Below are 72,089 nucleotides of genomic sequence, written 5' to 3'. Positions count from 1 at the left end.
AAATCTCTTTAGAAGTTCTCTGCAATATTTCTCCTGTGAAGTGAAGATCCTGTCTTTGACTTATAACGCCTTCTTCAACCTGCAGAACTTTAATGGGGACCCTGGATCTTGAAAGCTTGATGGATGCTCCACGTAAACCTCCTCCTCTAGGGTTCCATTAAGGAATGCGGACTTCACGTCCATTTGGAAAATGGGCCACTGGAATTGGGCAGCAAGGGCAATCACTATCCAGATAGTAACCATGCGAGCTGTGGGAGCAAAAGTTTCATCAAAATACATGCCTTCAATTTGAGCAAAACCTTTGAGCACTAACCTTGCTTTATACTTATCCAAGCTGCCGTCTGATTTGTATTTAAGTTTGTATACCCACTTAGTGCCGATGACTTTCCATCGCAGGAGCCTGGCCACTAAGTCCCAGGTATTGTTCTTCAGGATAGCATCCATCTCTGCTTGCATGGCAGCCTGCCATTTTGGATTATCCTTCGCCTCCTTGAAGGTCCTTGGCTCGTCGTCAAGCTAAGCCACTAACGCAAAATTCACGGATGGGGTCTTTTGAAGATGTTGGAACCGACACAATCCAAAACTGCTACTCTCAGGTAATTCAATGACCCGAGACTCTTCCAATGTCCTTAGGTACCATTGGGGAAACCTTTTTTGCTTCTCAGTGGGAGGAGGAACTGGAATTGCTGCTCCTGCTCTTCCTCAGTATCTTGTGGAACATCAGCTTCTGATTTCGCCACCTTTTGGAGGGTCAACCTAGGGCGGGGTGGGTTCGGGGGTTGAACAATCTCCTCCTCAATCTGAGGCTCCTCCTGGGGTTTAGCTTCCTTTTCCTTGAAAACAACATCTCAACTGATAAGGATCTGCTTCTTTACTGGGTCGAAGAGTTGATAGGCCTTGGATTCTTTGCTATACCCAACAAAGATACATTTTTTGCTATGGGAATCAAGCTTGGTCCTGTCTACCTTGTGCACATGCACCCATGCGTTAGAACCAAAAATGCGAAGATGAGTGATAGAGGGCTTCTTACCATAAAATGCCTCATATGGAGTCTTGTCCTTGACGGCCTTCGTCTTGGTCCTGTTGAGAATGTGTACGGGTGTATTGATAGCTTCACTCCAATAGGCTTTAGAAAGGTTCCTCCCTCGGAGCATAGCAAGCCCTATCTCTGTGGTCGTGCTATGCTTCCTCTCGGCTACCCCGTTTTGCTGAGAAGTATGTGCTATGGTTAGTTGTCGCTTGATCCCATGCTTGCAACAAAATGTGTTGAACTCATTTGAGGTGAATTCCCCCCCCGTCTGTGCGAAATGTCTTGACATCCTCCCGTGTCTCCTTTTCAACTTTGGCCTTCTAGTCCTTGAACTTCTCGAAAGCCTGTGACTTTTTAGCCCAACAAAATACCCAGGTCATTCTTCTGAAATCATCCACAAAGAGAAGTGAGTACCTGGATCCTGCCCACGATGCTGTAGACATTGGGCCACAAATGTCGACATGAACCAACTCAAGTGGTTTGCTGGCCCGAAACGAGGCCTCTTGTGGGAACTTATCCCTGTGCTGCTTGCCTTCTAGACAAGCCCTACAGACATCATCCTTGCCTATAATTGGTGGAAGTCCATCCACCATCTTCGACTTTGACATTTTAGCCAAGATTCCATAGCTGACATGACCGAAGCGCTCATGCCAAAGTTTGGACTTTCCGTTGTCTTCATGAACCAACATTGCACTGAGACGGTACAGTCCATTCTCTTCAACGCCTTGAGCCACCATCTGCCCATTTCCTTTGGATGTCACGGTGACCTTGCCATCTTGAAAGAGAACTGCCATGTTGTTTTTGTCCATCTAACTTACAGACAGTAAATTCTTGCAAAGGTCAGGTACATAAAGTACTCCAGAGATATCCTTCTCCTCACCCGCCGTTGTAATGAAAGGAATGCTACCGATGCCCTTCACAAGACATGTCTGGCTATCCCCGATAGAAACTTTGGAATCCGGGTGTGTACTTTCCATGGTTTTGAACCAAGTCCTTCTGTTGGACATGTGCTTGGAAGCACCGCTGTCAACATACCAACCCTCTTTACCTTCACTGACTGCATATGCTGAACAATGTTCATTGATTAAAAACAACTGTCTAGTCGTCACATTGGCAGAATCATTCTTAGGCTCTTCTTTGTTTCTGGCTTCTCTCTTCCGCTTCTAATCTGCCTTCTTCTTTCGGCATTCTTTGGTAGAGTGGCCAAGCTTTTCACAGTAATAGCACTTCATTTTTTCTTGCGGTTAGCATCCTCTAACTTCTTGAACTTCTTTGGCTTGCCTTTTCCAGGCTTGTCTTTGGCCACTAATGCCTTCTCGTCGGTTTGCATTAAGAGTTTCTCTCGAACCTCCTCCTGAAGCAGGAGTGGGCCAAGCTCCTCAAAGGTGATTGGCTTAGTCCGTTGACCTGCAGTGACCGTAGTCACAAAACTTTTAAAACTCCGTGGCAACTTGTGGAGTGTGAGCAAGGCCAATTGACTCGAATCCACCTTCTAACCAACCGCTGCGAGCCGCATGACTTTCACCTTTGTCAGATGGTCATGCACACTATCACCCTCATTCATATCAAGATTATAAAGCTGATGCTGAAGAGTAATGATACGAGCTATATTATCGGTTTCATACAGCTCCTTCAGTATGGCCCACACCTCTGAAGACATCTCTACCAACTGGATATGGGGAATCATAGCATCTGTTGTCATGCCAATAAGCATTGCTAAGGCTTGATCATCCCTCTCCTCCCATGCACTGAGTTCATCTGCATCTGCTTCAACTAAAACTTCATCTCTTTTGTCCACAATGTCCTCCGGCTTCTCCTCGGTCCCAATCACTATCTTCCACAGCTTTCATGCCAACAGATGGCTTCAGATCTTGACTTTCTAGATTGGATAGTTCGTCCCATCGAGCTTTCCAGCTTCACTGAAATTGGGAATAAATGAAGAAGGAAGATGACTGGAGAAGGAGGAAGGACGAGCAGTGGGTGTAGAGGCTTCTGAACGTTGATCCATCTCAATGAATAGCAAACTGAAAATTTGAAGCAAAAAAGATGTACTGACCTCCCGTGCTAGCCTGAGCTGAAAACAGAATCGCCTTTCTGCCAAGGGACTCCTTCCTTCAGAGAGTGCTTTGATGAAGAAGAGTTGAGAGCCTATGGCTCTGATACCATGTTAGAGAATAGAAGGGAATCAATCACTCAAACCTCCACCCAAGATCTCTCCAACTCTTCCACACACTCAACTCAGATAGATGATCACAGATGCAATAAACACTCACTCAGAAATAACTTGGATGGAGAGAGAGAGAGAGAGAGAGAGAGAGAGAGAGAGAGAGTATATTCATCCACTAGATGGTGGGCAGAAAAAACAGCTCACAAGGAGCAATACAAAATACAGCAAAGTGCTGGAGAATACTAAGGGACTCTCTCTCACACAAATTGCTCCAGAACTGAGTGCACAGCACAGCCTTGGAAGGAGGCTTTCAGTCTTGCACTGGATGCTGGAAACAATGAAGGAGTGAGTTGACTGACCAGCAGGGTCGGTACCCTGTCTAGTGGCTGACCAGGAGGCCCTAGAAAACCGACCAGGGTTGGCCCTAGTCGGTGGCCCTGGTTGGGCCGACTTGGCCTGCCACAGGCCCCTATTTAAGGGTGCCCTGTGCAGCCAATCTGTGTAGCTGCAGAAGCCTCCAAGTGAGGCCTAAGGCCCCTTATACTCCTGCTGTTGCAGCCAGCAACCAGCCCGTGTGCTGGTTTCCTATGATGCCGGCCTAAGTCTCTCTCTTTCCCCAGCCCTCCTACCTCTCACTGCCCCTTGTCCCCTCAAATCGGGGGCTGACAGGTGGGCACAGTGAGTTTCTAACACACTAAGCACAGTAAAAGACGACCAAAATCTTGGAAGTCTTTTCAAAAGCTCATCGAGAGATTTCCTTCCCTCACATTTCAAAGCAAAAGCCAGACAACAATGGGATACTTTCAGGCAATTCGATAAGGAAACGATCTCCACATACACTGATAGGTTTTGGCAAAGGTTGATCCAATTATAGTCCTTAGAAAAAGTGAATGAGCGAGATCAATGAAGGAAGTATGTGGCAGGTCTAAAATCTAAGTTGAGAGCCGAGATTAATATGTTTCATCCTCGCTCACTGAACTCTGCAATTTCTCTTGCAATGAATTGTGAGAGGAAGAATGGGATCCCAAAGGAAGGGAAATATTTGGAACGGCATGTACCTTTTCATAAGAAAAAGAGGCTTGATAAAAAGCCCTTCTTTAAATCTAAAAATGGTTTTGTTCCACAGAACACAGATTCTTCTTCGAAGCCAAACGGTGGAAATTTTCTGAAGAAAGAAATAAGGTGTTTCAGGTGCAATAAGGTGGGGCATATAGCAACTGAATGTCCCGAAAGAAAGAAGACCCTGATGGCAAAAGTGCACATGATCGACGACTAAGCAGCCAAGCAAGAGGAAGGTAAGTATAATTGTCATGCTCTTCTGAAAATGAAAGGTTTCATTAATGGAAAAGAGGTTGTTATTCTACATGACGATGGAAGTACACATGATTTCATTTCGGAAAGAGCCTTAGTAAATCTAAACCTAGAGTCATTCCCATCTAAGTTTAAGGTCAAAGCTGCTTTTACCAAGACAAAGTATAATTGCACTAGAGAAGTCAAGAATCTTGAAATTTCAATCAAACCATACAAGGATAGACGAGACTTTTTAGTGGCACACTTACAGGGAATTGATATCATCTTAGGAATGCCATGGAGACATCAATATAGTCCTAAGATAGACTATGATTCACATCAGATGTGGATTGAGAAGGACAAACAAGAAATATGTCTGAAAAGCTCTATGAAGCCTGAGATCAGTCCTTTACTCAACCACACACAAGCCAAGAGAGCAATTAGGAAACATGAGAAGACATCTGATTTTGGTGAATACGGTAACGGCTACTCAGCCAAACACTAAGCCTACACACCAAAAGTTTCTTTCTCAATTTTTTGATTGTTTCTTAGAGGACTTACTGCCTGGACTACCATGTTCTCGACCTGAAGATTATAGGATAGAAATCCTACCGAGCAATACTCCACCTCGCAAAGCTCCTTATAGAGTCAACCAGCTAGGGCAAAAAGAAATTCAAAAGCAAGTGGAGAAATTGATAGAGAGAGGATTGATAAGACCTAGTAGTTCTCCTTATGGAGCACCTGTCTTATTAGTCAAAAAGAAAAATGGAACCTATCGAATGTGCATATACTATTGTGCACTAAACAAAATCACAGTGAAGAACAAATATCCAATCCCTAGGATTGATAATCTTTTGGATAAATTGAAAGGGGTCAAGGTCTTCAGTAAGATCAATCTCAAATCCGGCTATCATCAAGTTCGTATGGTAGAAGAGGATATATACAAGACTTCCTTTAGAACTCAAACGGGACCTAGTTATGCCTTTTCGGCTAACTAATGCTTCAACTACTTTTAGTAGAATGATGAACCGAATCTTTCTTAAATAGTAAGATTGTGTGGTAGTATTTTTCGATGATATAAGGGGGTGTTTAGCAAAGACTTGAGGAACATAAGGAACATCTAAAGCTAGGCTTTTCACTCTTGAAAGAAAATCAATTGTACATAAATCCTGAAAAGAGTAGTTTTTTCAAGATCATATAGAGTATTTGGGTCACATTGTATCCGCCGATGGGATTCGAGTAGATCCAAAGAAGATTGAATTCATAGTCACATGGCCTAAACCCCGAGATATACACGAATTAAAATCATTCTTAGGATTGTGTAGCTTTTACAGAAAGTTTGTCAAGAATTTCACAGACATTGCACATCCATTGACAGACCTTCTTAGAAAAGCTAAGCATTTCTTATGGACCAAGTGTCAAGATAAATCTTTTACAGCATTGAAAGAAGCTCTCACACAAGCTTCTGTATTGCAACTATCCGATTTCTCTAGTCCATTCTCTGTAGTTGTAACCGATGCTAGTAGATATGGAATTGGAGCTGTACTTATGCAAGATGGACATCCTGTAGCATATGAGAGCCAAAAATTAAAACCAGCAGAATGCAATTATAGTACATATGATAAAGAATTAACCGTAATGTGCATGCATTACAAATGTGGAAACATTATTTGATGGGAGCTGAGTTTCTTATCAAACCGATCAACAAAGTATCAAGCATTTGTTGACTCAGCCACTAATATCTGATACAGAGTGGGCATCATCAAGTGGGCATCATTGATACAGAGTTTTCATCCCATGATTCAGTATCAGCCTGGAAAAGAAAATGTAGTTGCTGTTGCTCTTAGCAAAAAGCCAAGTATTAATCACATCACTGCTATAGTGACCCAACCTTTCGAAGGTATGAAAAATTCTTATCAACAGGATCCAAACTTTTTCGATATATGGAACAAATTATAGAATAATAATTTGAATCCTATGTTGGACTATTCATGCAATGATGGATACCTCTTTTATCAAAAGAAATTATGCATCACTCGACCCTTTAGACAAATTGTGATGGAAGAAATGCGCCAACCACCATATATAGGACAAAGGGGAGTGACTGCCACTTTACAAGTGATAGCGACAGAATTTCATTGGCCTACTATAAGAAAAGATGTGGCTAAGTTTGTAGCCAAATGCATCTCTTGCCAAAAGATCAAGAGTTATAAAGAAAAGACCCCAGGATTGCTAATGCCTTTGCCTATTCCTACACAACCTTGGGAACAAATATTTATGGATTTCATAATAGGTTTTCCTACTACATCGAATCAAAATGATATGCTATGGATGATAGTAGATCGCTTTAGTAAGCAAGCTTATTTCATCCCATGCAAGAAGACTTTAACAACTCAGCAAGCTGCACATTTATTCATCAAGCATATCTTTGTTCATCATGGCTTGCCAAAGATTATAGTGTCTGATCAAGATTTGAAGTTTTGCAATAATTTCTGGACTGCATTATTTCATAATTTAGACACTAAGTTAGATTTCTCATCAGCTTTTCATCTAGAATCGAATGGACAAACTGAAGTCACAAATAGTACTATTCTGGACATGATAAGAGCTTATACAAGAAGTCAACCAAAGACTAGGGACAAATATCTTCACTTCTTACAGTTTGCTTATAATAATACTCCTCATTTTGCAACTGGAAGAGCACCCTTTGAGATTATCTATGGGAAGGTTTTACCTATTCCTATCACATGATTGACCCATAGAGTGGAGGCAGTAGATGCATTTACCCATGACTATCAAAATATTCTCAAAGAGGTTCGAGAAGCCATTGCAATCGCTCAAGAGAAGTACACAAAACAAGCTAATAAGAAATGGAAACACATGCTTTTTAAAGAAGGGGATTATGTACTTCTTCGGATTGAGAAAAGAAGATTGAAGAGTGTTGAGAAATGGCCAGTAATCAAGATGTCCCCTCGTTTTTATGGACCTTTCACGGTAATTCATAAAATCAATGATCTAAATTATAGGCTTGAATTACCTGATAATTGAAAAATACATAATACTTTTCATATCAGTCTCTTAAAGCCCTTCAAAGGACCTTTACCTATTCATCATGTTTATGAAGAGGCTCCATTGATTGTTGATGATAAAGAAATTCTAGAACCCGAATGCATTATTGATCATCAACAGACCTCAACCCGAAAAGGAAATGTCTATACTAAATACTTACTCAAATTTAAGAATCATCCGAGAGATGATGCTCAGTGGATGCCTAAGCGATTCTTTCTAACTTTTCCAAACCTCATTAGTTCCTATAATCAAACACGCAACTGAGGTCAGTTGCAATCCAAGCAAGAGGGATGTCACGAAAATTATATTTCTGGTATATCTTGCTTTGGACATTATTATTTTAGTCAAGTGTGACTATGGCAAAGCACTCCATAGGAGTGCACCGGACGCAGTGGGGGTCCTAGTGGATCCTTTGTGTGGTTAGTTGAAGACATCTGATTAGCTTGTGTTTTACCATGGTAGATGGTCGATATTGTGGGTGATTCCATGTTAATACTGATGTCGCTAGTGTTATTGGTATTGTGCTTGATTATTGTGCTTTGAGCGCGGTTATGTTGGGATCGGTTGATTTGGTGATTCGTTCAATCGATTGTTAATAGCTAATGTAATTGGCAACTTAAGTACAAGTAATGGAACTCATAGCGAGGATTGGAGTTAGCGCGACGATACCGATCGAGGTGTCGCACAGCGCATTATATATGGCCATGGGCCAATTTTGTATTTGCTTTATTATTGCAAGTTTGAGCAATATAATTTGGATTGGACATAATTCATTTTTTGGCCCTAAGATAGCTATATAAAACAAATCCCTCATTTTGGAAGAGAGGGATAATTTGGCTCCTTGGTGCTTTTATGAAATATCATAAATACTCTAGATGAGAAAGCGTGAGGCACTCATCTAGGGGAGGGAGTGTTAGAAAACGGAGGGAATGAATCACTCAAACCTCTAGCCAAGATCTCTCCCGCTCTTCTTGACACTCATTTCAGATAACTGATCACAGATACAATAAACACTCACTCAAAGATAACTTAAACAGAGAGAGAGAATATATTCATCCACCGGATGGTGGGCAGAAAACTGGCTCCAGGGGAGCAATACAAAACTCAGCCAAGTGCTGAGGAGAACTGATGGAACTCTCTCTGTCAGAGTAGACCAACTCTGAGTGCACAGCACAGCCTATGACTGAGGCTTTCTATCCTGCACTGGATGCTGGAATGAAGGAGTGAGTGGGCCTTTTATAGGCACTGCCCAGGCCCTCTAGTTTGGCCGACCAGTAGGGTCGATCCCCTGACTGGTGGCCGACCAAACTGTTCAGGAAATCCGACCAGGGTCGGCCCTGGTCGACACCCCTGGTTGGGCCGACTGGCCCTGCCACAGGCCCCTATAAAAGGGTGCCCTGTGCAGCCAGTCCATAGGACTGTTGATGCTTTTAGGGAGGCACAGGGCCCCCCCTAATTCTCTGCTGTTTGCAGACAGCAACCAGCCCGTGTGCTGGTTGCCTATGATGTCTGCCTGGGTCTCTCTTTCCCATCCTTCCTACCTCTCACTGCCCCTTGTCCCCACAAAACGGGGGCTCACAGGTGGGCACAGTGAGTCTCTAACACCCCCCCTCAATGTCACAACTGTGGGCCAATCCCCATGCGTTTGATGAGGTGCTCCATCTATTCTCGAGGGAGTGCCTTCGTGAAGAGGTCAGACAAGTTGTCGGCGATGGGGCAACAGATAAGCTCGATCACGTCGTTGATGATGAGCTCTCGAACAAAATGGTAATGAACTTCGATGTGCTTGGTCCACGCATGGTACACTAGATTCTTGACAATAGCTATGCAACTCTAATTGTCGCACATCAGCACTGTTGCATCCTCCATACACATGTCCATGTTCTCCAGAATCCACCTCAACACCACAGTGTCTCACAAGCTGCTGTACATGCGGCTCTGTACTCTGCCTCTGTAGATGAAAGGGCCACTGTGGGTTGCTTCTTACTTAGCCAAGAAATGGCACCAGATGCAAGTAAGAAACAATATCATGTTATTGATCTTCTGGTGTCAGCATCACCTACCCAATCACTATCACAGAACCCGCCTAGTTCGATACCTTTGGTGTAGGTGATCCCATAGGTGCAAGTACCCTTCAGATACCTCAGCACCCGTAAACCTGCATCCCAATGACTCTTCCTGGGAGAAGCAGAGAACTAGCATAATAGCCCAACTGCATAACAAATATCAGGGCGAGTATTGGTAAGGTAAAGCAAACTTCCTACTAATTGTCGATACAAGGAAGTATCAACCGGCTGAGATGTGTCGTGAACACTTAGCTTGAGCCCGACCTCCATGGGAGTTAATGCTGTTCTACAATCCTCCAACTGAAATCTCTTCAGAATTTCTCTACTATATTTCTCCTGTGAAATGAAGATCCTGTCTTTGGCTTGCTTTACTTTAATCCCAAGGAAGTAATGTAATAAGTCATCTCAAACTCAGACATGAGTAGCTCCTTAACCTGTGAAATCTTCTTGACATGATCACCTGTCAAGATAAGATCATCAACATAGAGGATGAGTACCAGTCGCAATCCCTTCTCAATGAACAAGTAAAGGTTTGCCTCAGAAGGACTCCGACTGAGCCCTATCTTCTGAAAGAATATATCAATCCTTTGGTACCAAGCTCTGGGGGCCTGTTTCAGCCCGTATAACGCCTTCTTCAATCTGCAGACCTTTGATGGGGGCCCTGTTCTTGAAAGCCCGGTGGCTGCTCCACGTATACCTCCTCTCCAGGGTTCCATTAAGGAATGCGAACTTCACATCCATTTGAAAAATAGGCCACTGGAATTGGGCAGCAAGGGCAATCACTGTCCGGATAGTAACCATGCGGGCTGTGGGAGCAAAAGTTTCATCAAAATCCATGCCTTCAGTTTGAGCAAAACCTTTCACCACTAACCTTGCTTTATACTTATCCAAGCTGCCGTCGGATTTGTATTTAAGTTTGTATACCCACTTAGTGCCGATGACTTTCCGTCGCAAGGGCCTGGCCATTAAGTCCCATGTATTGTTCTTCAGGATAGCATCCATCTCTACCTTCATGGCAACCTGCCATTCTGGATTGTTCTTCGCCTCCTCGAAGGTCCTTGGCTCATCAAGCTGAGCCACCAAAGCAAAATTCACGGATGGGGCCTTTTGAAGACATTGAGACTGACGCAATCCGGAACTGCTACTCTCAGGTAATGCGGTGACCCGAGACTCTTCCAATGTCTGTAGGTACCATTGGGGCAATCTTTTCTGCTTCTCTGTGAGAGGAGGAATGGGAACTTCTTTTGGAACATCCTGCTCTTCTTGAGTATCTTGTGGAACATCAGCTTCTGATTTTGCCATCTCTTGGATGGTCAACCTGGGACAGGTTGGGTTTGGGGGTTGAACAATCTCCTCCTCCTCAATCTGAGGCTCCTTCTGGGGTTCAGGTTCCTTTTCTACGAAGACAACATCCCGACTGATAAGTATTTGCTTCTTTACTGGGTCGAAGAGGTGGTAGGCCTTGGATTCTTCACTATACCCAACAAAGATACATTGTCTGCTCCAGGAATCAAGCTTGGTCCTGTCTTCCTTGTGCACATGCACCCATGCGTTAGAACCAAAAATGCGAAGATGAGTGATTGAGGGCTTCTTACCATAAAATGCCTCATATGGAGTCTTGTCCTTGACGGCCTTCGTCTTGGTCTGGTTGAGAATGTGTACGGCTGTATTGATAGCTTCACTCCAATAGGCTTTAGAAAGATTCCTACCTGGGAGCATAGCAAGCCCTGTCTCTGTGGTGGTTCTATGCTTCCTCTCGGCTACCCCGTTTTGCTGAGAAGTATGTGCCGTGGTGAGTTGTCGCTTGATCCCATGCTTGCGACAAAATGTGTTGAACTCACTTGAGGTGAATTCTCCCCCCCTGTCTGTGCGGAATGTCTTGACATCCTCCCCTGTCTCCTTTTCAACTCTGGCCTTCCAGTCTTTGAATTTCTCGAAAGCCTGAGACTTTTTAGCCGAACAATATACCCAGGTCATTCTACTGAAATCATCCACAAAGAGAAGTGAGTACTTGGATCCTGCCCACGATGCTGTAGACATTGGACCACAAATGTCGGCGTGAACCAACTCAAGTGGTTTGCTGGCCCGAAACGAGGCCTCTTGTGGGAACTTATCCTTGTGCTGCTTGCCTTCTAGACAAGCCCTACAGACATCATCCTTGCCTATAATTGGTGGAAGTCCATCCACCATCTTCGACTTTGACATTTTAGCCAAGATTCCATAGCTAACATGACCGAAGTGCTCATGCCAAAGTTTGGACTTTCCATTGTCTTCATGAACCAACATTGCACTGAGACGGTACAGTCCATTCTCTTCAACGCCTTGAGCCACCATCTGCCCATTTCCTTTGGATGTCAAGGTGACCTTGCCATCTTGAAAGAGAACTGCCATGTTGTTTTTGTCCATCTGACTTACAGACAGTAAATTCTTGCAAAGGTCGGGTACATAAAGTACTCCAGAGATATCCTTCTCCTCACCCGCCGTTGTAATGAAAGGAATGCTACCGATGCCCTTCACAAGACATGTCCGGCTATCCCCGACAGAAACTTTGGAATCCGGGTGTGTACTTTCCATGGTTTTGAACCAAGTCCTTCTGTTGGACATGTGCTTGGAAGCACCGCTGTCAACATACCAACCCTCTTTACCTTCACTGACTGCATATGCTGAACAATGTTCACTGAGTAAAAATAACTGTCCAGTCGTCACATTGGCAGAATCACTCTTAGGCTCTTCTTTGTTCTTGGCTTCTCTCTTTCGCTTTTGATCCGCCTTCTTCTTTCGGCATTCTTTGGCGGAGTGGCCAAGCTTTTCACAGTAGAAGCACTTCATTTTCTTCTTGCGTTTAGCGTCCTCTGATTTCTTGGAATCCTTTGGCTTGCCTTTTCCAGGCTTGTCTTTGGCAACCAATGCCTTCTCGTCGGTTTGCGTAAAGAGTTTCTCTCGAGCCTCCTCCTAAAGCAGGAGTGGACCAAGCTCCTCAAAGGTGATTGGCTTAGTCCGTTGACCTGCAGTGACCGTAGTCACAAAACTTTTGAAACTCCGTGGCAACTTGTGGAGTGTGAGCAATGCCAATTGACTCGTGTCCACCTTCTGACCAACCGCTGCGAGCTGGTCCCGCACAACTTTCACCTTTGTCAGATGATCATGCACACTATCACCCTCATTCATATCAAGATTATAAAGCTGATGCTGAAGTGTAATGATACGAGCTGTATTATCGGTTTCATACAACTCCTTCAGTATGGCCCACGCCTCTGAAGACATCTCTGCCAATTGGATATGAGGAATCATAGCATCTGCTGTCGTGCCTATAAGCATTGCTAAGGCTTGAGCATCCCTTTCCTCCCATGCACAGAGTTCATCCGCATCTGCTTCAACTAACACTTCACCTCTTTTATCCACAAGGTCCTCTAACTTTTCTTCGGTCCCATTCACAATCTTCCACAACCTCCATGCCAACAGATGGCTTCGAATCTTGACTTTCCACATTGGAAAGTTCGTTCCATCGAGCTTTCCAGCTTCACCGAAATTAGGGATAAATGAAGAAGGAAGATGACTGGAGAAGGAGGAAGGACGAGCAATGGATGTAGAGGCTTCTGAATGCTGATCCATCTCGGTGAATAGCAAAACTGAATAACTAAAACAGAAATAAATGAACTGCCCTTCTGTACTAGCCTGAGCTGAAAACAGAGTTGCCTTACTGCCAAGGAACTCCTTCCTTCAGAGAGTGCTTTGATGAGGAAGAGTCGAGAGCCTATGGCTCTGATACCATGTTAGAAAACGGAGGGAATGAATCACTCAAACCTCCAGCCAAGATCTCTCCCGCTCTTCTTGACACTCAACTCAAATAACTGATCACAGATGCAATAAACACTCACTCAGAGATAACTTAAACAAAGAGAGAGAACATATTCATCCACCGGATGGTGGGCAGAAAACTGGCTCCAGGGGAGCAATACAAAACTCAGCCAAGTGCTGAGGAGAACTGATGAACTCTCTCTGTCAGACTAGACCAACTCTGATTGCACAGCACCTCCTATGATTGAGGCTTTCTGTCCTGCACTGGATGCTGGAATGAAGGAGTGAGTGGGCCTTTTATAGGCACTGCCCAGGCCCTCTGGTTTGGCCGACCAGCAGGGTCGGTCCCCTGACTGGTGGCCGACCAGACTGTTTTGGAAATTTGCTGACCAGGGTCGACCCTAGTCGGTAGCCCTGGTTGGGCCGACTGGCCCTGCCACAAGCCCCTATAAAAGGGTGCCCTGTGCAACTAGTCCATGGGACTATTGATGCTTCTAGGGAGGCATAGGGCCCCCCCTAATTCTCTGCTGTTTGCAGATAGCAACCAGCCCGTGTGCTGGTTGCCTATGATGTCTGCCTGGGTCTCTCTTTCCCATCCTTCCTACCTCTCACTGCCCCTTGTCCCCACAAAACATGGGCTCACAGGTGGGCACAGTGAGTCTCTAACAGGGAGATTGTACCCAATCTGTTGTCGTTTTCGTGATGTGATTGTGTTCTTCTCCAATTGATTAAGTGGTGAATTTGTGTAGAAAAGAATTACCTTTTAGTTTCATTGCCCCTCTTTATACTAGACATCTTGTCTAGATTTGTTAGCCTGGCACGTATACGATGCTTGAGCTTTGGTGATGCGGCTTTTCACAGACTCCGTAATCTCTACCATTGAATCGGTGGTTTTGTTGACTTCAAGATATGGAGACACTGCCCGGGTGAGGGGTTATGTAAACCACCATCCAAACGCCGCTTCATAAGGTGTGCGACCAACACTGGAAGAATAGGTATCATTCAGAATGGCATGCATAAGTGGAAGAAACTGCTTCCACTTTCCCTAAGCATCATGACAATATGCAAAATATCAAACGCCATACCATTATACTTTTTTGTCTCGCCGTTTGGTTGCGAATGAAAAACGTTGGACATCTGTAGCTTGGTACCAAAATTATCAAACAAGGCTTGCCAAAAGTTAGACATAAACTTGGAGTCCTTGTCGGATGTGATGGTCTTTGGCAACTCTCTAATGGGATACCAATACTTGACAAACAAATGAGCTACATCTTCAATGTTGGCTGTTTATTTGCAGGGAATAAGCATACAATATTTACTAAAGAGGCAAACAATAGTAAGACATTGGGTATTACCCGTACCTACGGATGCTAGAAGTGACCCCACGAAATCCATACCTATGTCCTAAAAGGACCGTCGGGGATTGGCAATGGCATAAGTAAGCCTGTCGCTTTCTTGTGGAAAGCCTTGACTTTTTGGCATATCTGATAATTCTGAACATAGCTGTATACGTCCTTCTGCATCTTTGGCCAATAGAAATAGCACCCTAACTTCTCCAAAGTCCCGTTGATACCTCTGTGACCACCAACAAGGGCATCATGGGCATCATGAAGAAGCAACTGCCGTTTGTCTTTGAGTACACATAATCTTTTCTTATAGAAAAGCCAACCGTCCTCTAAATGAGTAATGGACTAGAGCAAGTGTTGTGGCTAATTGGAACTGCATGCCAAACTCTGTTGACTCCGCGTACTGCGCCATCATGCTATCAAGATACTTTCCTTTGATTCCGAGCACAGTAGCCCGCTCAATGGTCTGGCTGGAACCTTTTCGAGACTGAGAGCATCGACAACAGGGTTGTTTTTGCCAAGAACGTACTCGATCATTTCCCCAAATTATTGGAATATATGGCTCCATTGTTGCTAATTGCTCCATTGCCCACTAGGCATTGTCTGAAGCCACTTAAGAGCTTGGTAATCTGTCTTAACCGTGAAAGTTCATCTGTATAGAAAAGGCTTCCAATGTTTTAATGCCTGGATGACACCGAGGAGCTCTCTATCATGAACTGAATAGTTTTTTTTTACATCGTTAAACTTTCTGTTGTAATATGCCACGGGCCTATCTTCTTGCTATAAAATTACCCCGATGGCGACATTGCTAGCGTCTGTGATTACCAGAAATGGATCATCCCAAGAGGCGATCTTCATAATTGGTGTTGTCGTGGCCAGCCATTGCAAGTCATGTAAGGCCTGCAAATCTTTGCCTGTGACTTAAACTTTTTGTCTTCGTGTCTTTACCCCCTTGAGTAAATCCATAGGAGGGGCTGTGTGTATCGAGAAACCATCCATGTGTGAGCTACATGCTTGACACAAACCCACAAACAATCGGATCTCCTGAACTGAATTTTCAGCTAGCCGAATTCACTTTTCTTTGCATTGAGATATAGCTGGTTAACACGTAATACCTGGAGGACACATTGCACATCCTTAATATGCTACTCGACTATAGCAGAAAAGATAAGGATATCATCGAGAAAGATGAACAGGCACTTCCCAATATACTCCACAAATGCCCGTAACATCATCTCGTTGAATGTTGGTGAATTCTTCAGACTAAACGGCATGACGACGAACTCATAATGGGCTCGCTCTATTCAAAAAGCTATTGTTGAGATGTCAGCTTCAAAAATCCGGACTTGATGGTAACCACTCTTGAGGTCAATCTTTGAGAAAAATTTTGCACCATTGAGTCGTTCCAAGATGTACTTGATGCGGGGCATAGGAAACTTGTTGCTTAATATAAGCTTCTTGAGTGTTCTGTAATCGATACATAGTCGTGCGGACTTATCCTTCTTTGCCACTAGTAGAATGGGTGCAGCAAAACGTGAAGAAGGTCTTATAAAGCCTGCGGACAGTAATTGAGACAATTGCTACTCTAACTCCCCCTAGATACGGAAACTTACTTGGAGGTGTCGAGTCCGAAAGTAGATCATTGCGATGGTCTTCCAGTTGGTTGGAAGGAAGTTGGGGTGGCAGATCATCTCAGAGCATGATGTATTAGAACTCTTGAAGTAGATCCATCAGTGCTTACCTCATCGGCGAAGCAGCTTGAACTGCAGTGATTTGGCACTAGACGTAGACAAGTGCACACATGGCTTGCTTATGGGCGGTACGACCTGCTTGAATATGCGAGATTAACGAAATCCCTGGTATGCTCCAATCGTCGCGTATCACGATGGGCTCAGGTAAACCTTCCACAATAGTGAAGGTGTCCTACCGCCAATCAAGCGTCAGTACATGTTCATAGAACCACTCAATCCCGAGGATCATGTCGTATCCCATCAAAGGAGTCAAAATAAAATCCTACGTAAACATGGCCTTCTGAACTTAAAAAGTAAAATGGATGGCCTTATGTATGATGTGTGCACAAGCCGAGTGTGTGAACCCTGTTGGAAAGGTCACCTCCCCATCTGTAAGCCCCCATATGAGGAGAGCATGGGGGAGGGAGACCTAGGGCAGTACCCAACAGAAAAAGAGAGAAAGGGGCTGCCACATAGACAGCATCATGGCTGGCATGTGGGCAGCACATCTAGAACTGTTATGGGCAGGACAGAGGGCCAGGAAAGTACGGAAGGATGGCAGATCTGTACGGATTACAGATGCCTGCTGTACGGCTGGTTTCCGGGTCACGTACGGAGCTCAGGCAGGAGCCCTAGAGCTGGAACAAGCCCGGAGCAGAGGCAAGACAGTCTGGGACAGATTGCGATGGATCTAGGACAGGAGGCGCACTGTTTGCAGTAGGTTTTGGGGGGGGGCTGGACCCTGTATTTATAGGGCATCTGCCCTTGAAAGGTGGGCCAAGGGCCCTTGTAATGAGTGCCCCAAAAGGGCAGCCCACAGTCCCATAAATAGGGAGCTGTGGGTCGGTTTTGGTCGGCCAGGGGCAGGTGGCTGAACCGACCAGCAGTCGGCCCTTTCTAGGGCTGCTGGGTCGGTTGGCTGGCCAGGCCCTTGAGGGCTATATAAGGAGGACATTCAGGCCTCATTTTACATCACTTGCAACAGTAGATCCAGAGCAGAAAGGAGCAGCAGGTAGCCACCCTCTGGACCTACATTCAGGAGGATAGAGAGGTGCTAGCAGGGCTGCAGACTTAGCCAGGAGGCTGCCCACCTAGGCTGGTTTCCAGACAGCAAGGTGGAGTGGATCATTCTAGATAGAAAGTTTACTTACGCTCGAGGTGGAGCACGCGGACTCTAGTCTAGAGATAGCCAGCAGATAGGAGAAGGACTTTGTCGTAAGATCAGAGGACCACACCATTGGTGGGACTCTGGATCTGTCTCTCTTGTATTGTGTCCATAGTTGTGGACGAAAATATATTATATGGTGGTTTCTCTATCTAGTTTGGTTCATTGTCTATTGATGAGTCTGCACACCTATTGAATGCACATAAGAAAAGAAGTTTGTGATTCCACACCCACACTGCACACTGTGTGAGCTCCTGGGCATTATTTCCGCTGCGTGTACCCTCTGTTGGGTCATTTCTAACATGGTATCAGAGCCCAAGTAGGAGGCTCACAGGTGTGGGAGCCTGAAGGCAGGGACCTTGCTGAAGGACGACCCTGATTCAGAAGCTCTAGGGAATCGACTTCCACGACTGGAGGATTGTGCCCTTGCGAGAAGGAGGGTGACTCAGGTTTAGTCAGGTGCGTTCAGAGTTCTGGTTTACTGAAATTGAGTTTGGTTGACTTTGCTGAGTGGTATATACAGCAGAGATGTCGACAGCCTCTTCAGCCCCTGCTATCCCTTCCTCCTCCTCCAGTTTTCTCTCTTTCACTATCCCTAACTTTGGAGAGTCTGGGAACCTGGACGGGACTAATTACCCGATCTGGAAAGTGAAGATCCGGAGTCATTTAGTGGCTCGGAAGTTGTGGAAGCTGACCACGGGAGAGGAGTCGAAGCCGGAAGACATGGTGGACAGTAAAGGGAAGGTACTCATGGCAGTAGACAGAGAGGAGCTTGAAGCTTGGGAAGAAAGAGATGCCCATGCCCTGGCAATAATCATAGGGACTACGGCGGACTCTGTTCTTCCGCATATCCAGCTGGCCGAGACGTCAGTAGAGGCGTGGGCCACCTTGAAGGATCTGTACGAGACAGATAATACCTCCCGGAGCGTGCTTCTTCAGCATAAACTCTACAATCTTGATATGGAAGAAGGCAATACGGTACATAGCCATTTGATGAAGGTCAAGGTGGTGCGGGATTAGCTGGCAGCAATTGGTCAGAAGACAGACTCATGCCATCTGGCCTTGATGGTACTAAGGAGATTGCCTCGGAGTTTCAAGAGCTTTGTTACGGCTGTGACAGCAGAACAAAGGACCAAACCTCTGACATTTGAGGAGTTTTGTCCATTACTGCTGCAGGAGGAAGCTCGGGAGAAGCTCTACAACGAGGACAAAGACGACAAGGTGATGCTGGTAAAGGATTCCGCAGGTAAGGGAAAGGGCAAGCTTAACAGTGGCAAGTCCAATAAAGATGACTCTGACGACGAGGGGACTTCGAAGAGGAAGCACAAGAAGAAGTGTTTTTATTGTGATACGCCCGGACATTTTGCAAAGGACTGCAAAAAGAAAAAGGTGGATATGAAAAACAAATAGGAGTCTGACTCAGATTCAGAGGGAAAGGCCAAAGCTAATGTGGTAATCGAAGAATTGTTCCTGGTGACATCACCGAGTGTTACCGAGGTCAGGTATGTTGATCCAGAAGTCACAGTAAGGATGTCTGACATAGAGATGTGGGTCGACGAGGAGTCAGATGCCTTTGTGAAGGTGAAGGACAGTATGGAGCGCTTGGTACCTTCCAGGTGTGTAGCTGTTGATACTGACACGAGGGTGGATTCCATGGAAAGCCCTGGGGTCTCATGGTCAGATGAATGCTGGACTTCAGAAGGGGACAGTACAGGATTACACAGGATCTTGGCGAGTGCCTCATTGAGGTACAGGGTTTGCTTTCAGAGCGAACATTCAGGCAGCACAACAGTCTGGTATGTATTTGATATTCTGCATTTGAGTCTTTATAGCATGCTGTGGGGAGATTCTGCTCTTCATTTGTCTCAGGTGATAAGAGATTGGAAGGAATTGGCCTTCTTCGAAGGCAAAAGGGGAAGTATTGGTGCTTCTTCAAATCTCGGACGCAGATTGCTAGAAGGTGGTGGACAAAGAGTACTGAAGCCAGAAGAGTACCTGCTTGAGAACTCAGCGAGAGTTCATGGTCCAAGTTATCTAGAAATATTCATTGGTTGCAGACCTTGCCAAAGTAAGGACGGGTTGAAACAGACCCTCAGAGCATGGTGCCTGGAAGACTCCAGGTTGTTCACTCATTATGAGGGGGACAACTGGAAGATCGTGACGGCTGGATTGCTCGAGTTCAGAGGCGGGAATGTGACTGAAGGAGGTGGTACCAGGAGGTGCTACCAGAGATGGACCTGTGTACCAGGATGGTGTGCGGAAGCAGAACCGGACCTGGTGGAGGAGGAGCCACTGGATGAAAAGCCAGGAAAAGATTTCGACACCGAAAGGTTCCAAAGGACTACGACCCCTCCCCATCTGTAAGCCCCCATATGAGGAGAGCATGGGGGAGGGAGACCTAGGGCAGTACCCAACAGAAAAAGAGAGAAAGGGGCTGCCACATAGACAGCATCATGGCTGGCATGTGGGCAGCACATCTAGAACTGTTATGGGCAGGACAGAGGGCCAGGAAAGTACGGAAGGATGGCAGATCTGTACGGATTACAGATGCCTACTGTACAGCTGGTTTCAGGGTCATGTACAGAGCTCAGGCAGGAGCCCTAGAGCTGGAACAAGCCCGGAGCAGAGGCAAGACAGTCTGGGACAGATTGCGATGGATCTAGGATAGGAGGCGCACTGTTTGCAGTAGGTTTTGGGGGGGGCTGGACCATGTATTTATAGGGCATCTGCCCTTGAAAGGTGGGTCAAGGGCCCTTGTAATGAGTGCCCCAAAAGGGCAGCCCACAGTCCCATAAATAGGGAGCTGTGGGTCGGTTTTGGTCGGCCAGGGGCAGGTGGCTGAACCGACCAGCAGTCGGCCCTTTCTAGGGCTGCTGGGTCGGTTGGCTGGCCAGGCCCTTGAGGGCTATATAAGGAGGACATTCAGGCCTCATTTTACATCACTTGCAACAGTAGATCCAGAGCAGAAAGGAGCAGCAGGTAGCCACCCTCTGGACCTACATTCAGGAGGATAGAGAGGTGCTAGCAGGGCTGCAGACTTAGCCAGGAGGCTGCCCACCTAGGCTGGTTTCCAGACAGCAAGGTGGAGTGGATCATTCTAGATAGAAAGTTTACTTACGCTCGAGGTGGAGCACGCGGACTCTAGTCTAGAGATAGCCAGCAGATAGGAGAAGGACTTTGTCGTAAGATCAGAGGACCACACCATTGGTGGGACTCTGGATCTGTCTCTCTTGTATTGTGTCCATAGTTGTGGACGAAAATATATTATATGGTGGTTTCTCTATCTAGTTTGGTTCATTGTCTATTGATGAGTCTGCACACCTATTGAATGCACATAAGAAAAGAAGTTTGTGATTCCACACCCACACTGCACACTGTGTGAGCTCCTGGGCATTATTTCCGCTGCGTGTACCCTCTGTTGGGTCATTTCTAACAAACCCGTCCACTACAAGCTCGTGAGGCACCAAGGTGCACCTCACTCTCTTGGCAAGCTGAGGGAAGATGGTATCTTCTGAACTCCCCATATCGAACACGACAATAAATTGATGCCCGTTAGCTGTGCCGTACGCTCGAATGAGCGCCTTCTTTTGATCTGAGAAATCGCCCTCCTTACCTTAAAAGACCATTATGGAAACGACGTTCAAAGCAAGAAAGACGACATTCATAGATGAGGATGGAGGCGGGATTGAAAGCACCAATACATTGACAACCAAAGCAAGAAAGACGACATTCATAGCTGAGGATGGAGGCGGGATTGAAAGCACCAATACATTGACAACGGACGAAGTAGGCGCTTCCGCAACCTTCTCGACAAGCCACTTTGGATAATTCTTCTTGCCATGCCCAGCGATGTGATGGCAATGAAAGCAACGATGTTCTTGGTGGTACTGCTTCTGCTCGTCCGAGCTGTAGATAGCCTCTTGTAATGCCTACTTTAACCTTCTCATCCGGAGTCATCTTGGGCTTGGACTCCTTTTAACCAGAAGCCTAACCGTCTTTCTTTTGAAACTAGTTGTCCTTCTGATCCTTATCCGCTGTGTTGTTTGACTACTGTGAGGCTTTCGAATCTTATTGGACCTGCTTAGGCTTTCCCCTATTCAGCATCATCTCTTGATTCTGTGCGAGAGTCAACACCCACTCGCAATCCGACGCAACCCGATGCATCGAAGTTCCAAATGATATAATGGATGTTGGTATCCAATCCTCGAATGAATTGCTTCATCTTAGCGCTCTCCGTCATGTCCAACTACTATGCCAACATGATGATCTTGTTACTGTATGTCAACACAGACAAACCGTCCTAGGAGAGATGAGAAAACTCACCCTCAAGTTAAGCATATGTTGGGGTGAAAGAAAATGGACTTTGAGGTCGACCACAAACGTTGCCCAAACGAAATTCATCTTAAACATTGTTAGGTCAGTATGCTTATTAGCCCAATGTTGCCACCACGTCGCCACCTCACCGTAAGATGAGCTGTGAGGTGGATTTTGTCTTGCTCATCTTGAATCCGCACTAATGAAAAATGCGCTACAAATTGATGAATAAATTATAAAATTATCGTATGGTCACACTTAACATCAAACTTAACAAAATTTGAAGTGATCCGAGTAAGTGGTGTTACCTTTGTCGATGACGAAGCTGTGGCGGGTGAGGCTGTTGCGATCAAACTTGCCTACATAAAGGCTGACATCTGTGTATGTTGGAGAAGCATTACCTCTCAATCTAGCTTTTGTTGCCTCTATGCCTGAGCGAGCTCTGCGCATTGCAGTGCCTCCTCATTTTTACGTTGCTCATGCATCGACACGAGTTTGGCTAGGCCTTGGCTTCAAAGTGTTGAAGTACTGCATGGCTTAGCTTAAATGTTAGCATACCAACACCGACCCCAATCAACTCTCGAAAAGTTGCAATCTGTAAGATCCGAAAGATGGATGTGACAATCATCCACACAAGTAATTCCCAATGAACAAAGTTCTTTGCCTACTACATAGACCATAGATTTGTTTATAGCACAAATTGATGTAGCATTGGATGGATTCTAAATGGTCATCATGCACTATTACTTATTACCCATATTCTTAGGTTCAATCACTATTCAACAGACAATTATTTTTCTCAAGAAATCTTAAAACAAAGGGAACTAATTATATTATAAAAGTAGAAAGAGGAATACAACATAGCAAAGATTGGCTTCTAACAACGTTGTCGTAGTGCCCACTACATACAAAAATTACTTACCCACTATAGAGCAAGAATGGCTAGACAAATGAACGATCACACTATTGTGAGTCCACTCTTAAAACCTTCCTCACAAACTTGTACCTCTCCGTGTTCGAACATGTACAAATTTCCTGCCTCCTTCTACGGAGAGAGAGATAAATATATGCTAACACTATTGTGGGTCCACTATTTAAGATTCATATTTCTTCCCATTGACACACGAATGAACACACCACACCTACCTACCTAGGACACTCGTGATGGATCTGATGCCAAAGTTTCGAAGGGTCTGAATAACACACCTACCTACCTAGGACACTTTTGATGGATCTAGGGGAATTGTGGTTGAGCTTACATAAGACCGACTAGATAAATGAGCACCTAATGTGGAACCTCTAGGTAAGTTTTTCACAAGTTCTTATTCCCTCCAATCCATACAAGTTGTAGGATTTTACACTACCCTTGTCTAGTACATTTATTTGAGTTAATGACAATTCCGACTTTTTAATTGTTTCGGCATCATCTTTCTTTACCAATGTTTCACACCTTAAATCCTTCTTTTATTGGGAGGAATACAAAAGCTTATATTAATGATTTAAGGGGAATTCCAAACGTGCTTACAAAAAAGCCTTGTTGATGTCTTCACAAGTAACTAAATGTTATGATGCACTTCTAGGCAACATCTTAAACTATCCTTCTCAAGATCCTTGAGTTTCTTTAAGCCTTTGCATTGCTTTTGACAATACCTAAAAAGCAAGTTGATCACTACTTTTTAAAAGCACCTAGAAAATCCTACTTATCCTTCTTAAAATAGTTGGGAATGCAGAGTCAACGTTGAGCTCCTAAGGGCCCTATCACAAGTTCCCTCCCAACTCACGAATAACACCAAAAATTGTACTAAAAAGCAAAAACCAAGCAACCACCCCCTAATTTTGCATCTTTCAACGTCTCCTTTTGAGGAGGAAGCCACTGCAACAACATCAAGCACATTTTTAGAGACAAGCAACCTAAGAGAGTGCACTATACTAGCTTCAATGCCCATCAAGTTTGTACCTTTACCCTTTGCACTCTATGCCTTGTGAATCAAGCAATGTATATAACAACCCTCTTATACCAACTCCATCTTTAGCTAGCTCCCTTCACCTTTGACCTTTTTTAAGTCTACTTAGCGCAACCTTCAATCTCCCATCAACATCATATGCATTGCAAGACTTCTTTGAAAACCATCCTCAGTAAATTATATTTCTCCCCTCTATTGTCTCACCTTGTTTCCCTAAACTTTAATACTTTTGTCCTGGCAAAAGGACCTATGACTTTGAAACATCAATGTGCATTTACCATCAACATCTCTCTCTCGCTTTAACAACATGGCAGCCCATTTCACGTCCTTATGTTTGCTTAAATACTTTGAACAGTTTGTGTGCCTTTCGAACTACAGTTTATAATATAAATCAAAGACCCCTACTACTTATGGATGTCCGTTGCCTTCATATATGCAACTATGCACATGTATTTAAATAATGCTAGCTCTGTGACCACACTAAATACTATAATTTAGGTACTTAATCACACTTAACCAAAAGCCTTACCCTCATTCTCTATGGTAAATTGACAACTACATGTCTAAACATACAACTTCTTACTTAGGGAAGCCCCATTTGAGTTGAAGAAAGTAGACTCAAGCTCTTACCCTTTTTTTTTTTTTTTTTAACCACACTCATTCTTCAATCATGTGCCTCACGAAAAGCATAGGTTTATGACAAAAGCGGTAAATTGCTGGCCCAATAAATGCCAAAACATTCCAAAGGTTATATACATAACATCATAAAATGGAGAAAGTATATAACATACCCCTGATAAAGGACAATAGAAATGACTGTTGTTGAAGAGAAGGGGAGGTAAGCTATTGCTTGCATCTCGTTCATTGATACCCTGCCTGCCCCCTTAAGTATGAAAACCTTGAAAACAGGTATCCCAACAGCGTCTCTCGCTTCATCACTCTCCATAATTCCAGATCGGACATGCTCATTTGACGCCAAAACAGGAAGAATTGATCTAACATCCACAGCAATGCCTGCAGAAAGACAACACATCCTATGATACAAGGAATAGCGACCGCACATTGTAAGGGTTTGGAGTCTCCCGCCGCGGTGAGCCCAGCAAACAGGAAGGCGACAGCCAGGTACACAGAGGCAAGCATGAGGAGGAAAACGCCGTAAGCGGTGTTGGAGAGGTCTGCAGCGAGGCGCTTGCGCTGGGCATCCACTTCTCGTTCAATGGAGCCAGAGGAGGCAAGGTGAAAGGGTCTCACGGGCGAAATGAACTGGAAGGCAGAAAAAAGCAAACCAAAGAGGCAAGAGAAGAGGGCGAAGGCGTTGAAGTAGAAGAAAGCCCATTGAACGGAGTGGGGGGAGGAGGAGGGGTTACGAAGCGGGGAAAGGGAGCGACGGAAGCCGGAGGAAGTGATGACAGCGATGACAGAGAAGGCGATGAGGCGAGACCCAATTGTTTTGTAGAGGAAACGGTGAAGGCGGGCGTAGTGGTGTTGGGTTTGCACGAGCAGATTGGGAGGGGAGCTCATAGCTGCCAATGGTTTGGCGATTGCAAAGCACTCTCAAGCTCCTCTCTTGGCCTCCTTTTCTCCATCTAAAGAAAAAACTCTCTTGGGAATCTCGGTAAGGCGGAGGTACTAGCTTCCCTAGTAGCCCCTCTCGGTGAACTAGAGTGCTTGGGCAGCTCCTAAGTATATGGATGGGCCAGTTGCTATCTATATCGGCTATTGTAAGTAGCTAATAATACTTCCGTTGATCTAAACGGCTTCGAATGTGCCACATGGCTTCGCAAGATTGTAGAGTTTCATAAAACGCTCTAGCGCTGGCCAAGTAAAAATAGTATTAGCCCATGCCTTAAAGGAGGATATCGCGGGTAGGGAGAGAGATAAATTGGGGGAGGGATAAATGCCACGTGTACCTAGAGCACCCCTTCTGGAACTCTCTAAACCACCATAAAAGTGGTATAAAGAGAGCCAGTGCTGCCCAGCTCCCTGCACCAGCCTACGAATGCAATTTGTGATCCACCTCGAATGGGATCTCTCCTCCATACGACATCCTCTGCATGGCTTCTAACCCCCTCTTCCCTCCGTTATCGTAGTGGGTATTGCAGGGAACCCTAGCAGCAATTAGCTGCTGCTGTTAGGAGGGGCAAACTAAGGAATAGGGCGGTGAGCCACCAAATAGGAACACATCAACGAGGAAGGAGGCACGTCATCAGATACGTAGTGGCTAGCGAAGGCGCACCCAAACCCAACAAGCTCTCCTCACAATCCTCCTCACAGTAGCTCCTCGTTGTCCCACATTCACTTGATTCCAACCACAGGTGGAGCATGATGCATTGCCATACGAAATCGCATTCCTGAAGAGATCTACATTTATATTAGTGCCAAAGTGTATGAAATAGCAAGGCTAGTGTGAAAGTTCAATGAGAAAATATCCGGCTATGAAGTCAACGTGGCACAATGCAAGGACCTAAAGAAGCTCCCTTCTTCATCCTATGAATCTTGAGGTGTATGAGGGTATCGTATCTCCTTCCTAAGTGATACAGAAAATTGTCATTTTATGAACTCAATGTGGCCCCACTAGCTCTCCACTTAGAAAAGCTATTTTCATCACTCTTCCAATGACACCTTGCGTCTGAAAAATTTAATGTTTTGGGTTACATTGAATTGTGGAAGGGAAGTTACTTGCATCCTAATGAATTTATTGCCCTAGGACTAATGCAGTTGCCAAGAGGTGACCTATCAGTCAAGTATATTTGCTCATATGGATGCATAGTATATGCACATGAGTTAGATGCATTTCAATGCTTTGAACCTTTGAGGTTTGATGATATTACCTTCCATTTTGGCATACACATTTGGGTGCACCTAGTGTTTGGTGTGATTCTTTCTTGCAAGCACTAGCATTTGGGATTTTACTTATGCATCATGAAATCCTCTTCCATGTCTGAAAATGAGTTTTTCAGCATTAAAAAGTTTGATTGGACAAACTTTTCTTTGTGAAAAGAACAGATAAGGGATGTGCTTATATAATAGAAGTAGATTAAACCCTTGGAAGGGATTGCAGCTAAGCCTACAACTATGTCTGAAGATGCTTGGAATGAGTTGGATGCATTAGCAAAGTCTACTGTTAGACTTCATCTTGTAGAGTTAGTTTATTTCATAGTAGTAAATGAGCAGACTACGGAAGATTTGTGGAAGAAATTATGTGCCACTTATGAGAAGGAAACTACCTCTAATAAAGTTTACCTCATGAAGAGGTTGTTTGAGCTACAGATGAAGGAAGGAGTCTCCATTGCTTCTCACTTGAATGAATTCAATATTATTTTCAGCCAGCTTTAGGCTTAAAAGTCGAATTTTGATGTGGAGACTAACACAATATTCCTCATTGCCATCCTCTTGTGGAGATTAAGGCAATATTCCTCTTGTGTTCATTGCCATCCTCATGGGATACCTTCCGTACAATTGTCACTAACTCTTCACCTAGTGGAGTACTAAAGTTTGGTGATGTTGTGGGTAGCTTGTTGGTCAAGGAGATTAGACGAAAGTCTATGGATGGTAATAAGTAGGATGTAACCTCAAATGTGCAAAGGGACAAGATCGTAGTTCAAGGGGAAGTCCCAAGAAAGAGGGAAGTCTCATAGCAAATTTAAAGCACAGAACATTGAGTGTTACCATTGTGGCAAAAAGGGCCACATGAAAAAAGAGCAAAAGGATAAGAAAAAGAATGTAAATTGGGGTGCAAATAAGAAGGAAGAGAGCCCCAGGGAGGAAAAAGGAAAAGTGAAGATCGAGGAGATCCATGTAGTCATTAATAATAGTGACAATGACATTCTCTTCATGTCTAGTCTACCTGCAAAGTTGCTTACCACTTCAGATGATGCATATTCCCAAGATTGGATATTGGATTTTGGTGCTTCATTCCGTGTTACTCCCCATAGGGAATGGTTCTCCACTTATGATAGTGGAAAGACATGTTGTGTGCATTTTAGAAATAACTATGCATGTGACATAGTGGGATTAGGTGACATAAAGTTTTCTTTTGCAAATAGGTCTGCATTTAGACATGTGCCTAAGCTGACCAAGAGTCTCATTTCAGCGGGTCAGCTAGATGATGCTGGTTTTCAGACTACCTTTGGCTTCAGAGTTGGAAAATTCAGAAGGGCTCTATGATTTTGGTAAGAGGTGCCAAGTGTGGGACATTGTATCCCTTACATGTCAGGGGTGTCTGATCATGTTGTTGCAATAACTAACCAGCCAAGTACTTTGTGGCATTGCCGGTTGGGGCACATGAGCCAAAATGGAATGAAACTCTCATGCCATTTGGGTTATGTACCGCATTTAAGTTTATGACTTTGAATTTTGTGAGCATTGTCTCTATGGGAAGCAGACTATCAGCTCATAAAAGAAGTTCAAAGAAAGAGCTTGAAAAGCTTGATTTGGTGCATTCAGACGTATGTGGTCCCATGCCTACACAATCATTAGGCGGGGCTAAATACTATGTGACATTCATTGATGATGCAACTATGAAATTGTGGGCTTATGCTATAGTTTGGAAGAGCAATGTGTTCCAAGTATTTCAGAAATGGTTAGCTTTGGTTGAAAATCAGTCAGGTAGAATGCTTAAATGCCTACGGACTAACAATGGTGGAGAGTATCTCTCTCATGACTTTAAGGATTTCTATGATACATGTGGGATCAAGAGGGAACTCACGTCCCCTCGTACTCCAGAGCAAAATCTAGTTACAGAATAGATGAACCATTCAGAAAAGGTTGCGATGTATGCTTTCCAATGCAAGTTTGGTGGTTTTTGAGTTGAGGCAATGAAGACTACATTGCATGTGATCAATAGATCACCAAGTAAGAGTTTGGATGGTGGTTTGATGCTTTCATTCGGTCCCAAGTTTTCAAAAGAAGTGAGATTGATCGCTGGGAGACAATTAAGTGCATCATGAGGGTACCAAGGAGATGTGTATCTGCTTTGGTAGAGGAGAGATGCCTGTACTTGGGTACACAGATTCAGACTATGCAGGGCATGTGGATAGCAGGAGATCCACTTTTGGTTATGTGTTCACCTTTGGAGGTGGTGTAGTGTTGAGAAGTGCGTTGCTTTTTCTACCATAGAGGCCGAATATATTGCAGCCATAGAGGGTTGCAAGGAGGCTATATGGCTTGATTGGCTAGTAGGAGATTTGGGGATTCATACAGGTGTACCGATATTGCATAGTGATTCCATGAGTGCTATTCAGTGAGCATGGAATCCGGTCACCTTTCATGCAAAGACCAAACACATTGAGGCCAGGTACCATTTCATCAGGGTGGTACTCGAGGACAAGCGCATAGAACCTGTCAAGGTTCATACCGATGATAACCTTGTAGATATGCTGACGAAGAGTCTATCTACTTAGCGGTTTGAGTATTGTTGATGGGCATTGGATAGTATGCTCATTGCTTGTTCTCCCTTGAAGGCACATTGGCCTTTGAGTGGGAGGTTGTGGGGTTAAAGGCTCGTGTGCCTAGCTAACCTCGGTTATACACGTCCATATACTTGACATATAAATAAGATCATATGGAAGATTAGGGTGATCTTGCACCCACCAAACTATTGGCATGTGTTTCGCTCCTTCTCTGCCTTCTCGTAGATTTCCATTGTGCACTCACACAAACTTGTGGTAAAAATTTATTTTGGTTCTCCTTGGAAATGATGTTCTGTTAAAATGTCAATGTGGCAAATTTAACCCAGAGTCAATATCGGTGATGGTGTCATAGTCAGGTGTCAGCACTCATTGATATGCATGTTGGTATATACCAACACCTACACCAACATACATACCGACATCTATACCGACTAGCATTTTGTCGTCGATACTAACACCTCCCCTATCCACACCAACCATATCAACAATTTTTGCGCCCTTGCCCGCGAAATATCACTAGATAGCATCGGAAAGTGGCCCATGTCTTGTAGTGTTGTCATGCACGAGGGTCAAAAAACATGCTTTGGGCTCCTCATTCGAACATGCATCTTCAATGGGCATGATACTTTGCATGATAATTAATCTCATCCACTTTCACTTTAAGACACGTGCAAAGTATCATGCCCATCAAATATCAGTTGCATGGTTGAGGAAGTGAGCATGGTATAGACTCAGAGGCTCATCTAGCATGGCTCACAAGCTCATATGCATGGATGCATCACCAACGCAGAGGTCTAGGAGACCAATGCGCCAACATCCTAGAACTCACATGCCAGGCCTGATAAATAGACCTATCAAAGCCAATACATGGCTCCCACAATACATTCCCCTCCTGGCTCTAAGGACTAATGAGGGGCATAGAGCCACACATGACAAATATAAAATCAATACATCATTTTAAGAGGAGTATCCAAGGTTGAGAACCGGCATAGTAGTTTGCACAAGCCTTAATCTCATTCTGTTTGAGGTCCATACAAAGTACCATGACCATTGGATATCATTATATACTCATGGTCAAGGATACATTTTTGTTGTTGTCCACTAGCCATCATGTAGGAGGGTCAAAAAACACGCATCGGAGTGCCTCATCATTCAAACATGTGAGTCTTTGATGGTCATGGTACTTTATATGGGCCTTAATCTCATCCATTGTAAGGCATGTGCAAAGTAACATGCCCATCTGATACCATTTGCATGGTCAGGGATGCATTTTTTGTTATTTGCCACACGTCATGCATAAGAATGGTCTCGACTAAAGCGTGGCGTGCTTCCAATGATGAACAGAAGAAAAGAGGTGGCAAATCTAGTTGAAAAAATTACCGTAGTTGCATTATTGAGTGTTGTCTATACATAGTGTGCAGTATTGATGGCTATTTAGAAAATTAACAAGATTGTTAGCATCTTATAGCATTGGATGAACAAATGGCAATTTTTCAATATCTTTCAGCAACAATAAGTTGAGAGCATGAAGTTGCCATTTCGTATACTTTATAGATATAAGATGCATTTTTTTCTTTTGAGAAGTATCGATACTCTCTAAAAACATTGTTCACTTAGAATTAATGCACATTACATTTATTAAGAGTCTGGCTTACTTGTCCACCCATTGAACGAAAGGGCACATCTGTATGTAGGAATAAAATCAAGAATCTCTTTTTTTATGCATTCCACCACTGTCTTTATTTATATCGACACCTTTATTCATATGATTGTAGTCCATGTGACAATATTATATAGACTGCAATGAGGATCAATCATCATGAGCTCTTGTGAGCATTGCCTTATTCATATATTTTTTGGTCTTTAGCTTCTAAAATGTGGACATCACAAAGTCAATAATAAATTACCACCCCTCATTTGCAGAGAGGATCGGGTCGTAACGGACGTCTCATGTCCACATTTAGACTCATTCACTTTTTTCCTGATAAAATCCTAGGATTCAAGTTCAGTTTCCAGTTAGTAGGTACGTGCTCCACAACGGAAAGGGTGCCTGCTGCCCACAAATCTAGTTACGGTAGGCAGCCTATGGGGAATTCTGGGTTTCTTGACCTCTCCTTGAGCCACGTGTCCTAATATAAGCCTTGGATTTAATTTTGATCTGAAGGCCTATAACACTTGATGAAAAGCATGCTTTTGGATGAAAAGCTCTTGATGGAAGGCATGAGCGCTTTTGAAGGCCTCTAAATCTATATATTCCACAAATGTCAACTCTTTGGATCGTCTAGCTGATGTTGGCTCTGCCGCCCTCTCTCTCCAACATCGATCACATAGAGAAACCGCTTCGGAGGTAGAGACAGGATTTCCATGGCAAATGATGGAAGAAATCATGACAAGAATTTGGTTGATGCTCGAGTTGGAATACAAATACACTCATTGAGATTTAGGTAATATATAATCCTCTTACATATTCGTGATACTCAATCTCGACGCCAATATTCTTGGCGATTACAACCTTAGCACATGGGGAAGGGCCCGTTCCCTCGGATTGTAACTACTTGGAGAAGGAAGCGCGCCGTCTCCCTGCCCTAGTTATATTAAATATATATATATATATATATATATATATGTTTTCCATTTCAAGTTCTGTGTTTTCATTTGCTTTTTGCATATTTTAAATTCTTCTTTTTCTATTTGTGTGCCGAGGTGTTCGCAAGAAGGGGACGCTTAACCACATATGCCATTTGGTTGGGCTTGCTATTGTTAGCTTAGTTTATAGTCATGTATTTTCAAACACCGTCCTGTCATCCTTTTTTCATTGTTGATTTATAATCAACATATTATAGATTACTCTCGTTATTCGTTCCCCTTAGGCGGCCTATCGGCGGGACAGATACGCGGAGAGCAGATACGCGGAGAGCACGTAGGAAGGGAGCCCAAAGTGCAAAATCGGGTTGGTGCGAAGTTGACGTGAGGAAGGGTGAAGGGTGTCCACGTAAGCGCCATGAACGCTTTTGCAACCTTGAATGGTTAACCGATGGGTCGATAACACATTTTCTCTCTTTTCTGCGTCTCCTGCCTCTGTTTTAGGGTTCCCGGAGCTCCCTCGCCAACAGACATCCCTTGTTTCCGACCTCCTCTCGCTCATCATCCCTGCAGGCAATGCTTCTTCCTTCCCCTTAAATTCATCTTTTGCTTCCCATGGGGGCTAGCAATCGAGCAGTTTCCATCGGCCAGGACTTGTTCTTGTACGCCGTCAGTGCCGCCCTCAGCTGCCTTGTGCTTTTCGTTGGCCTCCGCCATTTAGATCCTAACAGAGCCCATGAGAAGAAGGCAGCCGAACGGAAGAAGGAAATTGCAAAGCGCCTTGGCCGACCCCTTGTGCAGACGAATGTTTACGAGGTAGGTTCTGTTCATTGCGTGCATAGCACGCTTTCTTCCCCCCGTTTGGATTCCTCAATCTCAGTTAGGGCAACGTAGCGGCCGAGCGAGCTATCCCTTGTCGTTAGTTTTATGAACTACGGTACTCCATTTTGCGTCGGTGTGGCCGTGGCTAGCTAACTGGCTTTTGCGCCTTTCCAATTTCTCCCCCCTCACCTTATTTTGGCTTTCATTAGGCTTTAGTTCAGGGTTGTCGATGCTGTGCGTTCTTCGAATTTTAAGGTGTAAATCTATCTTGCTGGTGGGCTTTCAGGATATGATTGCGTGTGACGTCATCAATCCAGATGATATTGATGTTACTTTTGAAACAATTGGTGGGCTTGAGACGGTAAAACAATCTCTGCACGAATTAGTGATTCTTCCACTGCAGCGGCCTGATTTATTTGCGCGTGGGAAGCTATTAGGTCCACAGAAAGGAGTCCTCCTTTATGGACCCCCCGGGACTGGCAAAACGTTACTTGCCAAAGCCATTGCAAAGGAGTCTGGTGCAGTGTTTCTCAATGTCAGAATTGCCACTCTTATGAGCAAATGGTTCGGTGATGCTCAGAAACTGGGTATGGGGAACAGGCAACGCATAAAGTCTTGTTTAATTCTTTCTTCCGCAATCGATTTTTGCTTCTGAACATGTAAACGTTATTAAGTATTGTGCTTTTTGCAGTGACCGCTGTTTTCACTCTGGCGTATAAGCTCCAACCCTCTATCATCTTCATAGACGAAGTTGACAGTTTTTTGGGGCAACGTAGGACTTCAGAGCATGAAGCGGTCACAAATATGAAGACAGAATTTATGGCTTTGTGGGATGGGTTCACTACAGATCGTAAGTAATTATGGCAAGCTATAATTCCTTCCACAAAAAATTGGTGTGTTGTATACATTTCCACTCTAAATGTCAATATGTACGACTACCATGAGTCAGTTGCAGCTACTAACTTCTGTTTTGAACCTTGGCATGCTCTTGATTTAATGAACACGCATTTGTTGCTATTAAACCTTACCTGTCTTCTTTGTAGTTATTTCCCGTTTGTTTTCGTTCCTTGTTTTTTTACTTTTACGTATAAGTACTGTTGCTCTTAACTGTTGCTCGTGTACTAGATCCTGTGGAATAACTGTGGAAGAAGCACATATGGTTGCTTGAAATATCAAGTTATATCTGGAATTGTAGATGATAATGGGATGAATTTTAGCCATTTCCATATTTGTTCTTGTACATTGAGTCAAATCTCCGATTTTACAATCTAACATGAAGTCAAGTGAATAGAAGCCTTCAATACATCCTGAAGAGTTATGAATGAGTGTAATATTGATTGTATCTTGGCATGATACTTTCCTTCTTGCTGAAAGCTGCTGTTGATTTTCCCTGCTTCTATCAGATATATTTTGGTTATATGTTTTGTACCCAGTTCTCAGGCGGTCCCTTATTATATCTGATTCATTTTCTCCCTTCCCTTTCCTCTTTTTTCTTTGTGTGATCACTTTTCTCTTTCGAGAGAATGCGCATCGTCGGTCTAGTGTAAGAAGGATATGGTTAGACATGTGTTTGAGCAACTTTTGGTGAGCTCGTTGCCACTGTTGCAAGTAGCTCAGATCTGTTTTAAAACCTTTTTTACCTTTTTGGGAGGCAATCTCATACATGGGTGCATATTCGTCTCGGCATTGCAGCATTTGGATGTTGGAAGATCTTTTGCAATTGTTACTTTATAACAGGAACTGTGTATGTTTGCAGAGAATGCCCGTGTTATGGTCTTAGCTGCAACTAATAGGCCTTGGGAACTCGATGAGGCAATCTTGAGGCGGCTGCCTCGTGCTTTCGAGGTGGGCATGCCTGATTTAAGGCAGCGAGCTAGCATTTTGAAAGTCATTTTGAAGGACGAGAACATTGAGGATGGCCTTGATTTTGAACGCTTGGCAAGCTTGTGTGAAGGCTACAGTGGTTCTGATTTAACAGAGCTCTGTAAACAGGCTGCCTATTTTCCTATAAGAGAATTGTTAGAACAGGAGAAAAAAGGGGAGTTGACTTGCCAGGTTAGTTTCCTGCTATCTATTAGGTTTGTATTTCAAGTCACAAATACAAATATGCTGTCATGTTGTCAGTCTTTGCCTTGTCTATTTCCATGTTTGAGTAACTGGGAAGGTTGTGGGCTGGGCCATGGCATATTTTATAAAGGTGCTCACACTGCTCTCACACTGTATTTACTTTTCTCTAAGTTTTTTGGGATTCTTAATCAGTATGGATGTTGAGTTCTTGTAGCATAATCATAATGTCTGCCCCATTTTTTGCAAAACGATGCTCTCATGCGTCAAAAAATAGGGTTGCTTGCTACTTGGGAGGGAGATTGCATCACATCAAACACCAAGTCACTCTGGGTGCTTGCAGCTAGGTAAAGAATTATACTCAAATGTGTGGCCAAAAGAATATATATTGATGTAGAAAACCAAGTACACAGTTTGCTGATACTTGTACCAGCACCTACAGCTTCCTGTTGCTGAGGCAAGGTATCAAACCAAAACTGGCTTGGTATATTGTACCTGCTGATGTTGACTTCTTTGTGTGCTCTTGGGAAGCCAAAACCACAGCAGGTTGAAGTGCGTGAAGTGCCCTCTTAGGGGACCTTTTATAGGTCTACTCCGCCCTTGACTTCACCAATCATGTAAGAAATCCTAGTAATCTAATGTCATTAGTGAGTTGAGGAGCAGAATGTAATAGTAGAGAACAAGAACATGAACTTAGTGATAAGTCGATGCCTTGTCAATGCTTTAGAATCAGTCAAGAATGAGAAGAACATATACGTTTTTGATTTTTGGAACATAATAGCCTAATCTTGTGTCCAACTTGCTTAGTGGAATACGATGGTGCCGAAGGATCGGGAGTGTATCTGGTTGAACTGGATGTATCTAGTGCCAAGGATGGACAACAAACTCAAGAGGGGGTCTTGGTATTGTTTGGTTTCTTTGAAATGCCACCTCAGTTGCTTGGGGGAAAAATGAATTGGGGTACTTCTTGAAGCAAATAAAGGATGTGATCGAGATTCTCTAATCGATGTGACACAGAAGGGCCACGTAACAAATGCACGTGGGTATGTAGGACGCACAATTTGCACACAAAACCTTGCAAGAGAAGGTTCTCGGGGCTCTCTTGACATGTCATGGGCATTATACGATGGCATGGCCACCTATGTGGTGGCTTTGCAGCCCACAACAACGGGTACAACAGGTCAGACAGCAGATGAGGAACTGACTGCCACACAAGCAGCCTAGTAGTAAGCAGACGGATTGCATACAGTTGCCATAAAAGGTCCTATAGGTAGTAGGTTTGCAGAACAGTGCAGCAGTCCATACAGCAGCCTGTAGACAGGCATAGAGTAGGTGCGTTAAAGAAGGTGTTACATAATGAGGAAACGATGAATACGTGGAGGGGTTTAGTAGAATGAGGAGATGGGATATGGATTGATGCAGATGCATGATGGCATGTGGCACGTCGGGTGGGTTAGAGCCTTGTAGTCTCAACCGGGCGATAGTAGCTTGGTCAGCAGGTGCAGTCGAATCAGTCGGTGCAGTCTGCAGGTGCTAGACTGAGTCGGCCCTCCAGCAGCCTATTTTTATATAAACTTTAAAGGGACGTTCACGCACTAGTTTGAGTCTGCCTTGCAACAGCTGCATTCTCATTTAAAGGGACACTCACCCCTTATTCCAGAAAGATGTAGGACAGCAAGAAGCTCACTAGCACCAACATAGGTACCTCCAATTCTAGAAGCAATTTGCACATCTCCAACACAACCAATGTAGCAGTTCGAGCAACAGTTCCAGGAGCCCATAAAGCTCTAGGAGCAGTTGTCAAATCAGTTCCTTGAGCAGCAGACGCCATAGCTTCTATAGGAACCCTTCTCTCATGTGGCAGTTCTCAGTCATAGGGTGGACCATGGAAACTCTCATAGCCTCAACATAGCCCTTCAAATTGAGACTCGACAAGGCGAGTTTGGATGTTGGCATGGCCGTCAATGTACTATACAAGGCTAATAAGGACAAGTTGTGATAGGAAAACATGCATGCAGCTGCTGCTATCAAGACATTGTAGAGAAAGCTACAAGTTGTGATAGGAAAACATGCATGCAACTGCTATCAAGACATTGTAGAGAAAGCTACAAGCGGTCGAGACCGAATTGTCCCTTGTGGATTCGAAAGCTGACTCAGAGATCTATAGACCAAGTCCTCACAAATGAGATCAATCTCTCTTGCGCCGCTGTGGAGGACCCTTTATCTCTCTCCCATCGACTCTTGAAGGGGGAAAACAAGGTTTGCCCAAATAGAAGCCAGTATGTCAGTCGAAGTGGATGGTTGGCCGTCTAAAACGTGTGCACTTCTCGAACACGAGATCTGTGACACTGTAATGCTGGGTACCACCTCTCAAGACGAGGTTTTTAAAATGGGTAACGTTTGATGAAGGGTATGGACTTTCTATATGAGGGATTTCGAGGTAGCCGAGAACAAAAGAATTAGAGGATGGTTCGAGCAATGTTTTTTGGGGGAAGATGAGGGGTGTATATTCTCGTCATCTGCCGCGCCATGTATGAGGATCTTTAAATTCTGAATTAGAGTTACAATCGGTGTGTTGAGTGAGAAAGCTCGAGGTTACGGGAGGGAAAGTGTCAATGGAAATATAGCGTGGGTTTGCCTATTCCTCGTCGCACTAGGTGTGTTAGTCTTTGAGCCAATTCATCCCTCTTTGGTTGGGTTGTTAGGTTCCTCGATGGAAAGACCTCTTTGGCATCGTCACCTTTACTATTTAAAGGTGTTTCTTACAGAAGTTACCTGTGAAGATGTGTGTGTCCAAGAGGCTACGTTCTAAAGTTGTTTCTTATAGAAGTTACGTGTGAAGATGTGTGTGTGCAAGAGACTACGTTGATAGTCGGTGCCAAGGTTTAGGGACTTGATTGTGCTTGCTTGAGGGCTTGAATTGGATAGGGGCTCCACCAAGATTTGGTTCCCCCGTTAGCCAAAGATTGACCATAGGTCATACTTTCCTCAAATGAGGATTAAGGATGGTGATAACACAGGATGTTTCACAAGAACCCTGCACTTGGGTGCAAGGTGACAACCGGCTTCATTGACTAAGCAGATAGTTCCTATGATAGAATATTTTGTCGTATTCCGTTACCCCATTGTGAGTGCTTGCCCAGGGACAGGCATGCACGAGTTATGTAATTCAGTCTCTCAGCCTTAGGTCAAGTCAGAAGTCAAGTCCTTGTTCACTAGTACCCACTGGAGAACAGTAGGTTAGTGTCACCATCTTAGGGTGTTAACTAGGTCTAGGGCTCAGCCCAGGCTAGGAGCCGAGAAGGCCCCCCAAAGGGCTGGAGAAGGGCTGCCTTTATAGGCTGCTTTGTGCCCCTCCCTAGGCAGCAAAGGGGGTAGCAATGTGAGTGCGCCAGCCAACCAGCAGACTTGCTGGTTGGCTCAGCCGTACCAGCCCCACAGCCCCCGATTTAAAGGGGGGCTTGCAGCCTCATTTCTCATCCAGCTTCCCAGCATTTCAGCCTCAATTTTCCAGCCTGGCGTAGCCCTCAGACCTTCCAAACATTCCCTGCAAGACAGCCCTTAGTGCAGCAGTCCCCAAGGGTGATCTAGGAAGGTGTCCCCGCCGGCTCAGAGTAGAGGTTTGGGGTTCCTGTTTCAGCAGCTTTCTTTTACAGTTTTCAGCGCTTTTCACAGTTATTTCACAGCGCTCCATGTCTCTCATCTTTCATACAGATCTCTCAAGCTCCATATCTCAGATTTCCGTCCCTTCATCTCTCTCACTCATGCAGCGGAGATGCGCTCCACTGCATGCCGGGGGACAGCACAAGCCTCTTCAATAGCCTTGCACAGCGGTTGAGATTGGGTTGCTTCTCAGGCATTCGTGGGTCAGCTCTCAGTGGCCAAGGGTCTTCCTTAGAGTTGCACGTGCTCTTTGAAGGAGTGTCATTTGTCTTTGCAGTTCTCGAAATATATAGCAAACTCTTCCCTATTTGGGGAAAGGGTTCCTCAGTGGTTACAGGGACCCAATTTGGTGTCGTCTACATTCTCTCTCTAACCCTAATCCCTCTCTTCCTCTCTTGGTGCATACGTATACGGATCGTACAAAGTTTTAAAGGTCTTGTTGTTCTGGAATGCCTGCAAGAAATACACATGGCATTCTGCGATTTGGTGAATTGCAGCCTGGTAAAACTGTCCTGAACGGCTATTTTTGCCTCTGTTTTCTTGCGGTTTGCTGTCACATTGATGGGAGATGAATGGAGTGACACTAGGAGCCGCTCTATTCAGGCCTTACTGCATACTCTAGAGGGGCCAGCTTTTTCATCAAAGTTATTAGCATTTGGATGGGCTCCATTGAGTATGTGGGGGCAGATCAGGTTATTCAATTTGTTTCTGATGGTGAGAATTCCAACAGGCCAGCAGGGATAATTCTTGAAGAGAATACCCTTACCTTACCTTCATTCCTTGCATGGTACATGGGGTGAATAATCTCTTGAAGGATATTGGTAAGTTGGATTGGGTGGATCCTACCATTGATATGGGTAGTCATGTTCTCTCTTTGTATTTTGTATTTATATGCTCTTTGATCTATAGTATTCTATACTTCTATGGCTTTATACACATTGCAAACGTGTACATTGCAGTTTTTAAAGAATTTTGTCTTTAAAAGTCCAAAGCTGAAGTGGAAATTTCAGAGCTGCTTAAAGGGTTTTTCTTTTCACATTTTGGTAATATTTCCATATGATTTGATGACGTATTAGAGGAGGAGCTAGATTATGACAGTAATGCAGCATAGGATGCTCTTGAGCATGAGGATGATGAGGCCCAAGACCGGGATTAGGATGATGAGTATCAATAGGATACTAGGTTGAGGGAGAGGCTTCTATTGCTATGCCACTTTAGACCATTAGGGCCGACTCTCTTTTTTTCTATGGACCACGTACTTGACTCGAGAGTCTTGAGTCCTATTCTATATTGAGGCCTTCAGCCCGAGGCATGGCCTCCTTTTCTTGTATTGTATATGCTCTCTGATATATAGTATTCTACACTTCTATGGCTTAATGCACACTGCAAAACATGAACATTTCAGTTTTCTAAGAATTTTGTCGTTAAAAGTCTATAAAGTTGAAGTGCAAACTTTAGAGCTGCTAAAAGTGGTTTTCTTTTCATATTTTGGTATATTTCCATATGATTTGATGACGTGTCATATGACGCGGTGTTCTCGTCCCCCGTTCCCCCTTTTCGAACCGGCAGTTGACATTCCTGGAATGTTCCCGCTTCCTAGTAACTATGGCCTAAAGTTACCCATTTCATCCCAATCTAGACTACCTATTTAGCCTCACACGTAATAGCACATTTATGGAGTTTATTTTCAGATTACAGGGTCTTTTCGAAGAGATTGTAAGTGACAGAGATGTCAACTTTATGGGGCTTTTTTGGCAGAAGCCTTTTACCCTAGGTTCTCGTCATCCAGAAGCTGATGGGCGGACTAAAAGGGTAAACATGTGGGTGGAAGAAATTAGAATACTTAGGATTCTTTTGCCTTCGTCATGGCTGAGTTTGCCCTTCATCTCCGGAGTGCCAATAGAAACTCAGTATGAAGACTTTGTATACATGGATGCTCAAGTATCTGTGGGTGTGTGGATTTGTATGTGAGAGCATATTTTTATACTATGGTCTACACTCACTGTTGGGCGTTGATGACGTCAGTGGGGATGTCATAGTAACTAGTCCTTGCTATGTGTGATGGAGTTTATGGTTTTCAATCTTACGAGTGACTATTGTGAGATTGAAACTGCACTATGTTGTTTTTAGAGGATGAGTTTGGGAATGTTCCTGGATTCATCTAGGTATAGCAACAGTACCAAACATACATCCATTGGAATGAGTCCTTGTGAGCTTTTGTATGGCTGCAAACCTATACTATCACATAACAAAGGTGATTAGGATGCTAGGATTCCAGTAATATTTACTGAAATGTGGGTGCTGCTTCAGAAAGAAAAACAAAATATAGCAATGCCGATGAGAAACGGAGGCATGTGGAATTTTAAGTAGGAGATATGGTATACTTGAAGCCACATAAACATGCATCTCTGACTGATTCAAGAGAGTTCAAACAGCCTCGCAAGAGAGAGTGATGTCGTGGTAAGTCGTGTATGAGATCTTATCGTTATCTATGGAGAGGTCTGACAATTTCAATGTATGTATGGAAGAAGCTGTCCAGGTTGTAGTGTTTCAAGTGTTCAGTTGTTTATCAATGGTTTCTATAGTCCATTTATCACACTTGCATTTGTGGATCGATCTTTTGCATCTATCGTGGGCATAAGCCTGGCAGAAGACCGTTATGTCCATGTCCATCAAGCTAGCTAGTCCTTGCTATGCATGATAGAGCTGTTGGTTTTCTGCTTTTCAGGTAAGTATGAGGAGGTAGACACTGCAATCCTTGTTTTGGTTTTACAGGATTCAGAAGCAGTGGTAGCTTGAATAAAGAGAATGTGGACTACTTTTTGATTAACTTTCTCCTTTAGTGCTAGCCTTTGGCATGGCTAAGTCTGCACGTCTCCGCAGTGCTGACAGAAACTCAGTATAAAGACTTTTGTATAAATGGATGCTCAAGTACGTGTGTTTGTGTGTGGGGGTGTGTGTGTGTGGGGGGGGGGGGGGGTGGGTGGATATGTATGTGTGAGAGGCTAGAGCATGTGTTCATACCATGGTCTAAACCCACCGTTGGTTGCTGATGACATTGATGGGAATGTCCTTTTAGACAACCGATTGTGTCCTGCCCACAAGATGGCCTTCAATTCCTGTAACTTAAACCTGTGCAAGCGGGACCCTTGCATAAAGCAGACCCCCACGGGCCCACGAATGCCACCAGCCAGTTTTCTATGGAAGATTCATGACGAATGTGTGATATGCATGCCACATCAACATCATCCATACATATGGCTGGCTTACTCTGACCATCAACCACAGCTACTCAGAAACAAGCTATGCTTGGTGTATATCTGTCATGTGTCTTGGGAGTGTATGTCTTTTGATCTGTTGCAGGGATCCTCTTGTACTTGTTATTATTACAAGGGGTTAAAGGTATTATTACAATTGCGGCAGGATGAAACTCTATTTAGGGGAAGATCACCCGGTATTATTACAATTGCGGCAGGATGAAACTCTATCTAGGGGAAGATCACCCATCATGGTGGGCTATGTACAATCCGTAAGGCTCTTTGCTAATCCAAGCAAGCAATAAGGAGTTTCAGGAATAAACAACTCCGGTTATCTTGTCGTACACTGTTGATCCTGTTCGTTCGACTTTTGCTCAATTAGACACACGAGATTAAATTGCCATGGGCACTGTGCACAAGTCACTCCCAGATTTGCTAGCAAGTTTGTTTGTCACTATTGGTTCTTTTTGTGGAGGGCAATTGCAGATTTGATGATGAGGATATAGAATTTTCTAGGGAAAATTCTGTCAATAATGTTCATGTTTTGTCTTCTTGTCCAGAATCCAAGGCCGCTACGACAATTAGACTTTGAGATGGTCTTGTCTGCCTCCCGAACATCCAAAGCAGCAGCAATGGAGTATAGTGATCGAAGGCACTATGATGGATCAAGGACAGGGGATCTAACTGAAATTGGCATGGATCTGATGAAGTTTCTTGCTGCTTCGAATAGTACCAGGCGGAATGGCTCAGAATTGTAATGGCAGATAAAGTACAGCTACATGGGGCCCCAGAGTGGCAACAGATTCTGGCTTTTAATTATCAAAAGTGATGGGCTCCATGATTCTCAATGGAACATCCTCCACTCTGCCAACTGACCCCGTTTTTTAACTAGCGTGGCTGGTGTTTTGGGCATGAGTGGTTTAGACCTGTCGTCTGTTATAGTCAATGTCGCCATTGACTGTATTACATGACAAAGTGTATGCTTTTACAGAATGAGATTAGACCTAAAAAAATTAATAATGTGGTTGTAAACCTGGGTTTTTCTTGGAAATCATTGGGTAGGTCTTGTATGTCATGGGCTTGCCACTGTACTGGCCAATTAAAAAGAGGAAATGAGGTGGCGTGCAAGCATTGCCAGTTTCTGGGCATGTTTTTGGTGGGTGATCTGTGATGAAGTTGATAGTGAGAGATAGAGTCAACCCAGTCAAAATTGTCCGTTGACTGTCTGAACAGTTATTGTTATTTTTGAAGATAAGATTTTAGTTTTTCAGCTAACCATTGGTGCATTAAGGGAATTTCTTGGATGACAATTGGTACATTTGAAGGACTGTCTAAAGACCAAACTACAATGCTACAATTCTAAAGAGAATCTTCAGGAGACATTTGAGAAGCTGCAGATATGAAAGTGACATTTTGGGGGTTCAAACATGTCATTAAGAAGTTGTGTGGGTTCCCCCATAACACCCTTTAGAACAGTGACCTGGCATGCTCATAGGTTTCATGTGCATTTTGGCGCAAGTGGATCAATAGCTCTGTAATTCTGGGTGAAATGTTGGGAGCATCTCGTAGTATCTTCGAAAAGTGCATTGATGCGCCACAAGGTGTGAACAACTCTCTAAAAAACTTCAAGCTTATAGTACCTTTTCTCCACCTCTTGGACATTCATTACCTGCTCCCGCTAGCTGTACCTAGCAGTCCTTTGACTCCTGCAACTTCAATAGTCAACAAGCACTTAATACTTGTTAGAGGCCCTAATAGAGGATTTAACTTTAGAAACACACACTAACACGAAATAATGGGATGGTACACTTGTAGTTTTGATGCGGTTAGGGATGCATTGTAAAAGAGGCTTGTGCCCCCATGGGAGCAACAAAGTGGATTTATTTGATTCTTTAGTACAACTAGTAGTAAAATCAAGAGCGCAACAGAAAAAAAACAATATGTTGACTAAGCATCAATTCAGCTGAAAATGGTCTTCTTTGAATTGTTTTTTATTTTTCCGTATCCTCTCTAGAATGAAGTTGAAGATAAGCTTGAAGTGGAGGGTGCATACGTCAGACGTAAGGATCAACATCCACTCCCAAACACTCCCTTGAGCAAACTGTCGGTTTCTTGGACATGCAAATATAGATTGACAAAAACATAAACCATTGGCCATCTAGCAAAAATTTCATTCGGAACTAGATTAAGTATCAACTTCTACACCTTGTATGTCAATCTCCTTTGCATGTCCATGAAGCCATGAGTTTTCTCAAGGAAGTGGTTGGGTCAATTGTGATGATTCGGAAGAGAGTTGGAAAGAATTGTCCAATAGCAAAAAGCTGAGAAGGCGGTGGAAGATGAGAGGGTACTACAGGTAGTAGAAATCACAATATGTAGCAAGAAAAAGGTTGTGAGAAAGAGAGATGAATGCAGCTTGGGGAGGAATCCTAGGAATGGAAAGCTAAGCATGTAGTGAAGCGTTGTGAGTGAGTAGGTGGGACTTTGATCTTCCATCATGCACCCTGTCGCTCCCTTGAGGTAGGCTTGTGTGCGAAATTGAGGGGGTTGGGGAAGATCGAAGCGAAGAATTTATTATAGTGTAGGCCGAATATGGCTAATTAAGTAGAAGAAACCTATACACGGTTAATTATGTAGAAGAAACTACTTTGATCGTTATAGGCTAGAAGTTATATTAAGTAGTCCTTTAAATATTTACACTATGAACCCTCACCCTTGCATTTAAGTACTGGCTTTGTGAACAGCTTAGGGGGTTGCTTAGACCTAGGCTTTTAATTAAGCTAACAAATTTAGGTTTTACCAATCATATCCCCATCTGAATCCTATGAGCTTTGATAGTGTCTAGAGTGCGACAATATTTAAGATATCAGCCTTGATAGGTCTTGAAGCTGGGAATAGAAATGCCCCATCCCAAAAAGTGGATGCAATGCAAAGATGTCTTTCGTTTAACTGCTTGAATTGACGTAAAAAAGAATATGTTGCTATCCACACCATTATGAAGACAAAAGATCTACCATTATACCAAGACACTTCACTTAGCACCAACCCTAGTAGCATTGTGTATGCCATGTTTTCATTGATTTTGGTCGAAACAAAGAAAGTCTACATCTCATTAAACTCGATGTAGGACCCAAGGACATTAGATGGCTCAAGGTGGTAGGCTTCCTTGCCTCATTTCTTCCATTCTATTCAAACGTGAGATTTGCCAATGTTTCTTTGGTCCAAATGCATGCCTCATCGTCGTTTTCATTTTTGTCCACTAGATTTGTTACGAGTGTAGCTTTGATTCTTTCCACTAGATTTTGTTTCACTTTCCATGTATTATTCTTGTGCAATGCATTCGTTTTTCCACACTAGATTTTGAATTGTATTATTTCCTCAAGATTGGATATTTGGATCTTTATTTGCATAATTATTGGTTAGTTTTCCAAGTTATAAATTCTATGTTGATTTCAAAGAACAAATATTATAAAATATAGATCCCTTGCCTTAGTTATTTGACATTCTGTGTCCCTACTATTAATTAATCGCTCCTCCTTGCCCCCCCCCTTTCAGTCTCAATTAACCTAATCTGTCGCTCTTAATTAATCCCTCCCCCTCGCCTCTTCATCTAGATACCTTCGCTTAGCGCTCAGCTCTCGTCGCCTCTCCTCTCCGCTCAGCTCAACCTCACATCTCCCTCTCCTAATCTCCTCTGCTCAGCTCAATCCTCACCTCTCCCTCTCCTCTCTCTCCAATCCCCCGCTCCTCTTCTCTCCCTCTCCTCATCCCTCCCCTACTCTCCCTCCACCCTCTCCCTCACCTCAGCCCTCCCTTCCGCTCTCCCTCTCCCTCACCCCCCCTCCTCATATACTCTCTGAAGGCGGCACATCAAAGTTGCTCCAATTGAGCATTCACGATTTTCCCTTCGCTGGCTTATGTTAATTGATTAACTCAAATCTGCCTTACTTTAATCAGACATTGCGTCCCCCTAGTGTCACAAATTAATTAATGCTTCTTTTTATCGGACTGGGGGCCTTATTGATGTTCATATAAAACTTTTAATTCCCAATTTCATAAGCTCTTTTCATCACATTTTTTAAAATAAACATATTACTTTTTATTGTTTTTTATTTTTTGCAAATAAGTTTTTAAAAATGTGTATTTAGTCATATCCAAACTTGAAACTAGAATGGATGAACCCAAGACCCCGGAATACAAAATCCCAGAACAAATGAATGACGGTGAACTGGGATCCGAAATAGTTGGACTCGGAATAGTTGAACGTTGAACTTCGAACAAACAGGACCTGGCGGGAACTTTGATGGAAGACGATGTGGGGAATGATCCGAAGGAGGGGATTTCGTACTGGAAAGTGCCTGGAATCCCCGACTCAAAATTATTCCCCTTCGTGGAGGGTTGGCAGGAGGGGTTCTTGCGATTGACACATGGCAAAGACCGCGGAAGACACGGAAAATGAAGGAGCCAGATCCGACTATTAATTGGGCAAGATTGGACAACAGAGATTTAATCTCCGTCGACCGCGGCCCTTTACGCGTTCGAAACTCGAACCTTCGAGTTCCAATAAATAATTAAACGCAGAATATGGAATTTGAATCCAGTGTAATAATCAAACTTGGGGTAATTGGACCTTGGAACAAATGAGGCAACACTCTTGCAAGCGGTTCAAGTACCAAGGAACCCGAAAACCAAAACCAAAGGATGGGAAGAAAGCCATCAAAATCCAAAATCCGAAATCATAGAATCTCGGATACCACCACCGTCTATTTTTATCAAATCGTATATGTGGATCTGTAGAGGAATCATCACTCTTGCAGATAATCTGCTCAGCCAAATGGCATGAAGTTCAGAATGTGGATCAGTACAATATCATCGATCTGGAATCGATTGCGAGAAGTCTAAGGACCGAAGACCCAATTGTATTTGACGCTAGTCGCTTCAGTAACTACTCTCCTAGCTGAGCATGACATTAATATATGGAAAACACTTTCTCTCTTGAGTGGGCTTCTCTTACAATCGCCATCTGATTTGCCAATTCAGAGAGAGCGTTAAGGGATTCCTTTCCTCCTATAAGAGGCCTTCAAAAGCTCTTTCTATAGTAGAATCATAATAATGTACAAAGTTGTACACTTGATGAACCAAGAAATTTGTGCGGAAACATATTCCATGTGGTTCAGAGAAAAACCTTCTAAATTACTCATCAATGAACAAACTTCCATACATCTTGAAAATAGCAATCATACATTGATATCTGCAAAATCAAGAACAATCTATATTGCAAATTGTGAATCATATTTTAGACATAGATAACTCCTAATGAGTATATTATTCATTCATGCGTTGAAAGATTGTGAATTCCAAAACAAAATGTTTATCTCCTTGGACAATGACAATTAGAACAAGGATCATAATCATACAACTATGATCATGGGTTCCCGAAAGGTATGTTGACCACCTAACTATCAACACCTGTTCCCAATCCACTCTTTCATAACACATATTACGACATTTTTGGATTACTAATTGTGATACAAAACTAAATAGCCAATGGGTCCTAGCTTGGTGGTCAAAGCATGTGTTTGCATGTGCGCACGCGTAATCTGAGAACATGTCATTGCAAAAAATTAGAAATGACCAACCTCTCATAGATCTCATTATCCAGTGAATTCTATACTACCATCAGAAAAAATAGTCAAACAATGATACATAAAATTGCTCAAAAGGTGGAAATAGAAATAAAAGCTCCCAATAGTGTTTCCCAAGCTTCCAGTTCCATGTACCACCAAAGTATATTGAGTAGGGGACATCAACTATAGATTGAAACCATAGAGCAAAGAACATCGTGGAAAAGTCACCATAAATTCTTGAATACCCAAAAAAGCAAAAAGGGTCTTGACCTTAAAAAGGCTAATGTATAGCAAAAATTGTTAAGGACGTCTACTAAAAAAGTAATCCTTGGAGCTAGCAACACCACTTCTTCCTTATAAAAGACCATGCCAAAGATTTCATATTTGAAATCTAATAGGGAATTGCGTCAACTCACCTGGCACCATCACAATGAAATGGGAGTTAGCACAATCCATGTTTATTGTGGAAGCCAGGCTCCAATGCTAACATATAGTTGTTATCCATGTCCTCTTATAAATTAGCAATATTGAACCATTGGCATTCTCCATTCTAAAAATACTTCAAAAAATTAAGGGGATTTGTAAGGGTTCTTGAATGTAGAACATTGCAAGAAATATTCAAGGATGATCTTTTCCACCCCCCATTCCCTATCAACCACAAATATTCCTAAAGAACTTAAATCAGTATAGGGAACATGTCACAACTTCTTCCATGAGAGCCCCTTAATTCTTGTCACATGAGGGCTAGTTTTAGAAATTATTTGCAATTCTGAAAATGTAATTTTAAATCTAAGAGTCATAAATAGAAATTTCAAACCTTATATAACATGAAGGCATTCTTGAAAATTAAATTCAAAAGAGCCTAATTTCTTGCAATATTATTCGAACCTTATTATCTTTCACCCATAATTTTTCAAGAAGATAAAGGAATAAATGATATAGAACCTTAGCTTCACTTATACATTCTTCTAAGTAATGGACAATCATCATTCTAGGGCGATACCACTCAGTAGCGCATAGGGGGCCAAAACAACCATTATGGCTCTTTTATTCCATGTAAGAGGTTAACAAAATGAACTTTTAATGTTACTCATCTCCAAACCATCCCATGACAAATGCCAATTCGATGTCACAAGAGGTCATAGCTGAGAAGCACGCATGAATTTTTGGCTCTCGGAGTTCCAATGAATATGGCCTTGGTATGTGCTTAGACTCAAAAGGCTCTCATATATGCTTGTAATACTAAACAAAAACATCTTACATGCCTAGACCATGCCATGAATCAAAGTAAACAACATTCCTTGTGGTGGATATCCAATGATAGTCACATCGTAAGATCTAAATTAGTATAAGATGTGCATGGGCTCTCTTCTTAGAACCCTAGCTCTAGGAATTTACAATGACTGTTAATGAAAGCAAAATTGAAGTGCAAAAGCTAAATATAGTAATCCATTGAGTGAGGGTGGGGTAAACTCCCTCCGCTCTTGATCTTCTCAGAGGCTGGGTGCTCCTCCAAGTAAAAGCTTATGAGGCACTCTTTTTTCAAAGTCTCGCAACTCCAAGGAGATCCTCCAACCCTTGTGCAAGCAGATAGGGCTTGTTAAATGAAGAACTAATAGGAGGGAACCAACAATAAAAAAAGTGACATTGAATACCATATATGTCGAGTGCTTAGCTCTGACAAAGAAATTTGGTGGATGTAGCTATTGCTTCATCCATTCATAGGCTTGTCGAGAGCTATGACCTTTCCAAAGTGTAAAGAGTGATATCGAGGGGGCACTCGATATAAGTTAGGATTCACGTGAAAAAACCCACAACAAAATAGTAAGGGCCTCTCTCATTTTTGAGACCATCTCCAAGAAAACCTTGGCACTTTGCAGATAGTACAAAAACAACATCATTGGCTTCGTAAGTTACAAGCATCGTTCATACAAGGAGAACCGTTACCAAAGGCAATATGTTTTGTCTCCACATGTCAACACTTGGGCTTGAAGGGAGGTCGAGTAGTCAAGATCTCAACAAAGTTACGATTGAAAAAAGTGTCGATATTCACCCTTCCTAAACCTTGCAAAAATCAAATCAAATTCAAATGTTTTCACATTGTAAAATATATTGGATCAATGTTGTTCTCCATTCTTAAATCAATTGAAGCGTACTAGAATCTTCATTGTGAGATTGATGCTCATTTTGTCAATCATCCATGGCCAGATCTTGCACATCTTCAACATGTCGATGTCTCCAAAATCAGTATCTGAGAAACCCTCTAAGGAACCCAAAGTATCTTCACTCTCCAAACTCTAATAGAAGGGGTATTGGAAGTGCTAGCTTCCAACCCATCTATTTCTTGATATTCCATTTCATTCTCTACTTCCACATCTTGAAATACATATTGGTTTCTAGGTGTAACTTGAATCACAAATCACCACTGGTTTTCCACTCGATTGGGTTGAAAGACCACCTAAAATCAAAACCCATGATATGTTCATACAATCTTTAAGGAAGTTGAACAAAAAATGATATCCATAAAACAAGCCAACCTTGTGACCGTAGCTTGTTGAATACCTCTATAAATGATTTCACATCAAATTTAAATACTTGGATTTTCCTAAAATTCACTTGCAAAATATATTGTATGGTTTCAACATAATCCATTTCACTGCAAATGAGATTTGTATCCCTCACACTAGCTCTACTCTCTTACAAAAGTTTGGCCACGACTCCTCAATCAAATGTGTTGCACCTTACATCAATTTTCTCTACTTGATAATGATTACCATACGCTTACATTTCATTGAAAAACGATACTGCAAAGGTAATGGATTCTCGTTAGATTATACAAAAAGTTTGTAGATGAATGTAAATAAAAGCCAAATGATTACATACCTTTAGATCACAACCTCTTTCAACACTTTCATAAAATGTTTCAAGAAAAACATCCATCGGCTATGCAAAGTGCCTGCATATGCCACTTCATCTAACAAGTGCATGAGCAAACACAATTGGATGTCCATGATACTAATTGGAAATGCCTTTTCAATCAAACATACGGCTTTAATTCTACAAGAAGTTTCATTTATGGAATGGATTATTTCTTGATATATGATAGCCAGATGCATTTAAGTGTTGGTAGCAATGGAACTTGCTTTTGCAATGAGTACAAAAATTAGACATAATTTGTAGACCCTTTGACATAACTTAAAAATACAATGAGCTTGTTGATGGCCTCTGATGCATATTTAGTACTACATCCTGCAAAGTAATTGGAAGTACATATTATAGAAACAATGCTATGTCAGGCAGTCAAATTTAGAAACGAGTTCAAAAATGGATGGAACTAAAGTGGAAGTAATGTTACCCACATCATTTTGTTCCAATCATGCAACTTTAGACCACTTAGTTTTGCATTTCAAGTAAAGGCACCGTTTAAGTTATGCATGTACTCAGTTGGCATTTTCATACCCATGATAATGTTCTTCATCCAGGTCTCCTCTGCTTTTGTCAACACCCAGGGTGCCATTGGTAAAATCACCTTGGCGGAAAAGTTTTGACTTGGCTAGAAGGCTCTTTTAGTTTTCATCACTTTCAAGTCAACTCATGCCTTTGGGATGTCTCTCTCCACAATCATATGTTTCCACAAACTTTTAGACATATATTTGAATATATTCATTGGGTCCAACAGATATGTGACTTTGTGTTGTCTCGAGTAAGGAAGAGTGTAAAATATGGAGAGACGTTACATGCTAGGTGGAGGTGTTTCGACTTGCGAATCATGCCAAAGTTACTCCCAATCACCAGATCTCTTGACTGTGAGGAATAGGGTCTAGTTCTACATCCCCAAAATATGGATTCCCTCGATATCGATGGTCAATAGGAAGAAACCGCATCTGCTTCTTATATACCACCTTCAAAAGATCTTTTGAATGCTAATTGCACAAAATGTCTCCACAGTTTGGACATGCAAAGTATCTGGACACTTGGATACCTATTAAAATGCAAGGACACAAGTTATATCTTGCAGAAGTGAAAGACCACCGAGGCAAAAGAGAACTAGGAGGAATGAAATTTCGTACTTGAGCGATCATGCAATCCAGGATAATCATGCATGGTCCACATCAAAATCCCTTTCACTCAAAAAGACATTGATGCAAAGGCTTTGAAATGCCATAAACCTGCATGCCATTCCATAAAATTTGCAACTCATCCACCAAAGGGGCTAGATACACTTCACCTTGTGCTTTCTTGACACAATGAGTGCGAACATCAAATGCCCCTTCTTTATGATCATCCACGGAGGAATATTGTATATTGTGGCTACTTTCAACTCTAGGAGATGTTGGATGACCATGAGCAGCCGCTAGAGAGCACGAGAGAGCAGCTCTAGAGGCAAATAAAAATGCAATCTTGAGGTTCTAGAAGATAAGGAACTCAAAGATTGAGAGGACCTAGAAGCCTAGTAACTTAGAGAGCATGAGACTCAGGAGGCGAAGGAGCTCAAACAATGCGGGTGTTACCCATCTGAAGTAAAATCAGATTATTAGGACTAGGGATATCAAGGTCCTAGGATATGGCTCTAAGTTCATTTCTTGACTTAGAGATAGTCCGCCTCAATCTTTGATTTCAGCAGTTGAGACGACACAAGCTAGCAGGATCTCCCAACTAGGCAAAATACTATAGCAAGACAAAGATGTTTTTCTCGTGAGATGAGTCTCCCTCTGTCCTTATCACTAATATGACCGGAGGAGCATCGCATTGAGCATCTTCTTGGACCATCACCCTATAGCAAGTATCCTTACTAGAAGTCACCCGAGGAGCTTGGGATTTAGTTCTATTAGATGAGGATTCCTGAACCAGATATTTAGTTCCATTAGATTAAGATTCATGATCCAAGTATACCATAGTCAAACACCTCCTTTTAGCATATTGGGAGGCCTTTTTCTTACCCCCATTCTATAAGGGGATTTCATGGGCATCCACAACCCATGGCATGCTGCTTCACAGGCTGCAACGTTGCGCCAAAGCCAAGATGGTGGATTCCCATCATTGCAATTGGATACCTCATAATTATTCTATAAGGTTTAAAAATTCACCCTATGGTATGCCATTTACAAACCAACCATGGTGCAGTTTCTTACAAGTAATTCTAGAGGAGGCAAAACCTCTCCAACCCAAAACTCCACCTTTGGTATAAAAGAATTAAAGATATTCTTTAAAAATCACTTAAAGCTCAAAGCGTTGATGCAATCTCACCAATCATACCTTAAATATAGTGTAGTCCCTAAATTTAAGGGGGACATATAATTATTGGTAATATATCACATAAACTGAAACTAATAACAAATTAGTCTCCTCATCGATCACTCTAAAAAAGAGGTCATAAAAGTTCAAAGTATTCCACATCTCTTAAAGTACTCTTTTTCATTTATTCTTGCTCCATTATTAAAGGAAGATGGTAAAGTGCAGAGCAAGGTGAATGATATAAGGCATCCTATCCCACTTCTCCAAGGGAGATCGGAGAAAGGGGAATTGTATGTGTGCGCACATGCATGTTTGTGCATGTGAGGTTTGTGTGAGTTTAACCCTTGGCTAGCCTTCAGTTACCTTGATTGAGAAGAGGTGGCTAGTGTTTGGACTTGAGCCTTGCTAGTTGATTCTTGGATTGATTATAGATGGTGTCAATCCATTTGGATGACAATCCATGTCAAAGGTCCATTTGGCAAGTGGTAATGACAATCTATAGCATTCCTCCATGGCTCACTACAAATAATGCAAACCTAATGTTAGTCCTCATGATCCTAGGAAGGCATAAGGTAAAGAAATGGATGTATATCTAGGAAGGAAAAGATTGCAAGAAAGGCTCTGATACCAATTGAAGGAAAAATAGCTAGCGAGAGTGCTAAGCTAGGGAGTGTAGAAATGAAGCATGGCTCAATACAATTGAGAGCTTGAAGACACACAAAACTACATATGCTATATTTCATGAACAAAGAGAGCTTTACATAGGCAAGTACACTAGGTCTTGACCTCATGGACGAGATCACAATTGACTTAGCCAACCCTCTACATACTCCATCGTCTATGATTTTGTTATGTTAAATCTAGAGACACATACAAATGTTCACATGCACACTCATGTGGCCATAACCTCTAGATACTCCATCCTAATTACATCAATTTTCCTAACAAAAATAACCAACCATAGAAACAAAAAAAACCAAAAGGTGTTGACCATAGGAAAATAAAGCAGAACTTGGTTGTCACAACAAGAAACCAACCTTTTCCAAAGAAACTAGCTAACTGCCTAGCCCCCATGTGAAGTCTCTTTGCATCCGTTGCCTACTGGCCACAATCCTCAAGGCTACTGACCAAATCCTCTACATTGTTGGGCATTCTTGAAGATAGTGAGGTATCATCTTTAGCATCCTGTTTACACAACGGTCTCAAGTTGTTCCAAAGATGCAACCAAATCAAGAGACAAACTCATGGGGAACCTCTTGCTCAACCCAATGACACTCTCTTGAGGGAGTCCATGTGATGGCCTCAAGCTACAAGTAGCGGTCAATGCAAGTCGTATAGGAGAAAAAGGGCACCTCGTCCACTTTGTCTATGTGCCCTATTGAACGGGCCAAACCACTCACTTGGGTCCCACTAGATGTCCAGGGAGAGATCGAACCTCGCATAACTAGAGGTGCTATTGTGCTCCCTCCCAATCTAATAAGACTATGTCAGGTCAAAGGTCTACACTTTTCCCAAGTGGCCCATTATTCTAATCCTTTGCCACACTAGCCCATCCAAGACCTCCTCTGCCACAAAATCCTAATCCTTTGCCACATTAGTCCATCCAAGACCTCCTCATCCCAATAGTCCCTCTCTATCTTGGCTTGCATGAGACCCCGCATCCCCACCTTGTATTGCTTGCAATGGTAAAACCCCCAAAAATGATGAAGGAATTGAATTCTAAGAGGCACTCTTGTCCTTGTGTGATGGGGGTCCAAGTGGTGCTTAGTCCTTCACACCAAGAGTTGAGAATCATTGCATCATCTACGCCATCCATATGCCTACCTCCCTCCCTTAGATGTAGAAGTGTCAACACCCTATCATTTACATCCAAAGAGAGCCATCTCTGAATCCCAAAAGACCTCGGTGGGCCACTATCCCACCCTGCCCAGCCTATACATGACCATTATCCTAGCATAGATCCCTCTAGATCTCAAACCTTAGGGTGCCCAATGATTGAATGCCACTCAATCTTCTCATGGTATGTAGTCTTGGCAAAAATCAATCCCCCACATGGGCCCTTCTAGACTCTGAAAGGCTTTGCATCAAGGGGAGCCCTTCATTATTAGGCTGTCCTTTGAGAAAATCCATGTATGGGATGGTTGCCACTTTCCAACTGTACAAGGGTAGTGCTAAGAATCCCTCACTGCAACAAGAGATTCCATGGCTTAGAGATCATGGTGAGACAACATACCACCAGCTTGCCCATGAGGGCTTTGCTATGTATCTCAAGCTCAAAGATGCCAAGGCATCCTTGGCCCTATGGAAATATCACTATTTGCCATGGTGCCCTGGCTCTATTGTTTAGTGTGCCATCCAAACCTACCCATAGGAAGTTGGACACCAAGTGCCTAAGCTTACCCATGCATCTGAGCCTATAAAGACACCAACACGAGGCTATGTGCCAAGCTATAAAGACACCAACACGAGGCTATGTGCCAAGCTATGGCAAGGACTTGGTTGGTCACCAAGGCCCTACCTACTAGGGAGAGTTTGTAGTAGAAAATCCTCTGCACACTCTCTAATACTAGGGAAATCGACTTCTCTGCTGGTATGTCATGCATCCAAGGTATTTTCTGCCCATGGGATCTTTCTAAAACCAAGGGAAATCCCCCAATCTTGGACCATCTAGACCTCCTCAGCCACTGTAAGCAAGCCATTTAATTTAGTCCAATTGAATCTATTTCCAAAAGCCATAGTAAGTGGCTAAAGCCTCCTAGATTGCCTCAAGTCTCTATATAAGATTATCCACAAAGTGCTGTGCCATCTACAAACTCTAGATCCAACATCTCCTCCTTTTGTTGGATTAGGAGCCTCATCCTCATAAAGCTTGTAGCATGAGAGTGCAAAAAATATTCCAGCACCTTTGCTACAAAAAGGAAGAGAAAGGGCGTGAGGTGACAACCCTGATGAATTGAGTGGGAGAGGGAGAAACCCTTACCCATATGGCCAATAATAATGCAAGGATGAGACCTCTCTAATGTATCTATAGAAAGGCCTAATCTCTACATGCAACCCTCCAAGAAAAACCACTCCACCCTATCATAAGCCTTGTCAAAATCCAAGAGGTGATCAAAAGAGTCTAAGAGTCCTCTTAAGCCCAATCCAATGCCTCCCAAAAAGTGATAATGTTGTCCAAGATGCTCCATTCCTAAACCAACCCTATCTACATATCATGAACGATATCCATTAGATGGCACTATAAGTGCAAACCCAAGATCTTGGCCATGATATTGTATGTGGTGTGCACTAGAGTGATCGGTGTCCATTGCCACCTATCCACCTTATTTAGCCCCCTTGTAGGTCAAACAAATCCACCCATGACTTAGAAATAGCTAGAGAGATCCCAAGTCAAAAAGCTGTTGGAAATCTAGACAAAGAGGTGTGTGGATGTGCCCCTAGAAACACCTAAAGAAAGATGGTCTAAAACCATCCTCACCAGGGCACTTTTGTAGGGAGGGGCCATGAGGGCCTTCAAAAGCTCCTCATTCATGAAATGCATCTCTAACTAACTACTCATGCTTTGTGAAACCGTTGTCAAAATGTGGTCTTGAAGTGACTCCCAAGCTATAAGCACACGGGGGGACTCCTTGTCGACCTGAAACAAACTCCTAAACCAATCTTTAGTCATATCTAAGATCTTTTGGGAGTTCGAGTGCATATTTTGCTTACATATCTCAATCTCTATAGCTACATACTTGTCCATTGACCTAGGTCCCATAACTTAAAAGAATATCCTAGTCATCCTATCTCCTAGTTACACCAACCAGGGCTTGGATAAGTGGTAGGAAAACTCCTCATGATTATCGCCATATCTTGGAGATCAAGCTATACACACTCATGTCAATCCACTAGCCAAAGCGAGCCTTGGATCTTGCTCCCTAAGGTGCTCGATGGAAGCCGGGTCCCATCTCAATGCTTTCTCACACTCCTAAAGGAGGTGGCAATGAAATTTAAATGCATTGAAGGCCATAAAAAAGCATTGTATATGCAATCATTAGGAAAAAAGGGAACTCATTTTGGGGCCCTGAGAGAAATTCACGATTTCATCATTTTTCTTTTCTCTAAAACAATAAAATATGACATAACCCCACTGACGTACAGTGCGGAATTTTGTATTTCTAACATCACTGGTGCGTTTGCAGTGGACCAAAACCCCTAGAAAGGCTTTTGAAACGTCAAAAATGGACCCCTGGAGGCTCGAAAAAGGCCAAAAAGTCCTCGAAAACCACTTGTACAAAAATGAAAGTGATTTGACAGGTTGGATTGGGTCCAATCTTTCAAATCGCTTTCATTTGTACAGGTGGCTTTCCTGGCCTTTTTGGCCTTTTTCAGGCCTCCGAGGGTTTGTTTTTGGCATTTCAAAAGTCTTTTCAAAAGTTTTGGCCTGCTCTAGACATGCCGGTGATGTCAAAAATACCAAATTTTGTACCATATATTAGATATAATAATGTAGCTCAAGTGTCCTCGTTGAATGCAAACTCGACCGAATTTCAATTGTTTTCCTTTTTCTAAAAATTTCAAGGTTAGGTTGGCCCTGTTTTGATTGGTGGAGGGCTATTTTCTTTCTTGGCTAAAAGGCCCCAAAATGAGCTCTCTTTTTTCCTAATGTGAGATCAAGAAAAAGGCTAATACCTACCTACTTCTATGAACTTTCTTCTACCCGTGATGCTCTCCAAGAATTCAACCTCTACCTATGGACAAGCAACATGGAGGACTGATGGCATGATGATGAAGTACTAGATGATGATGTAGATGCCAAACATTCCTTCAATCAATGACACAGCAACCATAACAACAAAAACAAAAAATCCAAGAAGAAGAAGAAGAAGAAGAAGAAGAAGAAGAAGAAGAAGCAGAAGAGGAAGAAGAAGAAGAAGAAGAAGAAGAAGAAGAAGAAGAAGAAGAAGAAGAAGAAGAATAGAAGAAGAAGAAGAAGAATAGCAAGAATAAAAACAATAGGAAGAAGAAGAAGAAGAAGAAGAAGAAGAAGAAGAAGTAGAAGAGGAAGAAGAAGAAGAAGAAGAAGAAGAAGAAGAAGAATAGCAAGAATAAAAAGAATAGGAGAAGACACTTTCATAAATTGGAAATGCCAAGCATCCCACGTTAGAGGCTACAAGACGATCCTTCCATCCAAATTAAAAAAATTTAGATGCATAAAAAAAAGAAAGTCAGAACGTACTTGGCAAGAATAAAGAGATTGATAGCCAAATGTATTCCCCATCCTAATGACAAATACTTAATTGTGTGGTTCATTTTTAGACTGAAAAAGTACATTTGTAAAGCGATGAAAAAACTCAACAACTATGCACATTTCAACAATGCTCATGAAGCGACAATTAGCAAGGATGGCATGATCGACTTTGACACTAATAGTAATGACCACAAGTCATCGTGATAATAAATATTCCAAGAAGGATAGAACTTCCACCAAGCATTGCACCACTGAGTATCAACATGGACTTAAGGGTGAGGGAGGAAATGATGTAGGCCATAAAACAAAAGTTGTGAGTCTCTCAGCCACCACAATAACAAAAAAGGGAGAACATATGGTGTCCACATTGTATGGCCAACCACACAACAAATGAGTGCCTGATCCTAAGCAGTAGACTCAATACACTAGAGTGGCATAACCCCCAAGGTTATGGTGTGCAATATGTAATTTTTTAGCCCACGATGTGAACATTTATTCTACAATATGAGGGTTGCACAACCTAGGCCCAATAGTACCAACATGCATTAACCAAGTGTACAAACTGCTAGCACATGCGGCCACTGCACTATCACCAAGGCTCACCCCATGTCTATGAGGACACAGGTGCCTCAACTCTTGAGAAATCCCAATTCTCCATAGTATCCTCAAGCTCCCAATCTTGCTCCTGTAGTCGCATTTCACATATCAGGATGGATCAGAGGTATGACATGGTGGTGAATGAAGGTCTCAAGTCATTCTTTGACACTTAGGGACATGAGTTGGAGTACAAAGATGACATTCATCTCTACCTGCAAAAAGGAGGTAAAGAATATGGGGACATGGGGATAATTACAAATGCTAAAGATTATGCAAGTGAAGTAATTGTCCCTTGTATCAACTTCATTATAATTCTTTCATCTCTAGTTGACAAAAGGAGGTGAAGAATATCGGGACATGGGGATAATAACAAATGCTAAAGAATATGCAAGTGAAGAAGGTGTCCCTTGTATTAACTTCATTATAATTATAGATCTTGGAAAGAAAAAGGTGTCCCTTGTATTAACTTCATTATAATTCTAGATCTTGGAAAGAAGATAGCTAATACCATCTCCCTCCCATTTAATGGCATGCATATTTTTGATATGAAAGGTAGCAAGGAAGGCCTAGAAAAAAGTGTATGGAAGAGTGGCCTCAATATCATTGTTATGACTTACTTGAGACCTCAATACTTGAGAACTACAACCAGTTAGTCAAAGGGTTTATGAATGCTAAATTCACCTACTCTTAGTCACTTCACCAACAACAAAAATGAACGGCCATTATAATTTATGTACTAGAGCAAAAAATTATACCTATATGAGCACATGAAATTATAAGGATTCTAAAGATACTTCAATAACTCTAATCCAACACCCCAAAAATCTGCTTATTATAGAAGGGTCAATTTAGATTGAGTTAAGGTAATAATGCATGACATGGTGACCCATCTGAAACATGAGCATGTCTTTGCTATTTTGATGCCATATGATTTGCATACAAACCAAACACTACAACATTTGAGGCATGAAAATGTGCACAAATCACATTATTGGATCATCTCTAGTCAACAAAAAAATTCAAAAAAGTAAGGGTACCAACTAGCTAAAATCACATTCGAAAAAGGCACATGTAGAATACAGTAACCTCAAACCAATACATGTAGAATAAAGTTCCCCAATCCTTTTATTCCAAACACCTTTATTTTGCAATCTTTGCCAATCACATCCCCAATCAATTTATTCCAAACATCCCCTCCATTTTATCCTCCTCAGCTATTCAGTTTGATTCTTTGGAGATATTGTATGTTTGATTCTTTACTTTTCCCTTCTCCGCTTCATCCTCCTTCAATCTTTAAAGTCTCACGTCCTCCCGTTATTCCTCTATCTCTGGTGGTTTGATTCTCCCCTTGTACTCTGCTTCTCTTCTCTCATCATTCCCTTCTCCTCTCCTATTCTGCTACTCCTCTCATTGTTCCTCTCCCTCAATGGCTCCTAGCAAAGAAGAGATGATAACATACTTGGAGGAGTTGTACCGTCAATATTATGATATAAAGTATGGGGAGGTAGATGTGCCAATGATTCGTGGGGTGCATCTGTGTCCCTCCACATATCGCACAGACATATATTTTTTTGACTAGGACAAAACAATCGTGAAATCTTGGAGGATTCTATTGAGTGTATGCAGCTACACATCCAAGACAAAGGCCACACGCCCAAAAAAGCTCCTTGGAGCAAAGAGCAAAAGAAAGAAGAAGTGAAGGAGAAGAAGAAGAAGAAGGATTACAAAGGAGAAGGTAGCACATCATTGTTTGGCTCTTTCCCATGGCTTTCGCGGTCGGGAAGAGCAAGGTATTCTCAGTATGCATAGTTCCGAGGCTTTTTGTCACCTACAGATATATCGGGGTTGTTGTTGTAGTATACATGTAGCTTAGGACCTCGAGTCGTATTCTGATGAGACACATAGGCTTAAGTGTGGTAAGCAAACAGTGTGCATGCATGTGTAAAAGGAACGTGTATCATCATGGTTGAGATAATAAGGGCTTTTGCCTGCATTGGGGGTTGCAGGGCTTAGGAGGAGTTTAAGGGATTAGAAGGAGGTTCCAAAGTTTAGAAGGAGGTTCCAGGGTTAGAAGGAGGTACCAAGGTTTAGAAGGAGTTCCAAGGTTTAGAAGGAGGTTCCAAGGTTTAGAGAGAGATTCCAAGGTTTAGAGAGAGGTTCCAGAGTTTATAAGAGGTTCCAAGGTTAAGGGTAGAGTACATGGTGGAGAACTCGTCTCCCTTGTAGATCATGGAGGTTAAGGGTTAAGGAACTAAGGGTTTAGGGGGAGCACAGGAGTGGGAGAGGAAGAAGGTGTAAGAGCATGGGGGAAAGAAGAGAGAGGAGGGAAGAGGAGGAGGAGGAGAGAGAAGGAGGAAGGAGGAGAGGGAGGAGGAAGAGGAGGGAGAAGGAGGAAGGAGGAGGAGGAGGGAGGAGAAGGAGGGAGGAGGAGGAGGAGGGAGGAGGAGGAGGAGGGAGAAGAAGGAAGGACGAGGAGGAGGGAGGAGAAGGAGGGAGGAGGAGGAGGAGGGAGGAGGAGAAGAAAGAAGGAGAGAGGAGGAGGAGGAGAAGGGAGGAGGAGGAGGGAGGAGGAGAGGGAGAGGATGGGTTTCAAGGTTGGAGGAGAGGGGAGGAGGAGTTGTAAGGTTAGGACATGCTTTTGGACGTGGAGTGCAAGGAAGCATGGACACATGAGAGACAATTTGTTGGAATACCAAAGTAGAACTCAACACAATGCCCCAGAATATCTTTGCCGTAAGTGAGGATGTGGATGTAGTTTTGTTGGGAGGGTTAGAGTGGTGTTAGTTTGTGTAGAAACCATCATGTTAATAATGTGCCTAAGATTGTCCTACATGTGTAGGGAATTGTGCCAATGTAGACGGATCGTTAATCAGAGGTCACATCGTGAAGATACGAGCGAATTTGTGCGAAACGAGGCCCACACAGGGGCATGAATGAGCAAGTGCTAGGGATGCCAAAATGGTGTGCAATAAGCTGGAAAAGTGCCCCCTAGTGTGTTGATTCCGTGTGTGAAATCTTGGTGCAAATGGGTCCAGTTTGGGTCCCAAACGGATGAGTTACGAGGGGTTAAAGTAGGGGTAAAATTGGCTTTTTGGGGGGGTCTTAAGGGTGGTGTGAATGGTCTTTAAGTCCAACTGAGGGGTTTGAACCAAGTTAATTCTAGTTAGGTTAACTAACCTATCCCTAATTGTGGGTTAAAACTGAGGAGAGTTAGAAAAACTAACCACAGTTAGTTGACCTAGCCTAATTGTCCAATTAGGCCAACTAACTAGAAGTTAAACTAACCTAACTGTGTCTAACTAATCCTATAGTTAAACTAACTAGATTGGCTTAATCTAACCTAAGTTAGCATTGACTTGACCTAGGTAGAAACTAACCTAGCTAGGGTTAGTCCTAGGGTTAAGGTAGGTTTGGTGTTTTTTTTAAAATAATAAATTAATAATTAAAATTAATTAATTAATTAAATTTTTAAAAATTCGAGAGGGGGGTTGTGTTTTCATGCGGCAGCACGGGGGGGGGGGGCTTTGTTTTTGCGCAGCGGCAGGGGGGGTGGAGGGGAGGGGTGGATGGAGGGGAGGGGAGGGTGGAGGGGAGGAGGAGGGTGCTGCGAGGGGGAGGGGTGTTGCGGGGGCGTAGGGCATGAAGGAGGAACACTGTGGGGGTGTAGGGCGCTAGGAGGAGGTAGCGGGGGCAGGCGAGGAGGAAGGCATCACGGAGGGGCACTGGGTTGAGTTGGCGGGGGCTGGCAGGCACCACCACTGGCGGCTCTGTCGCTGGCAGGGCAAGAGCCACTGGCGAGTATTGTGAGCATCGCCACGAGCATCGCCGCCTGTAGTAGCCAGGCTAATTGTAAGGGCCTTAAGCCCTTAGGTTAGGGAGAGGCTTGTGAGCAGAGGGTAGATATATATATATATATATATATATATATAGAGAGAGAGAGAGAGAGAGAGAGAGAGAGAGAGAGAGAGAGAGAGAGAGAGAGAGAGAGAGAGAGAGAGAGAGAGAGAGAGAGAGAGAGAGAGGGGGGGGGAGGGTGGTGGAGAGGGAGGGGGGGTGGGGGGAGGGGAAAATGGAGGGAGGGAGGGGGTGGGGGGGGGGATGGAGGGAGGGAGGGGGTGTGGGGGGGGGAAGAAAGGGTGGTAATGGAGGGGGTGGAGGAGATGGAAGGGGGGTGGGGGGGGGGGGGGGGGAATGGAGGGAGGGAGGGCGAAAAAGGGGTGGTGGAGATGGAGGGGAGGGTGGAGGGGGAGATGGAGGAGGGGGGGTTGGGGGAGGAGATGGAGGGGGGTTGAGGGGAAGATGAAGAAAGGGGGTGGTGGTGGAGGGGGTGGAGGAGATGGAAGGTGGGGTGAGGAAGGGGGGAAAAGGGGTGGTGAAGATGGAGAGGAGGGTGGAGGGGGAGATGGAGGAGGGGGAGGGGAAAAAAGAAAAAAGGAAAAAAACTTGACGGATGGAAAACTTTGATGGAAAACAAAAAACTTTGACGGAAATCCAAAGGGAGGAAGAGATGGTCACCTGAACACTCTCCAAGTCTTTCTCGATGTAACAGGATTGTTGAGAACCAATGGATGGTGGGTGGATGGCTAGGTTATCGCTGCGAGATGGGCTCAAAGTAACTTACCATGTGAGGATGGGAGTAGGGTGGTGGTCGATGGAGAGGGAGGAGTGTCTTGCATAGGGCTCAGAATGGGGAAGAGGATGGAGGCAAGATGTGAAAGAAAAAGTATAAGAGGGATGGGTGCTCTTTTATAGGGAAGGAGGGGGAGCTGTGGATTTAGTCAAACATATGTGCACCTTTGAATTTGTCCAAGTTTGACTAGGAAGGTGGTTTTAATTTTTCTTTTGGGTTATGGCATTTAGAACCTTTAATTATCAATTGCCCATAACTTTTGGTGGTTGTGTCAGAATGTGATTACGTAAAAAGGAGAAATATTCAAAATTTCAAGCTCTACACTCTAACAACCATCACATGGTCTGATTTATTCCTTAAGGTGCTATTTTTCCAGAAAACATGCATTTTCCTAAACCGATAATGAAGAGTTTCAGCTAGGAATTATTTATTTTATTTTTTTACTTGAGTTGGAAAAAATTTAGCTCTCCTAGCTCTTGAGTGATATGTTCATGAAAGTTCGAACTAGTTTGTTTTTTACACATACCTGCATATGTTTACTCATTACTTGAGATGCTAGTCTCCTGAGTAGTGGCGCTAAATGTTGGTGCTTTCCCATGGTTTCCGCAGGAGGAGCAGGGTATTCTCAGCATGTAGGGTTCCGAGGCTTTTTCTCACCTACAAAAATATATCGGGGTTGTCGTTTGTAGTATACATGTAGCTTAGGACCTCGACTCGTGTTCTGATGAGAGACGTAGGCTTAAGTGTGGTAAGCAAACATAGTGCGTGCATGTGTAAAAGGAGCGTGTATCATCATGGTTGAGGTAATGAAGGCTTTTGTCTTCATTAGGGGTTGTAGGGTTTAGGAGGAGTTTAAGGGTTAGAAGTAGGTTCCACGGTTTAGAAGAGGTTCCAAGGTTAGAAGGAGTTCCGAGGTTTATAAGGAGGTTCCAAGGCTTAGAGAGAGGTTCCACAGTTTAGAAGGAGGTTCCAGAGTTTAGAAGGAGGTTCCAAGGTTTAGAAGGAGGTTCCAGAGTTTAGAAGAGGTTCCAAGGTTTAGAGTAGAGTACATGGTGGAGAACTCGTCTTCCTTGTAGATCATGGAGATTAAGGATTGAGGAGCTAAGGGTTTAGGGGGAGCATAGGAGTGGGAGAGGAAGAAGGTGTAAGAGCATGGGGGAAAGAAGAGAGAGGAGGGAGGAGGAGGAGGAGGGGAGGAGGGAGGAGGAGAGAGGAGGAGGAGGAGGAGGGAGAGGAGGAGGAAGAGGGAGGAGGAGAAGGGAGGAGGATGAGGATGGAGGAGGAGAGGGAGAGGATGGGTTGCAAGGTTGGAGGAGAGGGGAGGAGGAGTTGCAAGGTTAAGACATGCTGTTGGATGAGGAGTGCAAGGAAGCATGGACACTTGAGACAATTACTTGGAATACCAAAGTAGAACTCAACACAATGCCCCAAAGAGTGTGGGCTTCATTCCATTATGGGGTATTTATACAAGTTAGAGAGCTTCTCTCTCTACATGTAGGAATTGTAAGACATTCTCTCTCTACATGTAGAACTTGCATATAGAAGTTGCATGTAGGAGTTGCATGTAGAACTTGCATGCAGGAGTTGCATGTAGAACTCGCATGTAGGAGTTGCATGTAGAACTTGCATGCAGAAGTTACATGTAGAACTTGCATGTAGCAGTTGCATGTAGGAATCATATGTAGAACTTGCATGTAGAACTCGCATGTAGAAGTTGCATGGAGAACTCGCATCATGTAGGAGTTGCATGTAGAACTGGCATGTAGGAGTTTCATGTAGGAATAGTATGTAGAACTTGCATGTAGAACTCACATGTAGGAGTTGCATGTAAAACTTGCATGTAGAACTCGCATGTAGAACTTGGATGTAGAACTCACATGTAGGAGTTGCATGTAGGAATTGTATGTAGAACTTGCATGTAGAACATGCAAGTTGGATTTCTAAGAGGGATTATTTGTAGCCTTTTGCAATTACAAGCAGAGCTTTGTTGCTACTCTACACACACATTCTGTTCTACCTAAGTCCATGTTGGCACAAAGACTCGAAAGTTGAATGTGAGATAGGCCCTGTCATCTTTCGATACTTCTTTTTGTTGGTGCAATGGGATCATCAGCTGGATGGGAGGGATGTCGGTTATGTTGTGCCTTGAAAATAATAGTGATGGCCTTTGTAGCAATGGCAACAAACCTGCAATAACCCTGAGGGAGGACTATCCATGAGGCATACATATGCAATGAAAGCATCCATCTTGAGTGCTATAAACCCGGCATGTGTAGATAGGCAGAAGATATTTTTCTCATCTTCGGACAAATTATGCGCAGAATTTTGGTCCCTATGGAACGTTCCCATTTGATTGTTGGATGAGCAAATATGATCATGATTTGGAGTTGCTTCCATTGGATAAGCATGCATGCGTTGAGGTGATCTTCCACTTGTAAAGCAGCCACAAGCTCTTGGTACACCATCATTGTGCATTGTAGTGGGGCTTCATTGGTATTGTCCTGCAATGCCTCATTGTTGTGCACTAGCAATTGGAGTTCAAGCTTGGATATGATTATCTTTTGGGAGTGCATCTCATTCATTTTTTCCTTGTATTTATGGTAGATGGTTGTATATGCCTCCTTAAGCTTTCTCATTTGCAAGGTGACCTTTGCCTGTTGAGGAATGTCTTTAGTGGTATTGGACCATTGGTCCAAGATTTGTGCTTGTGAAGTGCTGGCCTCTTGAGTGGTAGCAAGTTGGTCCTTTAAGATTCTACATTCCCTTGTAAGCTCGTCAATGCTGAAGGCATGTACTGCCAAATATTGTTTCATTTCTTCAAGCTTGTCTTTGCAATCCTGGAGCTCTTCTTCTTTGTGAATTAGAGTGAGTTGAGCTTGTGCCACTATCTCCAGCTGCTGAGCATGTGCGGATGTCAAGGAGTTATAGTAGGTTTGTAGGATTGCTGTTGCTTGTACTGTTGCTGTCAGCTGTGTTTGACTTTGGTGGAGGTTGGAGGCCACATCCCTCACTGCCTTCTCTTGAGCTTGGAGAGCTTGGTTCATGTGCACTTCTTCTACCTCCTTCTCATCTATCTGTGCCCAAAGTGCCTTGACCTCTATGGCAATTGCTTGGAATTGGTCTTTGATTTTTGTTACAGTCTATCCAATTCTCATGCATATTCTTCCTTGGCCAAGCTAGTGAATAGTTCTGACATTTGGTTCATTTGGCTAGCTTGATGTTGGAGAATAACAGACGGTGAAGTAGCCATCCCAATGATTTTGTAATACTTGGGGGGGTTGTTCCAATGGTATTTCAGTCCCTTGTGTACAATAGTCATATTGTTAATGTGGCACTAGCTCCCCTTGTGGCTCATTGACTGGCATGGCATCGATGGGCAGTTCTAGTGATGATGTAGCCTCAGGATTTGGTACCGATCTTTCCTCAAGTTTTGGTGCTGATCTAGCCTCAGGTTCTGGTGCTAATCTTGCCTCAGGCTCTGGTTGTTGCTGTTGTTGGAGATATAATGGTTGCAGTTGTGCACTGAGCTGTAGCATCTTGTTGGGCAATTCCTCAATCCCGATCTCCAGAATAGGTATTTCTTCTAAGGCATCTGCACTTATCAATGTGATAGTAGGAGAAGTTGGTGACAGCTTCCATACTAGTGAGAAGGGTATGTCCAACTCCTCAATTGGTTTTGGTGACTGGGGCAGAGTCATTTCTCTTTCTTGTAGTTCTTTTTTGATGATTATAGCTAATAAGTGTGGAATTTTACATTTTTGGCCTGATGAACCATCTAGTTTCTTTGTAAAGAAGATGACTAAGTGTTGGATCCAGTCTTGTTTTAGCTTCCTACTCAGCAAAACAAATGTGCAGAGTGAAAGGAATCGATTCTTGCTACACTTAACCCCCAAGATTGTGGATAGGAATTGTGCTACTTCCTTGAGGTGATGGTGAAGGATTGTGTGAAGCAATATGCTGTCCCTATGGAACAGTGTGCCCTTGGTGAGGAGAGATTGTACTTTGAGGAACTTTGCATCGGTAGGCCGTGTAGGGTATTTGGCACCTTGTGTTGGCAATGAGAAAGCCCTTTGAATGACTGTACTATCGAGGATAATGTTTAGTGGGCTCTGATGTAGAGTGATTGTATCATACTTGCCAACCTTTGCATTGCTGGAGTGGTAAGAATGGAGAAAGTCTTTGATGTATGTGGTCATTGTAGGATTGTCCTCCAAGGATTTTAGGCTCTCATGCAAACTACCTAGACCCCTTTGCTCTAAGTAAGATGTTTCTTCCTATGAAAGAGCATAAGTCGATGTGGGTGGCCAAACAAGTTCCAGTGACTGGTGGGCCCCATCAATGGCTGTGTAGGCTGGTGGTGACTGGGGTGGCATTTGTTCTTCTTGGTCATGCATTGAATCCTCTTCAGAGCTATCGCTTTGGACCACAAATGCCTGTGGCCACTGTGGTTGTGAGGATGTAGATGGCTGCGGACTCTGGAGGGGGTCTCGTGGTTGAGGCGGTGGGCTCTTTCTGTGCATCCTCTTTAGTGGCAGCATCTGTGGGGGTTAAAGGTCACTGTGCCTTTACCCCGGTTATGTACAATACTCAAACACACATATATAAATGAATGAAAAAAGAAGATTAGGGTGGTTTTGCACCCACCAAAACTTGTGTGGCTCTCTGTTTCTCTCTCTCCCTCTTTCGTTCTTGCTTCTGTTAAGAGCACTCTCAACTGGTATCAGAGCTCGGGTGATCTAGTTGAGCGTGTGTGAATGCTTGGAAGCTCAGCAGCTCTGTGGGAAGCTTTGTGGGTAACTTTACTTGCATCCGAGTGTGTAGCGACCTTGGAGGAACCTTTGGAAAAGTCACTTTGGTTTTGCGAAGTGGTTTTGAGAGCCTGTTAAGTGTTTTCAAAGAAAAAGTCGTTTTTAAAGCTTTTCCCTGTTTCGTATGATGATAGAGACTCCGTATTGACTTGTAGAGGCAACTATTGCTTGCTTTTGGTGTCCATTTCACTTCAAGAGCTTGGAAACACCTTTATTCTTGAATATGGGATCATTTCATTGGATTTCTAACTCACTGTGTCAGTTCCTACGTTTTTCTACTCGGGTGTTGGAACTCAAGTTTGGAGCAACCATTTGTAGATCTGTCAGTTTCGATGGACTTAGGAGGTCCTAAAACTTCTATGTTGCTCATCATTTGCACTCCGGTGGACTTTACGAACAGTTTTGTTTCCAAAAACGTTTTTCAGTCCGTGTGTTAGACCCAGTGATTGAGACCACGGTTTCCAAAATTGTATGTCCCATTGCGTTCCGGATGCCTAAAAACCTTTACCTATCAGTTCTTACACGATTTGGTGGAGTATTTTCAGAGTTATAGATCTCTATGTATTGGATTTCGTCTCTCTATTATGTATTTTTCATTCTAAGGTTTTGAAACCTTGGATTTATGCCACATGGCAGTGGATAAGTGTTGACTCCCATTTCTCACTCATCGGTTGGGATTTTGGAGTTCCAGCAAAAGAGAGATATTTGCAGATTTTCTTATTGGGTCCGATTATGCAATGGCACCCATATTTTGAGGCATCTCAGGTTCTATTTTCAGTAGCGGTCATTGTCGCGGGACCATGATTTCTTGAGCATACCTTATGCAGATCACTCTGGTTGCAGTTTGAGCCATGTGCGCTCATTCGTGGTGTGTATTGGGTTGCAGTGGATGATTTATAGGCCATTTGGAAGCATTAAGATCCTTATTGGATGTGCTGATAGGCCCAGATTGCCTTGTGGGATGCTATTTATATGGACGCTTTGCACATGGATGCTATTTTATGCTGAGGGACAACTTTGACACATTGCAGGTGATGCACTGATAGTGGTATGCTCTCTTGGATGAGATATTATTGATGCATATGCCTATGGATGGTGTTTATGCTTGAGCCATTTGGCACTTATTGGCATTTTCGATTGCCATTGCAGTTGGCATTTTCTTTGGGCCAGATTTGCTCATATGGATGCATAGTACATGCACATGAGTCAGCTGTATCTTTTGATGCTTTGAGCTTTGAGTTTTGGTGATATTTCACTCTATTGTGGCATACACATTCGGGTGCACCTAGTATTTGGTGTGATTCTCTCTTGCAGGCACTAGCATTTGGGATTTTGCTTTATTTGCATCATGGCATCCTCTTCCATGTCTGAAAAGGAGTTTTTCAACATTAAAAAGTTTGATGGGACAAACTTTTCTTTGTGGAAAGAACAAATAAGGGATGTGCTTATTCAAAAGAAGCAGATTAAACCCTTGGCAGGGATTGAAGCTAAGCCTGCAAATATGTCTGAGGATGATTGGAATGAGTTGGATCCATTAGCAATGTCTACTATTAGAGTTCATCTTGCGGAGTCAGTTTATTTCACAGTAGTAAATGAGCAGACTACGGAAGATTTGTGGAAGAAATTGTGTGCCACTTATGAGAAGGAAACTGTCTCTAATAAAGTTTACCTCATGAGGAGGTGGTTTGAGCTGTAGATGAAGAAAGGGGTCTCCATTACTTCTCACTTGAATGAATTCAATATTATTTTTAGCTAGCTTCAGGCTCAGAAGATGAATTTTGATGCGGAGACTAAGGCAATATTTCTCTTATGTTCATTGCCATCCTCATGGGATACCTTCCATACAGCTGTCAGTAACTTTCCACCTGGTGGAGTACTGAAATTTGATGATGTTGTGGGCAGCTTGTTGGCCGAGGAGATTAGATGAAAGTCTATGGACGGCAACAAGCAGGATGCAGCCTTAAATGTGCAAAGGGGTAGATCATAGTTCAGGGGGAAGTCCCAAGAAAGAGGGAAGTCTCGTAGCAAATCCAGGGCACAGAACATTGAGTGTTACCACTGTGGCAAGAAGGGCCATATGAAAAAGGATTGCTACAAGCTGAAAAGAGAGCAAAAGGATAAGAAAAAGAATGCAAATTGGGGTGCAAATCAGAAGGAAGAGAGTCCAAGGGAGGACAAAGGACAAGTGAACATCGAGGAGATCAGTGCAGTCACACATGATAGTGATAATGACATTCTCTTCATGTCTAGTTTATCTACGTAGTTGCTTACCACTTCAGATGATGCATATTCCTAGGATTGGATTTTGACTATGCATGTGACATAGTGGGAGTAGGTGACATAAAGTTTTCTTTTGCAAATGGGTCTGCATTTATTTTGAAAAATGTGAGACATGTTCCTAAGCTGACCAAGAGTTTCAACAGGTCAGCTAGATGATGCTGGTTTTCAAACCAAATTTGGTTTTGGAAGTTGGAAAATTCAGAAGGGCTCTATGCTTTTGGCTAGGGGTGCCAAGTGTGGGACTTTGTATCCCTTACATGTATTAGGGGTGTTTGATCATGTTGTTGCAATAACGGAGCAGCCAAGTACTTCTTTGTGGCATTGCAAATTGGGTCACATGAGCCAGAATGGAATGAAACTCTTATGCCATTTGGGTTATGTACCGCATTTGAGTTTCTCTGATTTTGAATTTTGTGAGCACTGTCTCTATGGGAATCAGACTAAATCAGCCCATAAAAGAAGGGGAAGAAAGAATTTAAAAAGCTTGATTTGGTGCATTCAGACATATGTGGTCCCATGCCTACACGGTCATTAGGCGGGGCTGAATACTATGTGACATTCATTGATGATGCAACTAGGAAAGTGTGGGCTTATGCATAGCTCGAAAGAGTGATGTGTTTTAGGTATTTCAGAAATGGCTGGCCTTGGTTGAGAATCAGTCAGGTAGAACGCTTAAATGCCTACAGACTGACAATGGTAGAGAGTATCTTTCTCATGACTTTCAACATTTCTGTGATACACGTGGGATTAAGAGGCAGCTCACATCCCCTCGTACTCCAGAGCAAAATCCAATTGCAAAAAAGATGAATTGTACCATTCCAGAAAGGTTGCAATGCATGCTTTCCAATGCAAGTCTTTCTGGTGGTTTTTGGGCTGAGGCAATGAAGACTGCAGTGCATGTGATCCAATAGATCACCTAGTAAGAGTTTGGATGGTGGTATTCTTGAAGAGGCATGGAGTGGCAAGAAGCTCTCTTACTCTCATTTGCGTATATTTGGGTGTGAGGCATATGCACATGTGCCAAAAGAGCTTCGAAAGAAGCTAGATCCTAAGTCTAGAAAATGCATCTTTCTGGGTTATGGTGAAAGTGGAGAGATGGGCTATCGTCTCTAGGATCCAAAAGCAAAGAAGATCATACATAGCCATGATGTAGTCTTCAATGAGAAGAAGATGCATAAGGCACCCATGAGGGATGTGGAAATGAGGAGAATCACTTTCCAGGATGTGAATCCACCTGCATATGTTGATAGACAGCAAACTGTCCATGCACCAAATGTGCAAGAGATGGTACCACCAAGTACTCCCACAGGTATACAATCAAGGGTAGATGATGGATTATCTATTAGTGGAAATGATGAGCCAAATGTGGCTGATATGCAGGTGGGACAGCAAGTTGAAATGCCCTTGAGAAGATCATCTAGAGTGTCTAGACCGCCTAATAGGTTTACTGATTGCGGGGAGCCTTCTTGCTACAAAGAGGCTATGATGTGCGACGATCAATGCAAGTGGGAGTATGCTATGCAATCAGAGATGAGTTCACTTATGAAGAATAAGACTTGGGACTTGGTTTCTTTGCCACATGGAAAGAAAGCATTGCCATGTAAATGGGTCTACAAGATGAAGGTCACAGGTGATGATGTGCCTAGGTACAAGGCCGGTTTGGTTGCTAAAGGGTTCAAGCAAGAGAAGGGTGTGGACTTTGATGAGATATTATCTCTGATTGTGAAGATGACCACACTTAGATGCATGCTTAGACTAGTGGCAGCAGAGGATATGGAGCTTATGCAGATGGATGTCAAGACAGCTTTCTTGCATGGGGATCTACATGAGGAAATTTACATGGTGCAGCCGGAAGGCTTTGAAGAAAAGGGCAAAGAGCATTTAGTTTGCAAGTTGAAGAAGAGTCTCTATGGTCTTAAGCAAGCGCCTAGAGAATGGTA

General features: G+C 43.2%; 1 protein-coding gene across 1 annotated transcript; it reads left to right on the top strand.

The window, feature by feature from the left end:
* Positions 1-32,397: 32,397 nt before the first annotated feature.
* LOC147897945 (uncharacterized) lies at positions 32,398-43,014 on the top strand. Its single transcript, XM_087380348.1, has 5 exons — positions 32,398-32,749; positions 33,042-33,342; positions 33,447-33,605; positions 34,512-34,810; positions 42,300-43,014. The coding sequence occupies exons 1-5, from the start codon at positions 32,549-32,551 to the stop codon at positions 42,495-42,497; spliced, it is 1,158 nt and encodes a 385-aa protein (XP_087236474.1). The 5' UTR covers positions 32,398-32,548; the 3' UTR covers positions 42,498-43,014.
* Positions 43,015-72,089: the final 29,075 nt, after the last annotated feature.

Source organism: Dipteris shenzhenensis, chromosome 10 (assembly GCF_047967505.1).
Source record: "Dipteris shenzhenensis isolate YYH24624 ecotype China chromosome 10, Dip_SZ_1.0, whole genome shotgun sequence".
Classification (NCBI taxonomy): Eukaryota; Viridiplantae; Streptophyta; class Polypodiopsida; order Gleicheniales; family Dipteridaceae; genus Dipteris; species Dipteris shenzhenensis.
The sequence above is the reverse complement of the archived record's forward strand: the minus strand, read 5'-3'. Positions and strand labels throughout refer to the sequence as shown.

What these genes read in the sequence shown, in the direction of transcription:
- LOC147897945 (XM_087380348.1), top strand. Translation starts at nt 32,549, where the DNA reads ATGGGGGCTAGCAATCGAGCAGTTTCCATCGGCCAGGACTTGTTCTTG. An exon ending in CGGTGATGCTCAGAAACTGG is followed by an intron (nt 33,343 to 33,446) that starts GTATGGGGAACA and finishes TGCTTTTTGCAG; the next exon opens with TGACCGCTGTTTTCACTCTG. An exon ending in AAGGGGAGTTGACTTGCCAG is followed by an intron (nt 34,811 to 42,299) that starts GTTAGTTTCCTG and finishes CTTCTTGTCCAG; the next exon opens with AATCCAAGGCCGCTACGACA.